We start from the raw sequence: 72,089 nt of genomic DNA on the forward strand, positions 1-72,089 counted from the left end.
GCCCAAATCACCCTATGATTCTCTCATAATTTCTCTAAGGGTAATTTGGTCATAAAACCAACTTTATAATTTTATATAACTCTCAAAGGATATTATCCCTACTTTTCCTTGATTTTCCAAGGCTCGGAAATATTTTTCCTTATTTACATTTGACCAATTTTCCTTAATTAGTCAATTTCCTATAATTAGCTTGGAAAATTACTGTAATTATTTTCCACCAAAATCCTTTGACTTTTTCTTATCATTTTTAATCCTTAATAATTTGAGAATATTTTTTATCTCTGATTACCATAATGTTGGATGTGACATTTAGCCACAAAAATTTGTGAATTCATTTTGGTTATGTACATATTATACTAACAGTGCTGTAATCACACTGACACTGTCTGGTTCACATGACTTTTTGATTATACTTCCGAATGCGTTTAGTCACAAAATTTGGCATGATGAAAGATAACATCCTGAGCTTCAATTTGATAGCTAATACGTTAAAAATGGCCTAGTATACGATTTATAATGATTTTTCAAAATTAAAGGTCAGAATCTGGGAAACAGGGTTTTTAGCAAATGGACAGTGTTGCATTTCTCAAAAACCTGACGCTTTTTCATAAGGAATTGGATAATGAGATTATTTTTCCCTGAAAGAGAATCTAAAGAGATTTAATTATAATTTTGAACCACCCCAATTGGATTTTTGTGGAATAAGTTATGAATTTTTAAAGTTGGGCCAGAAAAACTGGATTTTTACCCAATGAACAGTAAAAATCCGAAATTTAGCATTTTTGTAGTAAAAAGTGAGCCCAAGACCATCCAATATGGTCTAAAATGGTTTTGAAAGGAACCTAAGTTAATATAATAGTAAGGTGTGACACTCCAACCACCTTCTTCTCTATTTTTCCAACTTCATTTTTAGCTTTAACCATGGCTATTCATTCCTGGAGCGATTACGATTAGTTTGAAGGCATGAGAGGCTAAACTCCTTAGCCTCTTGGTGATGGAGAATGAAGCTTGAGCTCAATGACTTAATCGGGGAGTTTTTTCTATAGTCTAAACCTTTTTTTAATACTGTGTTGAACATTTCTAGATTTAGGAACTTTCTGCACTTGTATCAAACTTGGTTTATGATTGTAAATCTAGTGTTTAGACTATTTTATTGTACTTGAATTAGATGATGTTAATGTTGATTAATCTATATAATATTTCAGTTTGAATCCTTGTGTTCAGTGATTATTGTTGATTAATCTGTGTGCTTGGTATTTTGTGTTTGTCGATTGACATTCAGAGGGCATTTGCATCATCCGTTCATCTAAACTCTAAGTGGTTTTCAACAGTGTCTTAAGAGATGTTAACTAACTTTGATTAAAGTGATTTTTCATTAGTTAAGACATTGGACCCAAGTGATTACTTGGGGTTTTCTTCAGACTTAGAGATTTTCTAAAACTCCCAATCATTTTAAAGAGCAATGATAGCTGAGTTTTCATCATCAAGAGACTGTTTAACCATAATTCCCTTTTAATCGAAAAAATTTCTTCATTAATTTAAAATACCAAAAACAGTTAACTTTCTGCACTTTACATTTGTTGCACCACCTATAAAACAACTAAAACCCTCTTTTGCTCACTCAAATTTACAATCCTTTTGAAAACCAACTTAGACTAGGATTTTCAATAACAAGCTCCTCGAGAAGAATGACTGGTTGCATCCTATACTGCATTTGTTTGGGGTAACTCACTTTCTTGACGATCCGAAAGGTAACAATCTGGCCTTGATCAATGGTGCTGTTGCCGGGGAGACATTGAATTGGTTCCCTAGTAATTGGTTTTCCTAGCATTAATTGGGTCGATTGTCGTAGAGTTTTAGTTTTTGAACTTAAATCTTGCATTTCATAGCATTAAAATTTTTGAGAAATAGAACCAAATATCTTGTTTTTCTATACATTTGCATTTGCATTTTGCATTTTGTTCTAGCTTGATCTTGAGTGTTTAGCCAATTGCTTAAAATTTTGAACTCTGTGCATAGTTGTTCAGCATTTGGTTGAAGTACTTAGTGAATTTTTCAAAGGTTTTGCGAAAATAGCTCTTTGTGACTTCTAGTCATGACCTCATATATTTGGAGTCACGACTTCAGTGCTTGAGTCATGACCTGACTTGTGGCTTGTTGCGACCTCAGCCTTTTGTTTTCCAGTGTTGCTCTCGATCTGTTTAAGTTGCAACCTGGACTTTTTCAAGTTGCGACTTCATTCCCCTCTTCTTTTAGGGTTGCTTTTTGTTCATTGAAGTCATGACCTGGATTACCCAAGTCGCGACTTGATCTGGTTTTCCACTGAAAATTTTCCTGAGTGTCCAGACTTACTCTTTTTCCTTAACTTTGCTTTCTGCATATACTTTGAGAGTGTATAGCATTTCATATACCTCAAACTCACTGAACATTATTTGAAATCATTGAGTTTGCCTCAATTTTGAACTACATACTTGGTAAATACATAGTTTTGAACCTACCTCTTTCTTGAACTCTATCTGTGCTTGAATTTTTGAGTAATTGTGCATGCCTAGAGTGCGTAAAGGCAAGAGAGGTAGACATACAGGATCTCGTAGGCCGCTTATTTTATGAGACCTATCCCATTCATCTAGTGAGAGTGAGGAAGTAGAAGAAAAAATTATGGCTGAAGTACCTCCTCAGGGTCCAAACGCTAGGAATGGGAATGGTAACCATAATAGACCTAATAATGGTGGTAATGAGGCGCAAGGAGAAAATAATGGCCAGAATAGGATTAATAAACAACCTAGGGGTAGAACCATTAAGTAACTAACTCAATCTGATGGGAACTTTGGACCTATGCTTGGTGCTTTTCCTACTTTCAATGCAAATTTTGAAATTAAAGGTTAATTGATCCACTCATTGCCTAAGTTCTATGGTCTTGCAGGAGAAAACCCATATTTACACCTCCGGAATCTTTATATGCAGTGTTTGTCCATGAAGCCGGTAGGAGCTAGTATTGATGACGTTATGTGGAAGGTTTTTCACTTATCTTTAGAGGGCAAAGCTAAAGAATGGTACATGAACCTGCCACTCTACTTGGACAATGCTTATGAGTCATGGACCAGTTTGAAGAATGCATTCTTGGATAAATATTTTTCCTCCACAAAGATTTCAGCCGCCCGTAAGGAAATTTCAACAACTAAGCAAGAGCCATTTGAGATATTCTTTGGATTTTGGAGTAGATTTCAAGAAATGCTTACCCGGTGCCCCAACCATTAGATTCTTGAGGAACACTTTGTACAATATTTCTACAATGGGTTGTCAATATATAATGCACAAGTTTTGGATGCCGCTGTAAATAGGTCTGTGGAAAATATGGAACTAAGGGCTGCATAGGAGTTAATAAGGACCTTTGCTCTTAATAGACAACATGTGAGCTCAAGGGATTCAAGGGACCCCAAATCTAAAAGAGACCCCCTCTTGGTAAAGCTAGCCCAAGACATGCCTAAACTTGCTCTAATGCGGTCAATGACATGCAAGCCAAAAGCAGAGGAAGCATTCCCTCCAATACAGTGATCAATCCAAAGGCCCTCAATGCCATAACTCTAAGAAGTGGTAAAAAGGTTCACTTTCAAAGTGAAAAGGTAGACAAAGATGATTCTGAACAAGGGGTAGAAAGTCCTCCACTTTCCCCAATGAGGCTTGGCAAGTCTGAGAGCTCCAAAGAAGAAGAGCTCATGATGAAGGCAAGAGCACAAACTGAACTAGAAGAGAAGTCAACTCAAGTACAAGAAGAAGCACCTCAAGAAGCTGTGCCAGAAGATGCAAGTACTGTGGAGAGCTCAGCTTACAAAGGCAAGCAAAAGGGGGACAAGGTAGAAACTAGCGCACAAAGAGCCTCTAAGCCTTCAGGTAAGGAGGTATGTGCTAAAGACCTCCCTTTTCCTAAAGCCTATTTCTCTGGTAAGAAAAAGTTTGATGCTAAGTTTTCTATTGATGCTCACACATTGTTTAACAAGCTGGAAATTAATGTGCCCATAATTCAGTTCTTAAGAGGGAATCCTAAATACTTTAAATTACTAAAGGAACTGTGTAATGACAAGCAAAGGTTTAGTCCCCTTGAGAGAATTCAGGTGAGTGCTAATGTGTCATCCTTATTCAAGGCCGAACTACCTGTTAAGTGCCAAGATCCTAGATCTTACACAATCCCCTGTACCATAGGAAAGGTTCACATCAAGGGAGCATTGTTAGATTTAGGAGCTGCTATAAATGTCATGCCTTGGTCAGTTTATTTGGCATTAGGGATTAATGGGATTAAAGACACAAGTGTAGTGCTTCAACTAGCAGATTGGTCTATTAGGTATCCTAAGGGCATAATCGTGGACATTCTAATTCAAGTCAAGGACCTAGTATTTCCTGCTGATTTCTATGTTTTAGATATGTTGAATGAACTTGCAAACGGGAGCACTTTGATTTTGGGAAGACCTTTCCTACAAACCTCTAAGACTATCATAAGCATGAAACACAGCTGTATAACAATGGAAGTGGGAGACCATGTTGTAACTTTTAATATGAATGAAGCTATGCGTTATCCTTTTGACAATTATGCATTCATGGGTTTAAATGCCATTGATTTAGCTATTAAACAAGCAAGGGATGAACATAAGCTGCATATACATGATAGTTATGACATGAGTTCACCTAAATTGATTGATTCTTCTGCTACACCATCACATAAATCCTATGAACTTGACTCATCTTTGAGTGCTTATGATGAATACTTCAATTCCCTCTCTTTTGTTTATTCATTTTCTAGTTCTTGTAGGGATGAGGTGTAATGTATTAATTCTCTAGAAATTGATAGCATGCTTTCCATTTCTCAAGACTTTTCTTTCCCATTAAGTTTTGATTTCATTTCTGTGTATACAACGGACATTGGCCTTGGAAGGAGTTTGTTAGTTAATGATGCAGGTTTTCAAGAAGTGGAGAGTGCTGAGAGTGGAGTAAAATATGAGGATATGAGCCTCTGTGATATTTTGTGACTTAAGGATTCTCAAGTCGCGACTTCAGACCAAGCCTATGAAGAAGGTAGCCTCTGTCAAGTTAATTCGCGACCTGAGGGTTATCAAGTCGCGACTTCAACCCAAGCAATCCAAGAGGGTGACCTTTGTGAAGTTAGGTCGTGACCCAGATATATGAAGTCATGACCTGAGTCCCCTGTTTCACTTCCTGAACTTCAGACTTCAATTGCTTCACCACCTCATGTCCTTAACACTTTGGTTGAAGGGCCAACACTCTTTGACTCAACTGCTACTTATACACATTCCAAGATTATAGCCCATACCTTACTATTTCTGAATGATCTAATTTCTAACAATGTGTAGGTATAGAGGCAACCCAACCTAAGGTTGCTGCTACTGTAAACCAACTTGAGCTTAGTGTAACATCTGATAAGATTGAAGCAAGCATAGTAGATCCAAGTGAAGCTAGCAAGTGCATTTCACAAGGGTCTCAAAAGGGGAGTTTCTCTAACTTTACTTTAGAAGAAATAGGGAGGCTTTGGGTTGGTAATTAGCTGACATTAAGGGAATAGACTCTACTGTGTGTACCCATAGGATTTTACTGACTGAAGATTCCAAGCCAATTAAACAAAGCCAGAGGAGATTGAATCCTCTAATTTCTGATGTGGTTAGGAAAGAAGTAGACAAACTTCTGAGAGCTAGAATCATATACGCTATTTCTGATAGTGATTGGGTGTCACCGGTATAAGTCGTGCCAAAGAAGAGTGGGATCACAGTAGTTAAAAATGAAAACAATGAACTCATCTCAACAAGGGTGCAAAACTCATGGAGAGTTTGTGTCGATTATAGGAAGCTGAATGATGCCACAAGGAAAGACCATTTTCCTTTACCTTTTATTGATCAAATGCTTGAACGGTTAGTGGGGAAGAGTCATTACTGTTTCTTAGATGGATACTCTAGATATTTTCAAATTCCTATAGACCCTAGAGACCAAGACAAGACCACCTTCACTTGTCCCTTTAGAACCTATGCTTACAAAAGAATACCTTTTGGTCTTTGCAATGCCCCTGGCACATTCCAACGCTGTATGCTATCCATTTTTGCTGAATTTATTGAAAAATGCATAGATGTGTTCATAGATGATTTTACTGTATATGGGAATTCTTTTGAAGATTGCTTGAAAATTCTTGGCCAAATCTTAGCACGATGCATTTAGAAAAAGCTGGTTTTGAATTATGAAAAATGCCATTTTATTGTTAATAAAGGCATCATACTAGGACATTTAATCTCTGAAAAAGGAATTGAGGTAGATAAAGTCAAGGTAGAGGTGATATCTTCTTTGCCCTACCCCACCAACTTGAAAAGTTGAGGTCCTTTTTAGGACATGTGGGGTTCTATAGAAGGTTTATCAAGGATTTTAGTAAAATCGCTTTACCTCTTTCCAAACTGCTACAAAAAGATGTTGATTTTCAATTTGACCATGCATGTGAGCTTGCTTTTGATGAATTGAGAAATAGGTTAGTTACTCCTCTTATTTTGACCTCTCCCAACTGGGATTTGCCTGTCAAAATTTCTTGTGATGCTTCAAACTTAAGTGTGAGGGCAATGTTGGGTCAAAGGGAGAATTCTGTTTCGAAAGTGATTGCTTATGCCTCTAAAACTCTAGATGCAGCTCAGAAAAACTATACCACTACTGAGAAGGAATTGTTAGTAATTGCTTTTGCATTTGATAACTTTAGACCATGTTTAATAAATTCCAAAGTGGTTGTGTAAGATCACGCAGCAGTGAAATACCTCTTCCACAAACCTCAATCGAAGCCAAGGCTCTTAAGGTAGATGTTATTGCTTTAAGAATTTGATGTGGTAGTGAAAGACAGAGCTGGAAATGTCAACCATGTGGTAGACTACCTGAGCAGGCTACCTTTAGAAACCAAGGGAGTACTCAATTATGATATTATTCGTGATTCATTCCCTGACCAATCTCTATGTGCTTTGTCTGTTTCTCAACCATGGTTTGCTCACTTAGTTAACTATATTGCTACTGGTCCAATCCCTTCTCACTTGACCACCTTTCAGACTCAAAAGCTTAGGAGCGAAGCTTCCTATTATATTTGGGATCCACTGCACCTATGGAGGTTATGCTTTGACCAAGTGATTAAACAATGCATTCCGGAAGTAGAGGCTCGAGCCATTCTGGAGGCTTGCTATGATACCTTATATGCAGGGCACTTTAGTGCCAGAAAAAAAGCTAGGAAGGTTTTAGATGTAGGATTTTACTGGCCCACCTTATTTAAAAACGCATTCGCTTTTTGTAAGGCATGTGATAAATGCCAATGGTTTGGGGGGATTAGTAGAAGGAACGAAATGCCACAGCAACCTATCTTGTTCTGTGAGATCTTTGATGCTTGGGGGATAGACTTTATGGGCCTCTTTCCACCTTCCTACGGTTACACCTATATTCTCCTAGCTGTAGATTACCTCTCTAGGTGGGTAGAAGCCATCCCCACACGTAAAGATGATGCACCCACGGTTTCCAAATTTGTGAAGTCCACTATCTTTAGTAGATTTGGGGTCTCTGTATTGGATCATCTATGGTAAGTCCTGTCACATTCTGGTAGAGTTGGAGCATCGATCATATTAGGTGGTTAAGAGCTGCAACACCGATTTGGAGGAAATTGGCCTGAACCGACTCCTTCAAATTCAAGAGCTTGAAAAAATATGGTTAGACGCCTACAACAGCTCAGACATCTGCAAGAAGAAAACTAAGCTTATCCATGATGCCAACATCTTGAGAAAGAAGTTCAAGGAGGGTGACAAGGTGTTGAGGTATCAAGCTCGATTCAAATTCAAGAAGGGTAAGTTCAAGACAAGCTGGGATGGACCCTATATTGTGATGAAAGTGCATAACTTTGGGATGATAGAGCTCAAAGAGGAGGCCACAGGCAAAATGTTTCAGTGCAACGGTCATCTCCTCAATCTCTACAAAGAGCCCGCACCGCCTTCTTAAGGCCAGGTTGTCCCTTTCCTTTACTTCTACTGTTCATATGAATTTACTTGTGCTTAAATTATCTTGATGTGACTTTTGGAGACTGTGAAAGGGATTTCCTTAGTAGAAGTAGTTTTAAATTTAGTTTGTTTTATGTTTGTTTTCAATAATCTCCCTTGGCTTTGAGTTTGATGTGATTGTATTTGTGCTTCTATTTTGTCACGACCACATACTTCTTTGCATTCTTGAGTTTACCCACCTTTGCGCTTAGCTCTTTTCTTCTCTCTAGAAGGGTGATGTGTTGTGCTTCAGTCTTGAACTGAACTGAACTTCACAACTTCCACCTTTATTGTTTTGTGTTTAGGCTTTATGCTTTGGTGTGACTGTGTGCCGTAATATGGACATTGCTTTGAGTGTGTGGGTGAGGGAGTTTTTAAAAGTGGTTTTGTGTTTTGGTTGTTGGGTTGTTCCTTGTTATGGGTAGTTCTTGCTAAAATTTACCAAATTTTTTTTAAATTTTTTGAACTTTTGAAAGTTTTTTCCCAATCTTCTATCACTTATTTTTGGAGTTTTGTTTTGAATTGTTAGGAATTTGATGATGGATTGCTGAGTTGGGTTGTTATGGTAGGCATTTTGATAAGTGATTTTGATTTAGGGACTTAGGTTTAAAGTTTTTCAGGGTCTAGAGTGTCAAAGCCTTTTTGTGCACTCAGGTCGCGACTCAATGTTTTCAGGTCGCAACTTGAGGGTTACTTTGAGTTGGGGAGCTCTCTATGTGTTCAAGTCGTGACTTAACTATCCATGGTCGTCACTTGGGGAAGACAATGGGTAAAGGCTCTCGTGAGTTTAAGTCGCGACCTCGATAGTTTTAGGTCGTGACCTGGAGCCTTTTCTAAAACCCTAAAAGCCCCTTTCTCTGGTGAAGTCGTTACCTCACTTACATTAGGTCGCGACCTGACGTGAAAAGTCAGAGTTTTTCTTCGATTTCACCTCTTTAACCCCACTTATTTCCACCCTAATTACTATTTTGCCCTTGAACCTACCCTGAATTCAAGTTCCATTCATTCCAAACTTAAAACCCTAGGCCTTCTTTTGTAAAACCACTTAACCCCTCTTTTCAGTTTTCATTTCCATCGCACGTTCTCCCATGTTTAACTCTCTCTTCCCCCACAGCTGTTCCTTTCCTGAAGTCACGACTCCTCATCTTGGATTCTTCAACAGTCACATCTTTTCAAATTCCCTCAAAAATCACAATTGCTCAGCCCTTTTTAATGGTTTGCTCCTTCCCCAACCGTTTAGTTGTTTCTATTCTTCAGTTTCTGTGATTTCTGAGTGTCTCCACTCTAAAATCCACCTCCTGCAATTCGTGAACAATCCTATCTCCACCTTGCATTCAGTCCTTCCATCCTTCCACTCTCTCAAGGTCAGTTTAATCTTCCCTTTTCATTTTTAGTTTTCTTGTTCTTCCTGGTTTAGTGTTTTGCGTTTTTGGGGGTAGGTAGTGTTGCTTTTGTTAGGGCTTTGATTTTGGCTAAGTGGAGTATTGTTGGACATTGAAAATTTTGTTTAACTGGTTTTTGGATTGCCTTGGGATTGCATTTTTTGAAAAAGATTTGGTTTTTGAGCAAATTGGTTCGTGTTGCGTTTTCTGAACTTTTTGGGTTCAGGTCCTGACCTCACTGTTTTTAGGTCGCGACCTCGAACCTTGCTGATTTCAAAAAAATTCCCTCTGTTTGTTCAAGTTGTGACCTCACTATTTTCAAGTTGCAACCTGATCTCACAGAGGAGGTTTTAAACCTCTGATTCACCTCTGTTGTTTCGAAACTGCAATTTCTCAATGGATTTTGACTTTACATATTAAGGAATTGCAAGAAATGGATTTTGGGCAATTGGGAGTTATGGATACTTATCTTTTCTCATGATTTCCCCAATGGTTTTAAAATGCAAAGGTTCCAATTCAAAATCTTCAATCGTTTTGCTTAAGTGAGTCTGGCAAGGGGTAAATGTAGGCCTAGTATGGGAGAATGCTTGGTTTCTAGGCTTTAGTGTAGTTTCTAGTTTCTTTTCTAGGTTTGTTTGATTTGTGTGTTTACTTTGGTTGTTTGTTGGTTGTTTACTTTGTGCTCAGATGCCTCATACCAAAAATCCCGAGTCTTTAGGCTCGAAGAAGAAGCTTCGTCCTCATGAGGAGACCAGACTTTCAAGGAAGAAAGTTGTGGAATTATTTGCAAATAAGAGATAGTTCAAGAATGATATTTTCTAGAAACGCAACAGTACCACTTTTATGAGCTTGCCAAACAGAGGGGCCTTGAGGAACTTATGAAGAAGAGGAACAAGGCCAATCTGACGTTGGTGAGAGAATTCTACACTTTCTCTGCCATGGATAGACATAGAGGGGTCACTTTCAGAGGTAGTGAATGTTATTTGACTCAGGAGGCTGTTGAGAAGTTCTACAAGTTATCCGATATCCCTGTCTACGAGTATCAGCGATGGAAGATTAGACTTAGTGAAGTTCCCTAGGAAGAGGTTTTCCAAACCATCGGGATAGGGGGAGCTCGGTGGACCATAAAGGAAAGTGGGCAGAAAGTCTTCGAGCACAAGCACATGAATGATGAAGCTAGAATTTGGCTAAACTTCATGGTTTATAACGTGATGCCATCGGCCCACATTTCTGATGTTTTTGAAGAGGGTGTACTCCTTCTACATCTCCTGATGACCATACAGCCGGTTGACATTCCCATTATTGCCTTGGACCAGATTGATTGCTGTGTCAACAATGTCAGAACTCTTATGGTATTTCTGCACTTGATTACCGATCTGTTTGTAGCACATGGGATACCAGCGCGCCAATATGATTCTTTCTTGGACCCTCTCATAACCAGGTGCTATGTCGCCTCTAAAACCAATAGAGAAAGAAAGAGAGGAAAAAGGGTGATTGGGGAAGAACCAGAAGAGAAGGCAGCTGAGGGTGGTTCTAGTTTCAACCTCACCTCCTTGAATGATCAGATTACCGAACTCAGTCAATAAGTGACAAACCTAAGCGAGAAGTTCGATGCATATAAAGCTATCTTCTTGTCTCATGAGTTCAGAAGGCAGAGGTTTATGGATCCTCTGATATTGGAGATGGCCAGGGCTCTTAAGGTTAACTTCCCCCAAGAGTATGAATGGGCTTTCTGGGAGAACACCATTCCTGCCACCAGCTTTTTTAGTGAGGGTCCGGGGCAATCTTCTGGTGTTGCTGCTACTACTCCTACTGATGCTGAAATGGGAGAAGCCAATGTCTAAGCAGGGGAAGATGTCGAGGTAGAAGAAGAAAGAAGAGCGGAGGACAATTGAAATCTTTGTTGTTGGAAGCTTTTTGCTTTTTGTTTTGTTTCTGTGTTTTTCTTTTCATTTTTGTTGCTTTGTCCTATGAACTCAGTACTTAAAAGCTACATTTCTTTTGTATTTTAACTTTTCTACAATGAATGATTGGTTTACTATGTTCTTTTGTGGCTGCTACTGTTCTTTTCCCTTTTCCATTCCCACTGTCAAGTCTAAGCATGGGGGAGGAATCCATTTTACTTTGTTGCATCATTTCGGTGGTTGTTTCAGATTTTTGGCAATTTTTTTTGAAAATCCAATCTTTCATCATCTGAATTGATTGTGGATGGTGCCGTGAATTGGATTATTTGATGCTTGCTGAAAGGGATTTTACTTGTTAAATGTTGGCCAAAGCTTTGAAAATTTTTACGTTGGTAGTTTCTGTGACTTTAGGTCGTGACCTCATTGCTTCAGGTCATGACATGAAGAGTGACTTTGGCTAGGGAGGGCTCTCTGTGATTTCAGGTCATGACCTATATGATCTCATGTCCCGACCTCAGCCCCTTTTCCTGACTTGGTGTCTTTGTATACCCAGGTCGTGACCTCACTGTATCTAGGTCGCGACCTGGACTCTTTTGCTATGCACCGTTACCCTTCTCTTTGCTTTTTGTATTGCTGTGTAGGAGGAACCTTTTTAAGCTACCTTTGCATCTTTTTCAAGTAAACCTTTTCCTTTTTCATATACCCTTATTGCATTAAACAGTTTTTATTGAAAACCATGCCATCCCTGCACTTTTAAGCATACTGGATTTTGAAAATGATTTTTTTGAAGACTTTAGAGTCACTTTTGGGATTCAAGTATGTTCTTAAGTGATTATCTTGATCTTTTTAATCCTCATCTTATGGGTTGCTTTTGTGATAAGTGTCTTAATGTCTTGTGACTAGTGCATATTGATTGAAACTTCCTGAATGAGCAATTGAGATGTGAAACCCTTATTGGAAGGATATTTTTGAGCCTTAATTCCTATATTGAGTGATTATTTATGTGGTTTATATTCTCTAGAACTTGTTTTAGCTCTTGCTCAAAATTACGTGTCCATTTATGATTTTAAATATGATGGAGGCATTCTTTTTTACACCTTTCTACCCAAACACAACCCACAACCATTTATCTGTTGCTTAGCCATTTTTGAGCCTGCACTTCCTTCATTTTGTCTACCATTTTGAGTGTTTTGAACAACAATGTTAATTGAGTTGAATCCGTCTCGACAATTATGATTTCCTGATTTTCATCGGTCTTAATTGGGAATTTTACTTTTATTTTAGTTTGAATCAAAGAAAAAAAAAGAAAAAAAAGAAAAAAAAGAGAGAACAGAAAGTAAAAAAATACTTCTTATATATACATAAGCTATAGCAGCAAATTAAAGTGGAATAAAGTATTCCCTTGGTGATAGAAGGTTGGGATCTGAACTTCCTTGCCTAAAAATAGATATTATTTAACTCACATTTCTTTAATTCTTGACACTCGATTTCATCTTTTTCTATTCCATTTAGCCTTTCCATTACTATAACCCTAAAAGTCCTCTTGATTCTTTACATGAATGCTGAATAGTAGTAGAGATTTTAGAGTCATTACAAGCTTATGGTAGAATATTTGTTGCTTGGATAATTGAGAGAAAAGAACCTAATGAGGAGAGATGAGTGATTCAAACACTTATACCTTGTGAGCAAATCTCTGCTGTTCATGCATTTTGAGTCAATTGCACCTTGTATCTGATTACTTGGCATTGTTCATGTTATCATTTTTGTATTCCTAAAAGAGGTTGATCGATTAGCTCTTGAGATCACTTTTGAACATGCTAGTCTCTTTAATTGTAGCTATACTTTCTTTAGAATGATTTAAGTCTTTGTCCAGGAGTACAAAGGTTCAAGTGTGGGGGAATGATAGAGCCCAATCTTTATATGGTTTTCTCAAGTGTTTTCTAAGGTTTTGCAACAATTTTACCCTCATTATGCATGCATTTATATCTATTTGATTACATTAAGTCATGCATTGCATTTTGTTGTTTAAGGGGTAAAAAGGGTCATTTTTCTCTTCTCAATTTTAATTGCCTTGATTTGTAATCAATTGGTCTTTACAAAGCTCTTTTTTGTGATTTTCAGGCAATTGGAAAAGGTGATAAGTCTCATTATTTGCATACATTTCTAGCCCTAAACTCATGCTTTTGCCATCTATATTTGCATACTTTGGGCATAATTAGCTTCCATTGTGCATAAGAGTTGGTGAGAGGAATTGTGAGGTTTTATAGGTGTTTTTGCATGTTTTTATATGATTTTATATGTGTGTACTTTTGATCCCTGCTTTGGTATGAATTTCAGGAAGTTTCAGTAGCATTTTCGCCATTCTGTCTGAGGCGCCACGGCTAATTTGGGAAGGCGCCGCGGCAGATTTCCAATGGTACTCTCGGTGAAAGGCGCCGTGGCAGATGGACTAAGGCGCCACAGCAGACGGAAGTTTTCATAAAGCTCAGGATCATTAATCAAAATGACGCCGTACAGGACAGGCGCCGCGGCGGATTGACTAAGGCGCCACGGCGGATGACAAAAAATTTCAGATTTAAAACCAGAATCGCGCGCTTTAGCGAGGGGACCAGATTTCAGTTTCTCATTCATCTCCAGACGCGATTTTTCTTGCTCTCTCCGCCCTCTCTCATTTCTCTCTTCCATTTTCGTCCAATTTCATCAATTTCCACCGATCAACCATGGATCTTTCATCAATTCTTGCTGTTTCTACCCTAATCCAGAGTATGAGTAGCTGCATTTCCAAGTTCTTCTAGCAATGAAGCTGACCTGAGTTCATGGAGCTGAACAGGGAGTCATTCAGATCTAGTTTTTACTTTCTATTCTAAGGTTCATTTGTTTCAGTTGAACAATTGTGGTTAGAATGAAGGTTGGATGATTAGATTTATGTTTCTTGGGATTTAGATCTGATTGAACATTCAGATGTGAGTTGTGTCCTTTAATTCAGTTGAATAGAGGATTCTCTGTTGATTTGTAAATCTAATTCGTTTTACTTGGACTGTTGTTCTATAAATCTGAATTTTGGTTGAATATATTGATGATTCACAGTTGTGGTCATCCTTAGAGAATTGCAACTTGCTTCTCAAGTGTTCTTGTCAATTGATTTTCCTTCTCACAGATCAAAATAATGAATCTAGTAAGATAAGTTGTTTCTGATCTGTGTTAAGAGAGATTTGAGCAGTAGCTGAATCTATCCATTTAATTGACATTAAGAGACTCCAAATTATAAGATTGAACAAGGAAGGTTGGATAAATTGCTAGGGGAACTACTATCTCTTATCTGAATATCATTTGCAATCTACCTTTCATTAGATTTGTTTCTTGTTTTGATTTCTCTTTTCTAAAACTCAAGCTTTCATCTTGGTAATTTGATAATTAAAAGTGAATTGTTAAGAATTGAAATACAACTTAAGGCTCCTTGAGAAGAATGACCTAGGTAATGCCTCACTTGCTGCATTTCCCTAGTAAAACTTTGATCACCTAGCGACAAGGTCTATCAGAAGGGTCCAAGAACCATGATGGAGCATGGATGGAGCCAAAATGTTACAAGGACCAAAACACGAGTTGGGAGTGTTTTGCCTCCCCAGGTTGCGACATGGACTCTTGAGGTCGCGACCTGGATGCCTCTTAGTGAAACTACGCGTTTTAGACCTAAGTCAAGATAAAAGCTCTCTGTCTTCCCAGGTCGTGACATGGAACTTATGAGGTCGCGACTTGACCCTCTTGAGTGGCAACCTGACATTCCTAAGGTCGCAACCTTAGTGCGTTAAGTGAAGCTATGCGTTTTGAAATAGGTTTCTGAGCTTCTATACCTAAGGGGCGTAGCTACCACGAAAAGACACTCTCCATTTAGCAGATTTGTAGAAGGTTGAGCCACCATCATTTTCTCTCAGGTCTCTATTGATCCTACATCCAAAACTTCCATTTTTCTTCATCTCTTCATCATTTTCTGCATTTCTGGACCGATCAAACCATCCAACCACCTTCTTCTCTATTTTTCCAACTTCATTTTTAGCGTTAACCATAGTTGTTTATTCCTGGAGTGATTGTGATTGGTTTGAAGGCATAAGAGGCTAAACTCCTTAGCCTCTTGGTGATGGAAAAGGAAGTTTGAGCTCAATGACTTAATCGGGGAGTTTTTTCTATAGTCTAAACCTTTTATTTAATGCTGTGTTGAATATTTCTAAATTTAGGAACTTTTTGCACTTGTCTTAAACTTGGTTTATGATTGTAAATCTGGTGTTTAGACTATTTTATTGTATTTGGATTGGATGATGTTCATGTTGATTAATCTATATAATAGTTCAGTTTGAATCCTTATGTTCAATTTGATTTTCAGTGATTATTGTTCATTAATCTGTGTGCTTGGTATTCTGTGATTGTCGATTGACATTCAGAGGGCATTTGCATCATCCATTCATCTACACTTTAAGTGGTTTTCAACAGTGTCTTAAGAGATGTTAATTAACTTTGATTAAAGTGAGTTTTTATTAGTTAAGACATTGGACCCAAGTGATTACTTGGGATTTTCTTCAAACTTAGAGATTTTCTAAAACTCCTAATCATTTTAAAGAGCAATGATAGCTGAGTTTTCATCATCAAGAGACTATTTAACCATTATTCCCTTTTAATCCAAAACATTTCTCCATTCATTTAAAATACCAAAAACAGTTAACTTTGTGCACTTTACATTTGTTACACCACCTTTAAAACAACTAAAACCCTCTTTTACTCACTCAAATTTACAATGCTTTTGAAAACCAACTTAGACTAGGATTTCCAATAACAAGCTCCTCGAGAAGAACGACTGGTTGCATCCTATACTGTATTTTTCTAGTGCAACTCACTTTCTTGATGATCCGGAAGGTGACAGTCTGGCCTTGATTAGATATACATATATATAGGAACATAACTCATCAAAATTTTAACTCTCGCATCATATTCCTTAGATCAATTATTTTCAAAATCACTTTATTTAGTTCCCTTCAAAACTATATCCCACAAGATAGTTTGTACAAATAAAAACTTCATATGAAAGAACTAAGTTATAAAAACCACTCTCTAACACATATCAGAGTATGCAATAGATAGAAATTTAGTTATCTGGTCTCCAAGCTAGCAGTCAAATACAAATAAGGCCCAAACTAAAAAATGCCACAATAGAGTTTATATCTACAAAAGAAATTAAAATGTTTTCTCTATAGTATTGGTGTAAAATTGTAACACTATAATTTATCATCTATTTTCACATCAAATAAAAGCAATTGGAACCACTCAGCAAGTCTTTAAGTTGGAATATTTTGAATTTTAAAGTAAACTTTTTCGGGTTGTTGTTCATTATAACCCTAAAAATTGGCCTAATTTTGAAAAATTATAACTAATTCTAAAAAAATTGAGATAAGGTGGTTCTAAGTTTTATTTAAAGTTTGAAGAGAGATCTTTAAGGAAAAAATATTTTTAGGTTGTGAATCCAACAAATGTGTGCCCGGTTTACACGTCAATATGCACTATTCATATTGTTAATTTTTCCAGTATTCCAAAGTTTATGCCTAACTTTGGATAGGCATAACATTTTGTACAAAACTCCAATTTTAATAAATTACCACTTAGTTTAGAGATAAAAATAAAATCTATTGATCTATCAAGTTTCATGATCAAATCCTCCCATTTGCTTGGAACTACTTTAAAGTCAAATATTAGTCTATTTTAGGTCAAAATCATCCTTTTAAAACGTCAACTTGAAATAATTCTATTATAGCAATTTAAGGCTTGCTTCTACCATAATTCACACTATTTAAAAGCATTCTCCATTTATGTTACATACCTCTAAATAGTCATCAAATCATCAAAAGTTATAATCATTACAACATTGTAACATATTATTCACAAATTTCACATAAGCACATGAAATCATTCCTCAAGCTAGGGCCACTTCCTTACCTTTTTCTTGAGCACTTGTAGCCCCTAATAGCGTTAATTTGAGCATAAAGAAGAGTAAGATTTCATGAAAATCTCAATAACAAAGAAGCTTAATTATAATGTCAATCAAGCAAGGCATGTCATATGTGATTTCACAAGATATCATTTAACATTCATGCCATAGAAAGGGAGCAATATACCATTCTAGTAGTCAACTCAACAATGCATATAGCCAAGGCATAAAATGCAAGCAGTTAAGCATATTATCATCTATCTAGCTCAACCACATCATGGTATATAAACAAGAAATTGCACATAGTAACAAACCATGTAAGTTAACATTAAATTGTAAGTTCTATGCTATCTCTTGATACTCTTGATCACATGGCATCTTGCTCTTGTCCTTGAGTTCTCTCTTGCTAAAAAATAATGCCTATCAAACAATAAGAATAATGGCAATCCAAATCAATTACATCATTCTATCAAATTAACACTTAACTCTAAAACCTAATCCTTTAACCTTTGTTTTAGGGTTTTTGTATCATCTTCCTTAACATAATTCCTATATGCTTTTCCTACATAATTTTTCATGTACAATCCATATGTGAACTTAGATTTATTAAAATCCAACTTCTTCCCTCATTTTTCATCTTGGCCAAGAGGTAGGTTTCAGGGTTCCAAAATTTCATTTTCAATGTCAATACTTCCAAATACATATTCTCCACATACCCCTACACAAATTCACCTTCTAAACTCATTCAAAGCATCAAAATAACAAAAATCAAACCCTAGCATGGTGAACCAGCTCTAGCTAAACAGCATTACATAATTACACAAGTTGAAATCTTTCAAATAATAAGGTTTAACTACCATCAATCCACCATTTTCTATCCTCTACTCCATATATAAACTTAAAATCAATCATATTCTATCAAAGAAAAATTTGAATAGAAGCTTTCCTTAAGGTTTACAACCATCAAACTCCATCAAACTATGTCGACAACCATCAATATATAAAGTATGATGGATTAGGAAGGACAACCAAGCTTTTACCTTGATTAGGACTTGTAACTACTTTGGTTTGCCTTGTTCTTCTTCTCATCCTTCTTCCTCCTTGCTTGGCCAGATGGTATGCTCCTCCAAGCTCCAAAAATAACTAGAAAAAATTAATAAAGAGGAGAAGAAGTTGTATATATAAAGTTGGCCTTAAACCCTTACCATGTAGCAACCTAAGTCGTCATTCACTTTCACCTCAACACACATAGCTTCATCTTACCTCTTCTCTCTGAAGACCATGCCACATACCCTCCTTAGGTGTCTCCAAAATTGAATAAAGATGCCACCTTAAGGGACACATAAGCATATGTGCGTAAAAATGTCTTTTTTTAATTTATAATTTCAGTCTTCTAATTTCATCCTTCAACAAATTGTATCATTTCACTTAGGCCCTCTCCCTCCTCAAATGGCACCATCTTGACCAGAAAATGGTTATGGTTATTGCACTGTATAATTTAATGATATCGGTTAAATTTTTCTTTGATCTTATTAAATCCAGTGTCCCTAAAAATTTATTTCCTTGTGCTAATAGCTTTTTTTTTTTTTTATGATAAGAGATTCCTCTAATTTTTTTAGATTTTATTTCACCCTATAACTCCTTTAATTAATTTTTTTCCCAAAATCAGCCTTTTACCGATATAATTTAGCTTTAAATAATTTAAAGCTACTCTTTGCATCTCTAGAGGTCAAGAATAATTATAAAATTTATAATAACCTCTCAAATAATTTTTCTAATTTTTTCATAAATTATTGAGGCCTTTATATATTTTAAATAATTTAATTGTCCAATTTTCTCTTAATTAGCCAAAATTCTATGAAAACATAGAGAATTCCAAAATAAATTATTTTAATGCTATTTTCATCTTTCAGGACTCAAATCTATTTTAGGACCCTTATTATATTTTTCATGATTTTTTACAGTTTTCTTGGAATTTCAGGTACACTTCCCCACTCTGTTCTATCTTGACTGAATATTTTTGAAAATGACAGTCCAGTCCCCGATCTGATTTCAATTCAAAAGTTGTGTCATATATTTGTCTACTACACTACTTGACCCATGGTCTATTTTATATTCTCTATTTTCAGGGTTAAAATTAACAGGATGTGACAAATATACTCACAAAATTCTAGCCTCTAACTCTAACTCTAAGACCTTCAACTATTACTCGGAATTCTAGCTCGAGAAGATTTTTCTATGGTTTGGAGCAAAAACATACATATGATGATTTAGATTTAATTTCTAGGTTCCCTTAACTTATATTATCCTTTCATTATTAAATTATATGATTAAAATCATCATATTCATAACCTAGATAGAAAACCCCCCAATTCATAGTTTATGTTTTATCCCTGAAAAACTCAGATAAATAGATTTAATATGAGTTAAATTATTTTTATTAAAGGAGTCCAATTATTGATCCCACCATTTAATTTAATGCCTTAGATGTCACTAATCAATTCTCCAAATTGTGACTTGATCCAACAGTGAGAAGATTTTAAAACAATAGCATACTATTTAGAGTTCTATCTACAAAGTTTAGAAAAACGTGTTTAAATCATACTTAAAAACTCGTACCTCAAAGATCAAATTGATAATTCAACCATTGAAATTGATGAGTTTGAAGTTACAAATAGGATGACCAAATTTCAACCTGATCTAACAGTTCACAAACTCATAAATAGCACGTTATTGAGACTGTCTCAATTTTGTGTGAAAATTATGTATCCTATTCTTAGCTCTCCCTTACTACCTCCTATATATAAGCTTCTAGAGCTTTATCTCCCCATCATTTAGTTGATGTGGGATTTCTTCACATTGTTATTTTATTCATTTATCCATATGTATATATTTATACATATACACACATACATATGATCATAATTATTTTAATTTCTTATATATATATATTTAACCTTGGTTAGTTTAATCTTAATAAATATTTACTCTTAAGGATAAGAAAATTAGGATGTTACCTAAAATTTTTTTTTTGTCCTCAAAATTTGGCTCCCAAATAAGCTTATTGTAGCATTCCTTATCTCTTTTTTTTTTTTTTTTAGCTCTATCATATACAATACTGTTATTCAACTTTCACATTTGATGTCACCATACACATACATGTTACATATATTTATATAGATATATATTTCCCACAATTTTTGAATCACAAAATCTGCTGCGCTACTCTCGTTAAAGACATTATTCTCATCTATTCATAACTATCTAGTTTAACTAGTGTCTCTTTCTCTCTGTTTTTTTTCCTTAAATTTTTCTTAAAAGCCACCCATTCTATATTACTAACTCTACTATTTTACCAAAAATCTCCACCAATTTACTTTATCTTTTTCAACTTATTTATGTTAATTTTATGCAAACAATAATTTCACATCCACACATAGACACTTTTCATAACCCTTTAGGTGTAAGTGTCTCTTTCTAAATAGTAAGTACAATAATTTTTTGTCCCTTGCACTAAACATACTAGTTTATAACAATCCATGTTATTACTATTACACGTTATAATCGATAAATTGAACTTCACTCTTTTTTTTTTTTAAACTAAAAGAACACAAATTACAGTGATGTTTACATAAGCTCCAATAACTATAATATAAGAGAAAGAGTTGGAATGTCACACTCATGTTGTAACAGTGTTGCCAAGGTTCAATAATCAATTCTTTGTTCCATTCATATCCATACTAAAGTTTTCATAGAAAATTCAATTTCTGATAAAGATCCCAAACATTATTGCTATTTACCAATAACTTTTTATAGTTCATAAATTGATCTATAAACTCATATCAACATGTTATACAACTTTTTACACATACACACTACTACAGCAAGTGTTTTAAGGTCTCTTGTTTATATACATCAAACTCATCAACATCTTCCTCATACTTCAAGTCGTTAATCAAAGGTGTCAAATACAAATCGATATCATTTCCTAGCTGTTTTGGCCCCAATATCATAAAAAAAAAAATGCTATACTTTCTTTTCATACATAACTAAGAAAGCAAGCTATAAATTATAAGGAGAACCAAGTATTATGTGTGCTACTGAGATTACCATATAAATTGATTTTGTTCGTACAAAGCCCAAGTCCAAGGTTTCTAAATTCACATATTTTCTATCACATTTTTTTTTATTAGAATGCCATCTCAAGTTCTTTGCTTCTGTGGCATTAGCAAACAAATACTTAAACCGTGGTATTGTTAAAAGATACCATAACACCTAAAGAACATGTTTCTCTTTCTAGTGCTAGATTGGACGATGAATTTGATTTTGATTTGAATGAACTTTTATCATGTTCTTGCAATGTTAACACTCTATGCATGTATTGCATTGACAAAAAGTATGATATACTCAAGTGGGAAAAGCAAACCTTGGTAAAGTGTGTGTATTGACATCTTGTCATATCCTAATTTTTAGGCTAGAAGTCCTAGGAGTAGTCCAAAATGGATAGGCTACCAAACCCCTTTTAGCAGAAGTCCCAAAAATGAGAAAGAAAATAAAAACAGTTTCAAAGACTAAATTATAAAGTAAGAAAGTAACTAAGAGACAAACATGTAATTAATGTTGAGATTTCAGGAGAGTCTCAAGCACCCAGAAAGAGAAAGGAGGCTAGATATGGGCCAAAGATTAAGTTAGAAGCCTCAAAAGATGTTTTATGAGGTTAAGTCTAACTAAGGACTAAATTATAAATTCAAAAAGCTACGGCCAATAGGGGTAAAAAAGAAAAGTATACAGAAAAGTCTAGGAAAATCCCAAAAAATGAGAAATAATATTCTAAGGCTCTTTTATGAAGAGAAATGATGCAAATATCCCTGAGACAACTTAAATGGAATTTATAAGATTATGAATGGTAAAAAGTACACTGTTTGAGGTAATTATTTAAAATAGCAAGAGACCTTAAAAATGTACACAAAAATAAGGTTAGATAGTTAAAAATTTGTACTAATTTATATAATTAGTCCTACTTTCAGAAGGCCAGTGGAATGGCTTTAATAAAATATAAGGCCGATTATGCCAATAAAAAAGACATTTTAAAGAATGATTTTTAAGTGGGGCCCACAAGATGATTTATGGCTTGGAAAAATTCATATATTTTCTATAAAAGTAAAAGGAATTATGAAGTAGATAGAAGAATTTTTTGACTTCCAGAAGGCCATTAAGAAAGCCAAATGTGAGCCAAATAAACTGGAAGGAAACTTGGAGATTAAGATTTGATCAAATGGTCAAGATTCATTCTTTCTTTCTCTCCTTTAGAATTGTGATACCTAGCTCGTCTAGATAGATGATGTAAGGGATGATGCAGGAAGATGATGTAATGTTAATGGATGATGCAAGAAGATGATGTAATGTTAATGGATGATGCAAGAAGATGATGTAATGTTAATGTAAAACTGCATTTAAAGTTTCAAGTTTACCCTTAATGGTCCATTCAAGGCCTAAGTTTTGGCTATAAATATCCCCTTGAGAGAGCATTTGCAAGCTTTTGCAGAGGAAAAACTCTGTTAAAAATTAGAGAGAAAATGTAGGGGTGAAGGCCAAGAAGAAGGAACAAGATTCAAGCTTTAAGATCAAGGTATGTGATGATTCTAGCACCTGTCTTGATGCCTATTTTGATTAAGTTAATGTTCATATCTGATTCTAAAATTTGGTATGATTAAAGTAAACTCTCTAAGCTTTAAATCCATAGATAGAACACTTTATTTGGATATGTGTATGATTTATGTTGATTTTTCAAAATTAGGACTTAAAATCTGGAAACAGTTTTGACCGCTGGATCAGTAGGAAATTTTCGTACAATTATGGTAATGTTTTAGACCAAATTGGTTCTTGAAACTATTTTTCCTTTAAAAATAACTTAAGGAGATTTCAATTGGACTTAGAAGCACTCAATTTCAATTTTTTCTGGAATTAATTATGAATTTTCAAAATTGAGCAAAAATTCTAAAATTTATGTGTGAATAGTACCTGTGAAGCAAAATTTTCAGATTTGATCTTCTTGAATCTAAGACCATCTAAAGTGGTCTCAATTGACAAGAAATGGACCTTAAGGATGAGAAATGATGAGATTTATGTTAGAAAAACTAGAAAGAAAACCCTAAAATCAAGAGAAAGGGTTGAGGTTTAAGAGAGCAAGTCTTGATCTTTGTGTGATTTCTTGGTCCTAATGAGTTATGTGAACCTTATGATTATGTTTAGGACCTTGGAACATCCAAGAGGGTACTTAATGATGTTGACTAAAAGCTATCATGGTTGGGAAGGCAAGGGAGTTAAAGGAAAAGCAAGAGGAAAGCTTATGGTACAAGGTAGTGAACTTACCTATTATTATTGCTTGATATTATATGCTTGTGTTTTGATATGTACATGATGTTTGAATGTTGTTGTGACATGTTTTGACTGCTGTAATTACTATTCATGATGAGTAGATTATGTCTCTATTTCCATGTATTATGAACGTAGCATTAAGCATGCTAATATGTCACTAATTAACAATAGAATAAGCAAGTTACATTTAATGCATTAGCATCTATCTAGCATGATTAATGTGGTATTGTTTGCTACTGAGATTTTTTCAAATCTCATCCCTCCCTAACCAATCATTTAGGTCAACAAATGATGGGCAATGATGGCATGAGAAGGAAGGAAGAGAAAGTGAAGAATTATTGATGTTAATGAATGGTTAAGGATTAATGCATGGTTCTCCTATTATATAAATTATGTTTATAAATGCCACCGTTGTAATGTAATTATTTAGAATGTTTGTGGCATGAATGAAAATGTATGAGAATGTATGAAAAGAGTAAGCCCAAGTTATGCATACCAAAATAATAAAAACAATTAAAGCAAGAAAAGGAGAAGAGAAAAACATAGGTATGTTAGAGCAGTTAGTTTCGAGCTCCAGTTTGACCTATTGAATGAATGAGTTAATCCACAAAAATTGGCAGGCTTATTGTGCACATCTTAAGCTTTAATTACATAGAGTTTACCTTTTTTGGATGTGCACAAAAGGAGATACGAATTTTCAAGGTTGAGGCAAGAAATTTGGAAGTTGCAGAATTTACCAAATGAACAGTAAAGTTTAGTGAATAAACTATACAAATTTGCAAGAGATAAGTCTAGTTTGATATTTTTTCCTTAAAGAGCATTGAAATAGCTTCAAATGGAAATTTGGAGCACCTCTATACGATTTTTTTTAGAATTAGTTATCATTTTTCAAAGTTGAACCTGTAATCTGGAAAAATGCATTGTGAACAGCGTTTTCGTAAATCAATGTCCTAGTTATGTTTTTATGAGCTTAAGACCATCCAAAGTGGTTTGAAATGGTTCTAATTGAACTCTACAGTATTTAAAATAGCAGTTTTCATGGAGAAAAATGTGAATTTAGAGGCCTAGAATAACTATAGGAAGTTACAAGTAAATAGTAACTGATAAACTTCAATATTGCTTGGAATTGATATTTTATGATTAGGCTACTTTCCTTGCTCTTTCCAAATCAGATTGGGCGTTGATTTGGACCAAGAAAAGCCCAAAAAATTCATGCAAAGTGTGGCCCAATATATAGATGGATTTAAGTCCAATTAACCCTATAATATCCATGGAATATTCTTGAATTTGTACACATGGTATGATCAGAAAATTTAGGACACTTGATGGCAGCCACTTGGCCTCTTAGGTGGCCAAATATCATGCCACCTATGAGGGGGGCGAGGCCATAAAATTTCTCTATAAATACCCCCTAATTACACTAAAATAGCCAAAAATTGACAAAAGAGGGGAGGTGCTACCAAACTGAATTCTTAAGCCTTGAAGTGAGTCTTAAATAGTGCAGTTGAAGGAGGAAATTCTAAGTTGTAGTCAAGAATTTATCAAGGTAAGTTTGAGCTTTATTTTGGTTAAGTTTAAAGCTTGTTTTAGTTGGAAATTTGAGTTGTATTCCAAGGTTATGGTGCTGTCGAATTTTAGTTGGAATGAGTATGGATTAGGGAAAGATAAAAGCCTTGAAAATGAATTGGAATTATTATGTTTAAGTGGTATTTAGATTGATTTTTGGAAAACCAAGTTAGGGACTTTATACCTACAATTCAGCCATAATGTGTTCTTGATGTAGGAGTTTATTTTGCTGTGTTTTGATGATTCCAATGGGTTCAAAAGGTGTTTTTATGTTAGGAAACACCAAGACAAAGTGTTTGGAAGCATTGGAATCAAAATTAAAAATTTTGAACCTAAAAGGGGGCTATATTCGGCCAAGTCAAAATGGAAGGGAAGGAGTGTGATTTTATTAAATCTAAATTGATATTTGGATTCTACATGAATAATTATGTAGGAATGAACTAGAAGATTGAAGGAATTGAAGGAGGAATAATTATGTTAAAAATCAAAGAAAAATGTAACTTAAGTACGTTTAAGGTTAAGTGTTTGTATTCAAGCTTGGATGGTTGATACTGTGGCTTGTAATTATGCTTGGATTGATAGATTTTGTGGAGAAGAACCAAGGAGAACACTAAACCTTCAAGAAACTGAATTGGTTCAAGGTTAAAAGGTAGCATTGAATCTATAATTTGATTGTTTTTCTTGCTTGGTTAATGTTTATATGTTGCTTGCTTTATGTTGGTTAATTATATTATGGCAATGGTTGATATTATGATGCTTGATATGCTTCAGCCAAATGCATAATGATATGTTAATGTGAATATATGATTGATTTCTTATATGGCACAATGCATGGCATAATGATACATGAATTGAGAATGTTATGAAATAATGTAACATGTCGCATTATGTAAAGCTTGATTAACATGACAATTATGGTTCATTACTACTGAGATTTCTATGAAATCTCATTCTTTTTATGTAAAATATGCATTGTCTAAGGGGTGGATCAAGCAAGGACAAGGGTAAGGAATTGGTCTTGGGATAGTGAAGTTTTGTAGCTTTTTGGTTATGTAATATTGTGTTGTATATTGATGAACTTTGATGTGATTTTGTAATGGATTATGGATGTTGCAAACTTAAAATCATGCACTTATAATGCAGTATTTATGCTCATGAATATTGATTTGATCTGGCTGGTATGGTATGGTATGAAAGAAAGGAAAGAAAATTCAAGGAAGTTGGATTAAGGGGATGAAAATGTCCTAAAACTGAACAATTTTGTGACACATAAAGTAATAAGCAAATCAATGAGTTTGGACCTGAGATTTTTTAGACTTATAGATCTTAGTTTTAACTTTAAACCAAGTGTTAGATCATTAAATTTGGAGTTTCGTGCTAAGAGTTATACTATTCCAAAGTTGGGCTAAAATACTAAAAAATTGAAAAATGACCAAATGAACATTACAACTTTACGAATTTCTTGACTCTGTTTCACAAGGACATGATACAAATGAGTATTTTTTCCTTAAAGATTGTATTACAAGCTTCAAATAGAGTTTAGAACCATCCTATTTTGATTTTTCTATAATTAGTTATGAATTTTTTAAGTGTGCAAACATTTGAGGAAATAGTGAACAGTAACTTGGACCAAATTATAAAATATTGAATTTTCTTACCTTTTCTAAATGGTCCTAAATATGGTATCATATGTTAATAAAGATAGGTGTGATAGGGTTGGACTGGTTGAGCTATCCCAGCTACTCTTGGCCCGGGTTGTTGTGGCTGTACTACAGCTGCTATCACTGCTACTATTGTAGCATCCATTTCTTGTTCGTGACGAGTTTGGGTTGCTCATATCTCTTGTATCATTTTCTATTATTCATTCAATTTATTCATTATTACTTGAATAGGATCGACAGGGAGTCTATCTTGCTCTTCCCCTCTTTATGCATTACGTCTTGTTCTCACCATTGTTGTTATATCTTTTTAACTATAAAAGAAACAACATCATTATATATACATATAGCCTTTAACCTTTATATATAAAACTTATATTTATATACAAAAGTAGTAGCACAGCCTAATAGTTATAACCAATCATCCCAAAAGTCACACATATACGATACAGTTATCTAAAACTGATCGGGAAATAGAGAAGTAGAAAAAACAAAGTTTTCTAAGACATCTATTAACTGCTCAAAGCTCATCCGTCCACACTCTCACAGATAACTAGTATGGTGTCTTACCAAATCCAAGAATCTGGGAGGGTAGATAATAATATTGCATCGCATATATCAGCATCTAGGGTCTAGCCTTCCCTAGTCATAGTTGCATGTAGCAGTCTGATCTGGTGAAAGAAATCAAGATAGACTATGGAATATTGATTCTCATTTCTCTTGATGCCTGCCCCAGAACTTGAATTACTTAATTAGGTCCTCTATTGTATTGAATTCCTTCGATACTGGTAATAATTTTTTCTTTGGAGGTAAGATCCTTATCTTGCTTAGGCCTACTTTATTGTCGTTGTTCCTTGGTTTAGGTACTGGAAGAGTGCTAGATTCTGCCTCATTATGTCTGGGAACTAGGGCATTCTATGCATTGTCATGCAAATCTACCTCCCTAACTTGGTTGGACGCCACATTAACGCGTTGATGCTCCAGCCAACCCAACATCTGCTCATAGCTTATGTAATATCTTGGAGGAAAAGCATCTACTCTGTCCTTTATCCCGTAGTACTAATCTGGGTAGGGTTTTTCAGGCATCCTCTAATTAATAATGTCCTCAAACTACTCTCACAGCATGCCCTAATGTCTATTCCCTGCACTTCCCTCATATCGCAGCAAACCAAACAAACAAATATAACAATTCTAGCACAACAAGTAATCATCAAACAACAGTCCAGAACCTTTGCTGTGATACAAAAAATGTAATACCTTTCTTTTAGACTACATAACCTTTCAAATAGAACCATTTGAAACCACTTTTCAAGGCCTTAAGTTAGAAAAATTCAAGCTTAAAAATGTTTTAAATTCGGGTTACTATTCATGTAACCCCAGACTTAGGCCAGATTTTGAAAAATCATAAATAATTTTAGAAAAATCGAAATGAAATAGTTCCAAATTTTATTTAAATCTACTAACATGATCTTCAAAAGAAAAATGCTCTTTGGTATTAAGCCTTTATCACTCATTCCTAGAATTCACGTAAAGAAGCACTGTTCATTTGGTAAATTTCTAATTTTCTAGAATTTATGCCTAACTTTGGATAGGCATAACTTTTTATACAAAACTCCAATTTTGATGAATTACCACTTTTTCCAACCTAAAAATATGATCTATAAATCTACCAGCTTTCAGCTCAAAACTCATTCATTTTACCATAATCATGTTGACATGAAAATTAGGCATTATTAAAGCTATATAATACCATTTTCATGCCTTTTCTTGATTATTCTTTTTCCTTAGCATCATATATCACTTCCACACATATAGAACATATTCAACCACAAAATTATCCATACTTTACAGCCATTAAAGTTAAAAATACAAGTATCCAAACTTTATTCATAATTATTACAAAGTTGCATTAGCATAAGTTCACATAAAATCATGAACATTTCAAGTATTGACACCTACATCCCGACATGATCTCTTTGCCCTTCTCCTTAAAGGATCCAACTCCTAAATTGTTGATTATTTAGATATAAAAAGCAGTGAGACTTCAAAGAAATCCTAGTAGTAAGAACCACAATAATCATGCTAATCATGCAATGCAAGAATGCCATATATCACTAACTAAACAACATGCGTACTAACATGCTCTTATGCCATAGGAAGGGAGCAAGTAAACATACCATCCAAGCACTCAACATTGCATAAAGCTAAGGCATATTATGTATGGAGTTAACATGTTATTATCTAACTAGCTCTACCACATCATGGCATTGAAAAATCAAGCAACACATAACAAAGCAAGTTAGCATTCAAATTACAAGTTCATTGTTACCTCTTTGTTTATTCCAAGTGTTCAGCCTCCTTTACTTCTTCTTGCATCTCTTTGTATCTTTGGTTAATGCCTACCAATTCATGCATAAATATATGCCACATTACCAATAATGTCACTTAAAATGCCATTAGTTATCAAAACAACTCCATAATCTCCCCTTCTCTTTAACTTTTGACTTCAACCTCTTACTTTTATTTTGACAAATCTCTAGGGCCATTTCTACACAATTTTTTTAATGTAGAATTCAAATATCAACTTGGTTTTATCAAAATCAAACTCTTCCTTATTGTTCCATCCTTGGTCGAGAGGTATCACCATTAGGGTTCAAATTTTCATTTTTTATTCCAATACTTTCAAACACTTTTTCTTGATGTTTTCCCACATAAAATCACATTCTAAACTCATTGAAATCATCAAAGTAATCTAAAATAAATCTCTAACCCTTTGACCTAGCTTGGCCGAATAGCTTCCCTAACTTAGAGAATTTGGATTTTCTTCTAAAATCAATCAAAACATCAACCAAACAAGCTAATCCAAGCTCTTAATAATGGTCTCTATCCTTTTCTAATCATTCCTCATAATTTCAAAAATCTGACAGCATGAGGTCTCAAAATTTTGCCACCAAACTCTACTTGAAATCCTCATAATTTCAAAAATCTGACAAAGCTACATACCTCGATTAATCCTTGAGATTTGCTTGATAAATTCTTGGTAATTTTAGCGTGTTCCTCCCTCTTTAAGATCAGTTTTTTTGCAGCAAAACCTTCCCCCTTTAAGTTGTCAAAATGACCAAAATTTAAGGCTTAGGAGGGGGTACATATAGGCATAATTTCGGCCTCCATCAAGTTCTAAGTGTCCCAAAAAAATCTAAGTTAAAAAGCTATGTGTCCACCTTCATATGCTATAGAAAATTGAAGCAAGCCAAGTGTCCTTAAGTAATGATGTGTTTTGGCTAATCATGTGCTCAATTTCCATTATTTTATTCCTTAATCACATGGGCCACTTGGGCCATAAAATTTTTGGGCTCTTCTAGCCTAAATTCACACCCAAAGAGATGGAGAAAAAAGGAAGAAATGTAACCTCACAATACCCAACATTTCTCAATCCGAGTTTGCCATATCGACTAAAGTTCTGTCTAATTTGCAATGATAATTCTAGACCTCCAAATATTCATTACTACTCATCAAAAATATTCTTTCAATATAGGAAGGTCCCCTGAATTTTTTTAGAATTTATCTCACCCTTTAACTACTTGTATTGAATTTTCTCCGAAATCGGGTTTTTACTGATAAGATTTCAGTAATAATTATTCTAAAATTAATCCTTTCACTTCTAAATGCTGAAAATAATTTTAGAATCCCACATAAACCTTTAAATAATTTGCTCATGGTTTTTTCAAATTATGGAAGCTTCTACATATTTTAAATAATTGTTTTCGGTCAATTTTTTGTTATTTAACTGGAAAAACCTCTGTTTACAGAAAATTTTGTAATAAATCATTTTCATGCTAATTTCATTTCCAGGGGTTCAAATATAGTTCTAAACTCTCTATTTTATTTTTTTCTATGATTTTTTGGAATTTTTATCCAACTTTCCCATTTTGCCCTTCTTGGACTGATAATTTCAAAAATACTAGTTTGGTCAAGAGTCTGATCTTACTTCAAAAGTTGTTCTGGCTCTGAATTTACTTTACTACTTGGCCCCCTATCTAATTTATTACTCACACTCTAAATGTTAAAATTAGTGGGATGTGACAAAAACAAATAACTACTTTTACTACTGGATATACTTATCTCACAAAACAACCAAATAATTCAAAAGATATAAGTTAAGGAAGGAAAGGAACAACCTTAAGAACAAAATTTCTTGAAACTCTTGTAGGAGAAGTTCTCATTTGAATGAAAAACATGTAATTCTTTAGTGTGCTCACTTCTTAGTTGATATTTCTTGGTGCTGAGGGTTCCTGCAAGGGAAGCATTGAGCTAACAGCAGTATCTAGTCCAAAAGGAAGGACTTGAAGAGATCTAAAGTAGCATAAAGACATGCAAAGAGCAAAATCTTCCAAGTAAATATCACACCTAAGAAAGTCAACAGGATTCCTTTCCATAAGAATCAAATGATTAGTGACATTTTCAAAAATGTCTTCTGTATGCAAAGTAGAAGATGAAGAATCTAACTGGTAGTTGTTAGAGCACGTCAAATCACTTTTGCTAACACAAGAAATAGGTGGCAAAAGAGTGGAAGAAGAAGAAGATTCATGTAAAATATGATTATGTAATGTCATACTACTATTTACATAGCTATGTAAATCAGGTCACAAGTCACAAAGAAGAATTAAATGAAAAGATTCATTCTTATTTACAATTTTGTCTTTCAAAGCTTTTGAATCCTTTCATGCTAACTCATCAAAAGCATGCAATTCAATGGGATTGTCAGAAACATAATTTTTAAGGCTATGGTTAAGTTCACATTTCTCCATAGAATCATCATCTAACCAATTCACATCAATGTACTGCTTTATATTTTTAGCACTTTCAGTACTAGAAGTGTCACACCATACTTCTCTTATATCTTAGAGTCTAATTAGAACCATTTCAGACAATTTTGGATGGCCTTAAGCTCATAAAAACATAATTAGGACGTTGATTTATGAAAACACTATTCACTATGCATTTTGCTAGATTACAGGTCCAACTTTGAAAAATCATAACTAATTCTATAAAAATTGTATGAGGTGCTCCAAATTTCTATTTGAAGCCTCCTTAAATGCTCTTTAAGGAAAAAAAATCAAATTGGACATATCTCTTGTCAATTCGTACAGTTTGTTCATTAAACTTTACTATTCATTTGGTAAATTCTAGAACTTCCAGATTTCTTTCTTCAACTTTAGAAATTCGTATCTCCTTGTGTACACATCCAAAAAAGGTAAAATATTCATGTAATTAAAGCTTGCGATGTGCATAATAAACTTGCTAAATTTTGTGGATTAACTCATTCATTCAATAGGTCAAACTGGAGCTCGAAACTGACTGCTCTAGGACCTACGTTTTTCTCTTCACCTTTTCTTGTTTTAATTGTTCTTATTATTTTGGAATGTATAACTTGGGCTTACTATTTCCATACAATTTTATACATTTCCATTCATACCATAGACATTCTCAATAATTACATTGCAACAGTGGCATCTATAAACATAATTTACATGATAGGAGAATTATATATTAATTCTTAACCATTTATTAACATTAATAATTCTCCACTTTCTTTTCCTTCCTTCTCATGCCATTATTGCCCATCATTGATTGACCTAAATGGTTGGTTAGGGAGGGATGAGATTTGGAAGAATCTCAGTAGCAAACGATACCACATTAATATGCTAGATAGATACTAATGCATTAAATGTGACTTGCTTATTCTCTTGTTAATTAGTGACATATTAGCATGCTTAATGCTACCTTCATAATGCATGGCCATTGAGACATAATCTACTCATCATGAATAGCAATTATAGCAGCAAAACATGCCACAACAACATTCAAACATCATGTACATATCAATACACAAGCATACAACATCAAGCAATGATAATAGGTAAGTTCACTACCTTACACTATAAGCTTTCCTATTGCTTTTCCTTTAACTCCCCTACCTTCCCAACCATGATAGCTTTCGATCAACATCATCAAGCATCATCTTAGATGTTCCAAGGTCCTAAACATAATCATAAGGTTCACATAACTCATTAGGACCAAGAAGTTACACTGAGGTCAAGACTTGCTCTCTTGAACCTCAACCCTTTCTCTTGATTTTAGGGTTTTTTTTCTCATTTTTATAACATAAATCTTATCATTTCCCATCGTTGAGGTCCATTTCTTGTCAATCGGGACCACTTTAGATGGCCTTAGATTCAAGAAGATCAAATCTAAAAATTTTGCTTCATGGGTACTACTCACACAGAAATTTCAGAATTTTTGCTCAAATTTGAAAATTCGTAATTAATTCCAGAAAAATCAAAACTGAGTGCTTCCAAGTCTTGCAGAAATATCCTTAAGTTCTCTTTAAAGAAAAAATATTTTCAAAAACCAATTTGGTCTAAAACAGTACCATAATTGTATAGAAATTTCCTATTTCTCCAATTATCAAAACTGTTTCCAAATTTTAAGCCCTAAATTTGAAAAATCATCATAAATCGTACACATATCCAAATGAAGTGTTCTACCTATGGATTTAAAGCTCAATGAGTTTAATTTAATCATACCATATTTTAGAATCAGATATAAATAGTAACTTAATCAAAATAGGCATCAAGATAGGTGCTAGAATCATCGCATACCTTGATCTTTAAGCTTGAATCTGGTTCCTTCTTCTTGGCCTTCACCCCCATGTTTTCTCTCTAATTTTTGGTAGAGTTTCCTCTTTATAAAATCTTGCCAAAATGCTCTCCCAAGGGGGTATTTCTGGCCAAAACTTATGCCTTGAATGGACCATTATGCCCTTAAAAGCTAATAGAAATTGTAAGGGCAAACTTGAAATTTTAAGGGCACTTGTACATCAACATTACATCATCTTCTTGCATCATCCCTTACCTCATCCTTTTAGAAGAGCTAAGTGTCACAATTCTAAAGGAGAGAAAGGAAGAATGAATCTTGACCATTGGATCAAAACTTAATCTCCAAGTTTCCTTCCAATTTACTTGACTCATATTTATTTGGCTTTCTTAATGGCCTTCTAGAACTTAGAAAATTCTTCTGTCTACTCCAAAAATTCCTTTACTTTTATAGAAAATATATGAATTTTTTTAAGCCATAACTCATCCTGTAGGCCCCACTTAAAAATCATTCTTTAAAATGCCCTTTTTATTAGTATAACCGACCTTATATTTTATTAAAGCCATTCAATTGGCCTTCTAGAAGTGAGACTAATTATATAAATTAGTACAACATTTTAACTATTTAACCTCATTTTTGCGTATATTTTTGAGGTCTTTTGCTATTTCAAATAATTACCTCAAACGGTGTACTCTTTATCAGCCACAATCTTATAAATTCCATTTAAGTTGCCTCAAGGGTATTTTCATCATTTCCCTTCACAAAAGAGTTTTAGGATATTATTTCCATTTTTTAATATTTTCCTAGAATTTTTGTATACTTTTCATTTTTACCTCTTTTTGGTTGTAACTTTCTAACTTTATGATTTGTTCCTTACTTGGACTTAACCTCATAAAATATCTCTTTGAAACTTCTAACTTAATCTTTGGCCTGTATCTAGCTTTCTTTCTCTTTCTGGGCTTTTGAGACTCTCCTGGAATCTCAGCATTACTTACATGTTTGCCCCCTAGTAACTTTCTTACGTTGCAGTTTAGTCTCTAAAACTACTTTGATTTTCTTTCTCATTTTTGGAACTTCTGCTAAAAAAGGTTTGGTAGCCTATCTACTTTAGCCTACTCCCAAGACTCCTAGGTCTAAAAATTAGGATGTGACAATTCTCCCACTCTTTAAAGAAATTTTGTCCTCAAAATTTTCGAGCTAAACCTCAAATTTGACTGTAACTGAGAGGTTACCTAAGGAGAATGTTCCTTACTTTTCCTTAACTTTCTGCTAAACTTTGTGCATTTGTGCCAAACATAACTTACTTTTAGCAGTTGCACCCTTTTTATCTTACCTCCTAGGTCATTCATCCTTGGATTTCTTTGGCTCAAGCATGCTTAATTAAAAAGTGCTATCTGAGATGAGCCAGGTCACGATCTTGAAAGCACTGGGTAATGGTACACTGGTACTTGGCATGCTGAAATCTTGGTATTCTACTATCTCAACCCTTCTTACCTTGTCTCTGAAGGGTCTTTTTGGTTTAAAACCTTGATTTTAATCTCATCTTGAGATTTTTATTGGTTATTCTAGCTTTGTCTTTCCATATTTAGCATACCTGATTATATCACAATTAAGACTTATAGCTCCACCACCTTAAACCTTAGCTTTACCTCATTGATCAGAAGATAATTAAGCTCAGCCTAATTGAAAATAAGGTTATCTGGGAAGAAACCGTGGCTACTCTCTCCAACTAGAGATGTTTTTGTATCTTAAACTTATCCTTAGTTATCATCTTCTCAGAGATACTACATCTCTATTTTTATAGCTCAGTAACTTTCCTTTAGGTCTACTGTGACCATGAGATCTAACTGTGATCTCGAGATCTACTATGATCTCACTGGGTTCTACTTTGGATCTAACTGTGATCCCTTACTAAACCATATTAAACTTCAACTGCTGGGTCTCTGGAAGAGTTTAGACTGAAGGACTAAGTTGTATAATACTTGTCTGTACTCAGTTGGCAACCTGACTGATAATTCCCTAAGACTATTCACAGATATCAATATTGTCTTCATAGACCTTACTCATTCCTTCTGTCAACTCCAGACTAACTCTACTCACCTTAACTTTATCTGTCATCCTGCTGAACTTAGTGTATTCTTGCCAAAAATAGCTGACATTTCTGGCCTTTGCAAACTCTTACATTACTTTTCAAGGGTCACCCATCATTGGGCTACTCTTGCCCAAGCACGCTTAACTGAACAGTGTTGACGGGAATCTGAGGCACTGATGTTGATAGGCTCGAACCCTGGTACTTTACTGTCTTAGACCATTCTTGTTCAATCTTTTGTCTGGTCTTTCTAGCTTACATTCTTGACTCTAGACTTATCTTAGGGATCTACCTATCAATACTCAGTCTATCTTCGTATCACAGGGGGTTCTTCCTTTATCTGTAGCTAGCCTGAATGTCTCTTATTCAGGACTTATGGCTCTAATTCTTCTAACTTTGGCTTTCCTCTATTAATCAGAAGAAAATTAAGCTCAGTCTAATCAATGATAAGGTTATCTGGAAGAAAATCATAGGTGCTATCTCTGTACTGGTTGACCACTAAAGGAGGTTTTCATATTTCAAACTCATCCCTGGTACTCATCTTCCCAAAGAGGTACTGTACTCTTACTCTTATGGCTCAGCTACTTTCCCTTAGGCTCAGTCTACTATGACCTCGGGAGCTACTATGCTCTACTGTAAGCCTCTTCAAGATCCACAGTGACCTTGGAATACTATATCAGTCAGAGTCATGTTAAGACCTTTGAGAGACTCTAGACCATAGAATTGAGTAATAAAATAAGTCACCTCCACTTAATTGGTCACCTTACTGATAATTCCCCAAGTTAGTTCCAAGAGCCAATATCATTCTCTTATACCTCATTCAATTCTCTAGGCCACCTATCTATCTCCTTTGGTGCCTAAGCCAATCTACCTTAGGAGTTCTCTTACTCCTCTAGCTGCTTTTATTATCTCTAGTTAATTTAGAGCGGTACAAGGAGAGGACTTATGCACTTCTGTTTTCTTTGCTTCACTTCTTAGTAAGAGCATTACTCTAACATACATAATTCCCACATTTCAATGCAAGGAGTGAAAGCTCTTACTGGTTGCTATGTCTGTAGTGTGCCATTCAGACATCTTATCCCTACAAAAGGAAGCCTTTCATTCTGTTTACAGCTAATTCTGTAAGTTATAGGGAGAGGACTTATGAGGTTCTCTTCTTTCTATTTGCTCTAGTGCTCTGCTAAGCTCAGGGACATTTAACCCTAGCTTTATTCGTGGCTAGTCGTGCTTCCACTGGGGTGAAGTAAACTCTGCTTGTCTTGCCTCGATTGCTTTTCTCAGTTCTCAATGATGGACAGGTCACTTTCACTGCAATAACATCAACTCCATCATGACTGCTTCCCTTTCCTACTTATATAGGGTATCTAGCTTCGTCTAGAGCGGTGCTAATTCTGCCTCGGAGGACCAGTTTTCCAATTTCTCTATGAAGACTCATGGCCAAGACCATATCCCCTATGAAGGGTGTTTTTCAACCTAACCCCAAGTGATTGAGTATCTCTTAACATTACCGGGAACATGCTTACCTCTTTATGCTAGTTTCCTATATAGCTATCTGTTTCATTCTCACCTCTTTCTCTTTTTCTTGATCCCTAAGAAATTTTACTCGGGTTATCTATCTTGAGTTTACTATCTCCAAGCTCCTATTTATCTATTCAAGGACTTGAGATAGCTACTGTATCATAGTGCCCTAGCTTTAACGAAACTATAAGATTTCATTAAGCTTAGGTTGCCACTCTACCCTTTCTGTTAGGGTTCAGACTCAAACCCTTAACTGTCTTGTCTAACTCTTAGTTATTACTCTCCCTCTAGAGGGGGAGTCTGATAACTTTAAATAGTAGCTACCTCTCTCTTTCTGATCTCTACTAGTCTTACTCTTTGCGACCTCTTAGGATCATAGTCTGATGAGTCTTGCTGAGATACCAACTCAACATCTAAGAGTCGCTGTGTCTATTCATCATGACTAGACTCCTTGTTCGCTGTAATGAGGGTCACAACCTCCTTGGGCAATCACTTTTGTGTTTGTTCATCAGCATCAATTCTTTTGGTTCGCTGTGACGAAACACGCTTCCTCTTAACCTTTGCTTACTTAGCTTCGTTTCATCATAGCATTGACTACTGCCTGAAGGACTTATGTGTCCCTAACCTCATTATGATCCCCAACTAACTCAGCTACTTCCTTTCAGCCAACTGAGAAAGGGTCTGGCTCACTTCTCTAGACTATTAGCACTTTTGGTTTCCCTTATCCTCATGGATAACTAGTAGGTGAGAAGCTATTTCTAAATTTTCTTAAACCTCAACTAACTGAGAATCCAAACTTTATCTCTTAATAATCCTTAGTAGTCACTTTCCCTAGAGCACTCACCTCCAATCCATAACTTTAGTTGGACCTTGAACAAGTAACCTATTACTAGTTTTGACCTGAACTAGACCTTTGCGTACTCCGTTTTATGAGCAAGTAGTTTCTTTTTCTATGCCAGAACCTCTGCTCCGATACAAAAAATATCATACCTTACTTCTACATAAGATTGCATATGAAAAATTTTATAATTTTTCTCTACCTCTAACTATTTATTTTGAATTTCCTCTGAATAGGGCTTTATTAGTAAGACTTTGAAAATAAATTTTTTAAAATTAATTCTTGTACTTCCAAGGCTTGAAATCAATTTTATAAATTCAATTAAATATTTAGATAATTATTCCATATTTTTTTAGAAGTATTGAGGCCTCTAAATATTTAAAATAATTTTTTTACTCAATTTTCACTATTTTTCTCGAAAAAACTCTGTTTTTAGGAAATTCTGTAATTAGTTATTTTCAAACCATTTTCACCTTTAGGGCCTCTATTGAGGTTTCAAAACCTCTAATTTACCTTTTTACCATGTTTTGGAAATTTTGTAGAATTTTTCTCAAATTTTTTCACTTTGCCTTTTCTAGATAGATAATTTCAAAAATATCAGTCCGAATACTATCGAGGTTTCATATTAAAAGTTGATTCGTCATTCAGTCTACTTTCTATATTGGCCTACATTAGGAATTACAGCACCAACTATTGATATTTATACATAACCAAATGTCCATGAATTGTCATGGTGTGACACCATAATTTAGCCTCCAATCTGTAGCTTGCTCTTGAGATTTTCGAGCCCTAAAATGTTAGATTATATTTGAGGGATGAGATTTTAAGAAATCCCAGTAGTAAGATCAATCAACCAAAACATTAACATGCATCAATTACAAGCATTCCAACCTTTTGCTATTAATAGGGAACTACTTCACCTCGTATATATAGCACTCTAACATGCAATAGCCAAGGCACATAAAGCAAGGAGTATAGCTACACAATCATCATCATCATCATCATTTAGTTCAACCACATAATAGCATATGAAATTGCATAGCAATTAATGTAACATTCAACATTAAAGTTAATTAAATCTTACTACCTTAATCCAATGCTCTTTGATTTTCTTGTTGTTCTTTCTTGCTTCCACAAATGTCAAATCCTAATATGGCAATCCACAAAAAGGGCAGCAAGAATCATCAACCATTCCATATAAGAATCAATAACATAACTCAAGTAACTCCTAAACCCCTTAAAGCTTCCATCTTTGTTCTTGAATTTTTAGAGTTTATTTCCTTTAACCCTAAAAATTCCCTCTTGACTCATTCCTACATGATTTTTCATGTAGATTCCAAATATCTACTTGGATTTAACAAAATAAATTTCCTCCTTTCAGTTTCAGCTTGACCGAACCATTTGGGTTAAAAATCCAAAAATTACAACTTTGATTCTATAGCTTCCAACACTTGTTCTTTAGGTTTACCCTACACCATTTTTTATTTTGAACACAATGGAAGCCTCAAAACTTTGAAAAACAAATCCTAAGGTTCAGTTTTGGTCTTGGCCGAACCATACCTCTTGGAGTTCAACCATGAAAAACTTTTCAAAACAACACTAAACCACTTGAAACCACCTTGATTCATAGTATCCTAACTATGTTTTGCAAGAAAACCTCCTTCCCTACACTATATCCATTTCATCCAGCAACAAGAAGGGACAAGAAGTGATTTTTCCAATCATACAAATCAATAAAACAAAGTAAGGAACATCTTAGAACAACTTACCAAGCTTAGATCTTAGTTGGAAGATCAAATATGCTTGCTTTTCTCTTGATTTTCCTTCAAGTTCTCTCTTTTTCCCTCTCTTCTTGCCTTGGACGAAATGAGGTCTGGTTATGGGGGAGGAAAAGCTCATTAATGTTCACAAAATATCCCACCAACCATCATTAATGATTTGCCAAGTGTCAAATGCTTACTTAGTCTTAATCCTCTCTCTTAATTAACTTAAATCATAATGTAATTAAATTCCAAAGTCAAGATCCTCTCTATTGGTAGCTTGACACTTGGAAAGCTTTAATTACCATCTATTAAAGGCTTGACAAGTGGCAACTTGTGGGCCAAGTAAAGTGCAGGACTCTGCTTCTTGCTTTATCGGTGCACTTTTACTCCGAGTTTAACTTCTTTTCTATAATTACAGTGCTTTAACCTCTGTAATTATTTTCTGTCAGATCCATAGATTATTTTCCTCTTTTTTATCTTCCCAAATTTCCCTCTTTGTCTCAAATTTAATTTCCCAATAATTAAATAAAATGGAAAACTAATTTCCTTTTCTTTAGTGATTTTTTCCACTTTTCAGAGAAATTGGGAAAAATCTTGGATACTTGAGGGTCTTCTTTTAATTTCATAGTCTCTTATAATTCCTTGGGATATCATAGGAATTTTCTTGGGATTTTATTCTCCTTAAAAATATTTATTTGGAATTTTCCAAATAAAGGACTTTAAACTAGCTTAAATCGCCCTTAAATTCTTTTGTAATTTTTCTAAGGGCAATTTGGTCATAAAACCAATTTTATAATCCCATATAATTCTCAAGGAATATTTTCCTTGTTTTTCCTTAATTTTCTAAGGCTTGGAAATATTTTTCCATAATTACTCTTGACCAATTTTCCTTAATTAGTCAAACTTTTCATAATTGGCTTGGAAAACTAAAATAATTATTTTTCACCAAAATTCTTCTATTTCTCCTTGTGATTTTTTACCCTTAATTATTTAGGAATATCCCTATTCCTAAATGTCGTACTACTAGATGTGACAAATACCTTACCAGGAACATCAAGCTGTATTGCTATTCTACCTGCCTGCAATGCATAAATGACAAACGCTGGTATATTAAGAAGATGGTTAAGGGCTTGTGGCCTGAGTAGAGAGAGAAAGTGGCCCCAAGGTATATCGAGGTTTTCAATAAGGCAGTGGAAGCCTTCTATATCACGGAGAGGAGCCAGAATCATTAGGGCAACCCCCAAGGCTGAGAAACCTTTAGCAAGGACTAGTTAGGAAGGAACCTCATACGGTAACAACAAGAAACGAAGAAGACCTAATCCCAGTAGGAGGCTAAGGAGGGGAGCTAGAAGAGGGGGCTTGATATCTCGTGAAAAGGGAAGGAATGCTAGATTTGTGGCAAGAATCACAGAGATCCACCATGCATGATAGGTCAGAATATGTGGTATTGATTTGGCAAGTCATGACACTTTCCCATGGAGTGCCCGTAAGGTGTTGATAATTCAAGGCCAATGTCTCAAGGCAGAGCATTTGTCACATTCCACTAATTTTAACCCTGAGAATATGAATAATAAATTAGATAGAGGGTCAAGTAGTAAAGTAGACTTAGAGCCAGAACAACTTTTGAGTTGAGATCTGACTCTTGTCCGAACTGATATTTTTGAAATTATCGATCCAACATGGGCAAAATAGAAAAATTGGAGAAAATTCCAGACAATACTTAAAAAATAATAAAAAGGTAAATTAAAGGGTTTGGAACCATATTTGAGGCCTTGGAGGTGGAAATAGCATGAAAATAATTTATTACAAAATTTTATGTAAACAGAGGTTTTTCTGAAAAACAATAAAAAATTATCCAGAAACAATTATCTTACATATATAGAGGCCTCAATAATTCTGGAAAAAATATGAAACTTTTTTTTGGTATTTACTTGGGTTTATAAAATTATTTTTCAAGCCCTGGAAGTGAAAGGATTAATTTTAGAATATTTATTGCTGAAATCTTATCAGTAAAGCTTGCTTTCAGAGAAAATTCAACGCAGATAATTAGAGGTCGAGATAAATTCTAAAAAAAATTCAGGAGACCTTCGTATATTAAAATATGGTTTTAGATAGGTAGAAAGAAATTTTTGGAGGTCCAAAAATATTATTGAAAATTAGACAAATATTTTAGCTGATATGATAGAATCAGGTAGAAAAATGTTTGGAGATGAAAGGTAATACTCCTTCCTTCTTTCTCTAACCTATTGCACATTATTTTGGGCCAGACATGAACAATAAATTTATTGCCCAAGCAATCCACATGGTTATCGAATAAAATAATGCAATTAACACATGATTTTATCCAAATCATAATTGCACATGGGACACATGGCTTCATCAAGTTTTTAGCAGCTTAGGAAGGGGGACACATAGCTTTAACAACCCAGATTTTTAAGGGACACTTGGAGCCAAGGGGAGGCCAAAATTCACTCTATAAATGCCCCCTCTTACACCTTCAAATTTCGGTTGTTTTGGCCCTTAAAGGGGGAGGTTTTGCGGCAGAAAAATTGAGTTTGGAGAGCCAAGATTATGTAAGGTATAGCCAAAAATTATCAAGCAAGAATCAAGGATCAATCAAGGTAAGTTGAACTTTTAACTTAACTATGTTTCTAGCTTGTTTCAAGTGGAATTTGGTGACAAAATTCCAAGGTATCATGCTGTCCAATTTTTGAAATATTGAGGAGTGATTAGGGAAGGATAGAAGCTATGATTTAGAGCTTGGATTAGCTTGCTTGGTTGATGTTTGGATTGGTTTTTGGAAGAAAATCTAAGTTTCCTAACTTGGGAACCTATTTGACCAAGCATAGTCTAAGGGGTTAGAGATTGTTTCAGTTTAATTTGATAATTCCAATGAGTTTAGAATGTGTTTTTGTGTGGGAATATGTCAAGAGAAAGCGTTTGAAAGCATTGGAATCAAAAATAAAAATTCTAACCCTAAATCACATACTATTTAGCCAAGCTCATTATCATGGAGGAGTTTGATTTTGATAAAACCAAGTTGATATTTGAATTCTACATGCGAAATTGTGTAGGAATAACCCTTGAGACTTGTAAGAACAAAGATGGAAATTAAAGTCAAAAAGTCAAAGAAAAGAGGGTTATAGAGTTATCTTGACACCTAATAATATTTTATATGTTATGGTTGATAATATGGCATGTATTTATGTATGAATTGATAGGCATTAGTTAAGAGAATAAGGAGTAATCCAAAGAGACCAATAGGCTGAAAGTTTTAGATTAAAAAGGGGTAGCATGAAATTTACAATTTTAATGTTAACTTGTTTGGTTGTTACATAACATGATTCCTTGAATATATGCCATGTTATGTTTAAATTTATGTGGTGATGATGACATGTTGGTTGGTTGCATTGTGTGCCTTGGCAATATACAATAACATGTTAATTTTGAATAGATTGGAATGATATTTGCATGACATAAAAGTGAGTAAATATTTATTAACTTGTTTGTAATATGCCTTGCTTGTTTGACATTATTATTGTAATTCCTTTGTTACTAAGATTTCTATGAAATCTTATTCCTCTCTATGTTTAAACAATATCAATAGGACCTTCAAGTGGTATAGCCAAGGGCAAGGAGGTGATGTCTCCATGAAGGAGAAATATTATTGAATTATACTGGACTTATGTGGAATTTTGTAATAATTGTGAATTATTATTTTGATGAACTTTAAGGATTGTAAACTATGAAGAATTAGCTATTATATGCTGTGAGATGTGGCTAAATTATATTTGAATGGTTTGGGCTTATTTTGGACAAATTAAGCATGAAAGGGATGAAAGTTGACCTAATTAAGACCCAATTAAGGAAAAAGTTTGAACATGTGAAATTTTGAGCAAATGATGGAATTTGGATCTGAAACTTAAGGGTCTAATAGATCATATTTTTAGCTTTAAAATGAGTGGTATTTCATAAAATTTAGAGTTTTGTATAAAGAGTTATGCCCTTCCAAAGTTGGGCATAAATTCTAAAAAATTTGAAAAAATTATCAAATAAATAGTACATTTTGATGTTGAAACTAGGCACACATGAGCTAGATTCATACTCTGAATGTATTTTTTTTCCCTTAAAGAGCTCACTATAAGCTTCAAGTAGGACATGAAACTGTATCATTTTAATTTTTAAAATTAGTTATGATTTTTTAAAGTTTGGTGAAATTAAGGTTATAATGAATAGTAACCTAAGAAAATAAGTTTAAAAATTCAAAATTTTCCAACCTAATAACTTGAGAAATGGTTCCAAATGCTCCCACTTGATGTAGAATTAGTAAATAAAGTAAGTTGTGACATTTTTGGTATCAAAACAAAGGTTCTAGCTTACTGTAACATGCTCTGATTATGTGGTGAGTTTGTTATGAGCAAAAGTTCTGGACTACTATTTGATGATTGATTATTGTGCTAGCATAATATTGCACAGTACTATACTGTGTTGCTGAAGGGAACTGAAAAACGCGCAACAGAAAATAAACTTTAAAAATTTCAATCCCTTGCCCGGATCTACCGATCGCGTTTAAGTCAGGTAGTAAGAAGCATTAACTTCTTTGTTTGATTTCTTGGTGGCTCGGTGATTCTGCCGTTCAGGATGCCTCTGCTCACCTCCTTTGTCGTTCAAAGTCGACAACTCCGGTCGGCTTCCTCTACCGGTATCCACACGAATAGCTCTCCAGTCACGAATGACGTGTAGCGCCTCTTTGTCCGTCTAGGGTTTTTCAAAGAATTCGTCCTCCTCTCTCTCTATTTTTGGCTGTCTCTTATCTACAAGCTTTTGCCCTCTCACACCCAAGACCCTTCTCCTAATATCAAATATATAGGATGCTATAGGTATTATGAATGATATTTAATTTCGAAATTAATCCTAAATTAATTCCGAAATTAATGCAATATCAAATATTGCCTAATCAGATAAGAAAACAATTAAATAAATATGGTTTATATTAAATCCGTCTCACAGATTTAATTCACCTATTTATTTAATTCAAAATAAAGATATGACGGAATTAATTTACATAAATCTAATTTATCCTTATAAATTAAATCTAACAATTAATATCTCTTATATTTATGTAATATGAATATATATATACGAATTTATATATATATATATACACGTCCACCCTATATTATTCATTGAATCTGGACATATCTTAGATTCAATGAATCTGGACATCATAACTCGTGTTGGGCTATTTTGTGTGCGACCCTGTAGGCCCATATGAAGTTGGCAGTGGGCCATTAACTATAATGACTCACAAGTCGTAAGCGGTCTCTAGCAAGACATCACGATTACCCAAATCATATGAGGATCGTTGAACGATGTAACCTTTCATACAACCATATCACGTCCCTTTTGTCACACGACATTTTGGTCATGGATGAGGCATGGAGAACGTCATCCTCCTATTCATGACCGTTACTTTCTCGATCCCTGAGTAGTCTGAGTATAGAAACGGAACTACCTTTCCATTATAGTATGGCCATACATTTCTCAGACTCACTCATCGAGGGGCCCAGTAATGTCTCTCTACGAATGTGAGGGACAAATTCCATCTTGACCATTCACATTCCTCCGCATGAAAAACCACTAAGCCTGAACATAGTCTTTATGATCAGTCGGTCAAAAGTGACTTTTGACTAGGTCAAAGCTGAGCGTTTCTCATGTAGGAATCCATGATGATCTCAGGTCAAAGGGCACAGTGACATGGTTTGTATATGAGAGAAGCTTATGACTTAACCCATGCAGCTCTCTCATAGCGGGTCGGTCCAACACCTTGTACTCTTACATGTGCCTATGACTTTAATTTATATCTCTATATATCTTTAAAGTCATACTGGTCTTATTTCATCTCTGCTCCCACATAGATGACCGACCAGGGACATTTAGGATAAATCATGAGTTATCCAAGGATAGTCATCACAGTAAACATGCAAATAATATGATAACGTAATTAATAAATTCATAAATCAACAATGTTCATAACATAATGATTGGCCCCTAGGGCACAATTTCCAACAGTTGCCTAGTATTATATTTGTTTGTTTGGTTTATGGCATTATGAGGAAAGTGTAGAAATTAGAAGTATGGCATGTTATGAGAGCGATCACTCAGTAGAAACCATCAACCAAAAGATGCCTGGGGAGCCACAGCTAGACTGGTATCACCCACTGGTGGAAAATCCCGACGATCCTACTCCTCCACTGAGGTATTACTAGCTGCTTAGTGAAATCAAGGATGTATATTTGGATGTGAACTCTAATTAGATTATAGAGTTATAGGAGGATGAGGCAAGATCCAGTATGTGGCCAGTACCAAGCACATAGCCGACACTACATTCGTGGCCAATACTTGGATCAGGGAACAATGACGATAAGCAAGCCCCAGTAGCATAGTACCTCCAAAGAAGACGTTACTGCCAGTACCTAGGGAATTTAAAACAATTGAGGCTTTGAATAAGGAGTTTATGTTTCTAGGCAAGAATATCAAAAGAAATGAGAATCAATATATTATAGTCTATCTTGATTTACTCTATCAAGTCCGGCTGTTAGACATAGTAGTTAATAAGAGGGATAGACCCTGGGAGTAGATGTCTGGGGCGGAGTACTATTAGCTTCCCTTCTGAACACCTGGATTTGGCAGGATGCCATACCGACCATTTGTAAGAGTATAGATGGTTGTACCTTCAATCAGCTAATAGATGTTTTAGAAAACTTCGTTACTTCTACTTTCCCTTCTCCTAGCCAATTTTAGATAGTTGTACTATCTATATGACTCTTAGCATGACTGGTTGTGACTGGTTGAACTATGCTGCTATTTTATATAAAGGTTATATATAAAAGTTAAAGGTTACATAACAATGTTGTTCCTTTTTGTAGTTAAGAAGAAACAACAACTAAGGTGAGAACAAGATGTAATGCACAAGCAGGGGAAGAATAAAACATATCCCCTATTGATCCAATTCAAATAATAATGAACTGGTTAGAAGAAAAACAGATAATGATGCAAGAGTTATAGACAATCCAAGCTCATCAAGAATAAGAAAGGGATGCTTCAATAGCAACAGCTGTAACAACAATTATAGCACAGTTATAACAGTATAGGTAAGTAGCAACCGGGATAGCCCAGCCAGTCCAACCCCAACCCTAGGAACCCGTAATAGAGCAAGTGTAACATCCAAATTTTTGGGCCTAGAAGTACCAGAAATAGCCTGAATTGGACAGGCTACCAGACCCCTTTTGAGCAGAAGTCCCAAAGATGAGAAAGGAAGTCAAAGCAGTTTTAGGGACTAAACTGCAAAGTGAAAGTTTCAAAGGGCTAAAGTGTAATCAAAGTTAGAGGCTCTAATAAAGTCTCAAAGGCCTAGAGAGAGCAAAGAGGCTAGATAGAGGCCAAAGGTTAAGTTAGAAACCTTGAAGAGAGAATTACATAAAGTTAAGTCCAAGCAGGGACTAAACAGTAAATTCAGAAAGTTATGACCAACAGGGGTAAAAATGGAAGAGTATACAAAGAATTCCAAGAAAATCCTAGAAAATGGGAAATAATATTCTAAGGCTCTTCTATGAAGAGAAATGACAAAAATACCCCTGAGACAGCTTAAATGGAATTTATGAGGTTATGGTCAATAAAAAGTACACTATTTGAGGTAATTATTTAAAATAGCAAGAGACCTCAAAAATGTATACAAAAATGAGGTTAAATGGTTGAAAGGTCGTACTAATTTATAAAATTAGTCCTGCAACCAAAAGGCTAGTGGAGTGGCTTTAATAAATTAAAGAGCCGATTATGCCGATAAAAGGGTATTTTAGTAAATGAATATTTATGCAAGGCTTAAAGGAAGTGTTATGGCCTAAGAAAATTTATAGATACCCTCTAGAATTAAAGAGAACTTATGGAGTAGACAGAAAAAATTTTTGAGCTCCGGAAGGCCATAAAGAAAGCCGGAGAAATGTGGGCCAAGTAAATTCGAGGAAGCTTATGAAACAAGTTTGATCCAATAGCTAGGATCTAATCTCCCTTCTCCTCCACCACTTTTATGACACTTGGCACCTTCTAGAAGAATGAGGTAAGCATGATGCAAGAAAGTGATGCAATGATGATGCAAAAATCCACTTGAACTTCCAAGATTGCCCTTACTCCTTCTTCTAACTACCAAGGGCATTTTGGTCCATTCAAGCCAAATTTTTGGCTATAAATAGACCCTCCCTCCTTCACATTTTCAGCCAAGCTGAAGAACACTAGGGAAACTCTTGTAATTTTGATTCTTGAAGCTTAAATCAAGAGGAAGACACCTACTTTGATCAACCAAGTTTAGATCTAAGGTTAGTAAGTTGTTTCCTCTTGTTTCTTGCTTTGAATCTTTGGTTTTTATGGTTGAAAAGTTTGGTTTCCCTTAGGGTAAGGTGCTGGCCAAAATTAATAAGAGTTAAAGGAGGATGATTTTGGTGTTAAACTTGGTTAGAACACATTGATTAAAGGTTGTTTCAAGTGGATCTATGTAGAAATTGGAAGAATTATGTGATGATTTTATGCCTATTTCGAATTAGTTACTGTACATATCAGATTCTGAAATTTGGCATGCTTAAAGTACTCTCTTTGAGATTTAAATCTATGGGTAGAACACTTCATTTGGATATGTGTACGATTTATGGTGATTTTTCAAAGTTAGGGTTTGAAATCTGGAAACAGTGTTGAACTTCTGGAAGAGTGTCGAGTTCCGTACGATTCCGGTACTGTTCAGTGTAGAATTGGTTCCTGAAACTATTTTTTATTTAAATTTAACTTAAGGATATTTCAGTGGGACTTGGAACCACTCAATTTTGATTTTTCTAGAATTAATTATGAATTTTCAAAGTCAGACCTGTAATCTGAAATTTGCACAGTGAACAGTAATTTTTGGAAAAGTAACGTCCTAAAGGAGATTTTTGAGCTCAAGACCATCCAATGTGGTCAAAAAGGATTCTAAATAGATTCTAAGATATTATATAAGTAAGGCGTGACAGCAAGCAAGGCCTGTAGGGGAACCGGATAATCTGTAATAGTCAATTACACGCTTTTGCAAGCATAATCCACCAATGTTTGAAGGCACACTAGATGGGCAGGTAGCCAAGATCTGAATTGCTTAGCTAGAGAAAATTGTTAGAGTTATGGATTGCTTATGTGAAACCAAAGCATAAATGGCAATCTATAAGCTAGAGGGAGAGGTGGATAGATGGTGGAAGAATACTGAGATAGTCCTTCAAGCTAGTAAGACCCTGATTTCTGCAAGTGACCAGTTCTTTTAGAACTATTTTTTAAGATCAATGTGGGATGAGAAAGAAGCTAAATTCCTCGTCACAAAGCAAGTGAAGAATGAATCCTTTGATGAATGCTTGGCAAGATACATTAAGTTATCTCAATACTCTACCTACCTGCAACACATGAATAACGAACGGTGGTTCACAGAGAAATGATTAGGGGCTTGAGACTAGAGCTGAGAGAAAAGGTAGCCCCAAGGCAAATTGAGAACTTTAATAAAGGGGTGGAAGCTTGTCGAATCATCGAGAAGAGTCAAAATCACTATAGCTGTACCAGGTCAACCCCAGGGCTGACAAACTTTAGGCAAGGGCAATGACTGAGGGAGCTTCCTATAGTAATAGAAAGAAGAGAAAATTCAATTTTAGCAAAAATACTAAGAAAGGTATATGTCAAGGAGGACTGGACACTTTTAGGCAGGCCAAGATTTGCAAAACTTTCAGCAGAAATCACAGAGACCAGCCATACACAGCAGGTCAGAATTTGTGTTATCATCATGGAAAACCAAACATTTTGGGAGGGAGTGTATTGACAGTTCCTAGCAGTAGACGCAAGGCCGAGTGTTGGCCTTGACGCAAAAGGAGACTTACAAGTCACCCGAGAAGATCCAAGGTATGATCAGTATAAATAATTGCATAATGGATGCAATATTTGATTCGGCGCAAGCCATTTGTTTATATTGTATGATTGTATTGGGCAGTTGGGCCTTACTATTGATACATTGCCATATGATTTATGTGTTTTTACTCCCGTTGACACTAAAGGAGTAACCTCTAATGTGTGCTTGAATTGTATTATCTAGTATACATATTGCTATACCGTTCTTGACCTGATATGTATGTCATCCGTGATATTGATTTGATAATTGGCCTGAAATGATTGTCATCTAATGGTATTTTTGTTGACTATAAAAATGAAACTTTAATCCTTTCTCTTAAGAAACTTGTCCCTTGCCCAGAAGTGAGATTGAATTTTATTAGTGGGGCTCGGGAAGAGAAATATTTAAGGCAGGGTTGCCAAGGGTACTTGTTATTTTTCTCTGTACCGTCAGAGACAAAAGAGGGAATAGAGGAAATACCAGTGATAAGGGAATTTTAGGAGGTATTCCCAAAAGAGATCAGTGGACTTCCACCGAAAAGGGAAGTAGTATTTACGATTGATTTAATGCCCGAGACAGAACCAATTTCGAAGGCTCCTTACCAGATGGCTCCTAATGAGATGTTAGAATTGAAAAGGAAGATAGAGGAATTATTGAAGAAACGCTTTATCAGGCCTAGCGTATCTCCATGGGGTGCTACTGTGTTATTTTTTAAAAAGAAAGATGGGAGTTTGATATTGTGTATTGGTTATCGGGAGTTGAATAAGGTAACTGTCAAGAACAAATATCCACTTCCCTGGATCAATGATTTGTCAAATCAACTGGTTGTTGCGACTATATTTTCTAAGATTGACTTAAGATCTGGATACTACCAACAAAAATTAAAATGGAAGACATCCCAAAGACTGCATTCAGGACCAGCTACAAACAATACAAATTTTTGGTAATGCTGTTTGGATTAACTAATATGCCTATGATATTCATGGATTACATGAATTGCATCTTCCAATCTTAATTGGATCGTTTTGTAATAGTGTTCATTGATGATATTTTGGTTTATTCCAAATTCTCGGAGGAACATAAGCAACATTAAGGTTAGTATTGAACACAGTTAAACATAAACGGCTATATGCCAAACTCAGTAAGTATGAGTTGTGGCTTGAAGAGGTAAAATTTTTAGGACATGTGACTACCCAAAATAGAGTAGATGTAGCTCCCAGTAAGGTAGAAGCAGTGTTAAACTAGGAATAGCCTAAGACAGAGACGAAAGTTAGAAGTTTCCTAGGTCTAGTAGGGTACTTCATGGGATTCATTTAAGACTTTTTCCAAATTGCCCAACCGCTAACCAAGCTTACTAGGAAGAATCAATCTTTTGTGTGGGATGAAAAATGTGAGGCAAGTTTCTAAGAGTTAAAGCAGAAACTGACTTCTACTCCTATGCTGATTATTCCTTATCCAATGTTACTGTATGTAGTGTATATTGATACTAGTAAGCAAGGATTAGGAAGTATGTTGATGCAGCAAGGGAGAGTAGTTGCTTATGCCTCAAGACAACTAAAATCACATGAAGAAAATTACCCCACACACAACCTGGAGCTAACAGTGATTGTGTATGCCTTAAAGATATGGAGGCACTACTTGTATGGGACAACTATTAAGCAATACTATGATCATAAAAGCCTCAAGTACCTACAAAACCAAAAGGAATTAAACATGAGACAGAGAATATAGACAAAGTTGGTCAAGGACTATGATTATCATATAAAATATTATCCAGAAAAAGCAAACATGGTAACTGATGCATTAAGTCAGAAGGTGGTACAGGCTACAACAATGCTGATAAAGGAGCATGAAATGTTAGTAAAATTGAGAGAATGGGCTTCTATTTGTCAAATGCAAGTTACGGTATACGGAAGCCTTGCTAATGAGGCGAAGGCATGAAAATGGTATTATATAGCCGTAATAATGCCTAATTTTCATGTCAACATGATTCTAGTCAATTGAATGGATTTTGAGCTAAAACTTGGCAGATCTATAGATAATATTTTTAGCTTTAAAACAAGTGGTAATTCATCAAAATTGGAGTTTTGTACAAAATATTATGCCCATCCAAAGTTAGGCATAAATTTTGAAAAATTAGGAATTTACCAAATGAATGGTGTTTCTGTGCATGAATTCTAGGAATAACTGATAAAGTCTTGATACTAGAGATCATTTTTCCTCTAAATATCATGTTAGGAGATTTTAGTAGAACTTTGAACCATGGCATTTTGATTTTTTAGAATTAGTTATGATTTTTCAAAGTTTGGCCTAAGTTTAAGGTTACATGAATAGTAACCTGAATTTAAAGAATTTTTAAGTTTGAATTTTTATAACTTAAGGCCTTGAAAAGTAGTTCCAAATGGTTCTATTTGAAAGTTTATGTGGTCTCAAAGGAAGGTGTTATAGTTTTTCTCTCCCTTTTTAGTTTTGGTTTCTCTTATTTAGTGTTGCACTTGAGTTTTGCATTAGGAACAATGGAAGATTTAATTGTGGGAGAAGAATTGACATTCTGTGATTGTGTTTGTGTTTTTCTATGTTTAATGAAAAATCTGGTTTTCTACATAAAAATTTTGAAATTTTTAGTCAAAATTTTTGAAAATTTGTGCTTCAATTAACTTACACTGGAAATTTGGGTATTTGTGGAATTTGGTCAATGTTCTTGAACTTGTATTGATACTCATGAGAATCGTTATTTATTCAAGGTTGATTGTGCTAGTTTCATTGGTCATAATTCTTTAAGCTTGCCTTTATATTGACTGAGCTAATGTATTGTAATTAATCTAGCATATAATGACTCTTTGTGCATGAGCATTAGAGATTTAGCCTTGTCAAAAGATTTCTTTGAACCTAATTTTTATTAGTGTGTTGCATCCACTTATATTTTTTGCTTTTTAGAACTTGTTCTAGTTTTCAATCAAATCTTAGTTGCACTAATTAGTAAGTATGATGGATGCATTCAACTCTAATCCTTATCATTCCAAACACAAACCCACACCATTCATAGCTATTGCTAGCCCATTCCAACCCTTCATCCTTCCACAAGTACCAATGCATACATTATACATTTAAGTTTCTAACTACACCTCACTATTATATTTGGGGATGTTTTAACCTTAATCTTCATGGATTAGAGTTGCCAAAAAATGTGTTTGAAAAGAAATAAAAAAAATGAAAAGAAAGATTAAAAAAATATTTGAGAAAAGCCTAAAAAAAAAGAGAATGATAGAAAAAGAATGAAGTTTTGAAATAAGGCAGTTCATTGGTGGTTTGAAGAATAATGTTGTGCTTCAAGAGAAATAGAGTAAATGTTAGTTAGAAACCTTTTATAAAATGCTTGGTGCTTTGTCATTTTATTTCTTTTTATTTCATTCATTTCATTTAACCTTTTCAATCATCATAACTTTAGAAGTCCTCTTGATCATTGCATTCATGCATTAAAAGTGAAGAGGTAGAACTTTAGCATGCTTATTGTAAAATAGTTGATTAAGTGGATTTGAGAGAGAATTATCCCAACTTGATGAGTAAGTGAAACAGTTTATATCTTGAGCATTTTCTCTTTTGGTCATTTTCATTGCATTAATTGCACTATACTTTAATCCCTTATCATTTTGTATCACTATGATCGCTTCTTTGAAGAGTTAGGTCTATTATGCTATTATTTTCATACTTCATAGGGATTCGCATTTGTATCAAAGTCTTCTTTGTACTTTAGTTTTGTATAGACTTTGTCTAGGAGTGCAAAGGCTTAAGTGTGGGGGAATTAATTGAACACAATTCTTCTATGTCATTTCATATCATTTTCAGGGTTTTAACTATGAGTTATTGGCCCTTTTGCATAGAATTGTGCCTAATTTGAATTAAGAGTGCTTGCATGAAATTAAGATTAATTTTGGGCTAAAATTGTCACAATTCAATATTAATTGTATTTAATTGATTTCTAGGACAATTAATGTTTTAAATTGTTATTTTTTATTGTAGGACACTTGTGTATTGAATCCAATATAAAGGCTAAAGGATTACACAACTCAAGGACTAAGAATATTGGTTCTGGAATCTTCATTGAAGCCAAGAAATTTTAGGCCGCAGCCCAAGTGTTATTCTAGAATCTTCGCCACAGCCAAGAAAATGTATGCTGCGGTAAAATCCTCGCATCAGCAAACTAAATTTGGATCTAAAGCACAAAAGTAGAGGACCCACTCACATGATCCAACCCAAATCAAGCCCTTAAAACTTTAGAAACCCTATTTTTAAAATATCACTCCATCCTATTATCTCATACACCTCTCTTTACTCATCTTCTTGCCTCTCTATCTCCACCTTGTTCTCTATTCATTTCCTTCACTTTTCCTTTGTTCCATCTCATTTTCCTCCACTTCTAGCTTCTATGGCCTATAATTTTATTCCAATTGGAATTGTTCTTGAAGCTATAGAGGGCTAGGGTTCTAGTCTCTTGAAGATAGAAGATTGTGCTTGAGTTCCAATGCTCATTAGGGGATTTTTTTTTTTTTCATTTCTATCCTTAGTTTACTATAGATTTATCATTTCTTAGGTCTTAGAAGTTCTAGTTTGTAGTTAAACTCTTTGATTATGATTGTAACCACTTTTGGATGATTACTTTCTGTTTTAGATTAATTAATGAGGATTTTGTGCTTATCAATATATGTGATTGTACATATATTCTGTTTTGACTACTTACTTTTCTTTTAGCATATTCATGTTAGTTTGTTTGGAAGAAAAGGATTTTAATTGAATCTAATGCATTGATTAATTACAAGCACACACTAAGATGACTTAACAATGTCTTAAGGATTGGATTCAAAACTTAAGACATTAGTGTAACACCTTATATTTATACCAAATAACTTGCCTTGCGGAAGTATTTGGAATCACTTTTGAAGACTACAAGTTATGAAAAATCACGTTTGAAACTTTATATGACCTTTAAGTATGAGAAAAGGCTTAAAAATTTGAAAATTTTTCACTTTCCCAGTTCAGGTCTGACTTAGAGCTTCCAGGTCGTGACTTGAGATCACAGAGGCCATTTTTGCCTCTAGGTCACGACCTCAACTTCTCAGGTTGCGACCTCAAGTCATAGAATACTTCTGCGCACTCTTTACATTTCACTGAAATCTTTGCCAACTTTAAAAATTCATAACTAATTGTAGAAAAATTGAAATTGAGTGATTCCAAGTTCTATGGAAAGCTCTTTGGATCAACTTTTGAGAAAAACAGTTTCTGGACTGGTTGCCTTGAAATTCTAGCCCAGTTTTCTTTGAAAACCTTACTGTTCATTTGGTCATTTTTGGATTTTTATTTTATTTTTACCTAATTTTAGAAAGGCATAACTTTCTGCTCGGTTATCAAAATCGGGCAAACTACCCCTCGTTTTGAAGAGAAAAATAAGATCTCTTTGCTCACCAAATTTCATAACCTAACTCACTCATCTGCTCAAATGGTCATTGGTCAAACTTTAATCCCTTTTAGTTGACTTTTTACCCTCTTTGGAAGGGTAACTGAACATAATTGACCACTTAACATCATAACATACTCTCATTAGCTATACTAGCTATCTCTAACATGCTTAGACTATTCTATCATGCTTGTATACTTCTAACCTTAATCATGCTATTAGAAACTTAAAACATGCTTAATATTACATTCTTCCAAAATAGAAAGGTTCAAAGCCATATAAAGTCACTATGGTACTATCTCTTCAAGTAAGAGCCAACTCCTTTCCTTTGCCCTTGGTTGTTGAAGGGCCTAGGGTTTGTTTAAATATTAGGGTAAGATTCTTAGGGAATCTTAATAGCAATTACATACATTATCAAGGTCACACAATACATTGTAAATCAAGCTACATGCATGCATACTCTAACTTTATGTTCATGCTACGGCAAGGACATATCATCATAACATTCATAGCACTCAACATAGCATAAGCCAAGGCATAAATTTCATGGAGGAAACATCACATAACATAACATTTTCATCCACCTCATAGCATAACAAGATAGCATAACACATAGCCATAATCATACAAAGTAAGGTGACACTCTAATATAATGAATTGCAAAAGCTACCTTGAATGCTTTCCTTCCTTTTGAACTTTTTCCTCTTAACTGGATCTTTGTCTCTTTGTTGTGTATAGCCTATTAGGCAACCAATGGCACAATATTAAATATTATTATAACTTCATAACTTAACATAACCCCTTAAACCCCTTTTTGTTGATTTTTAGGGTTTATTTTTCTAGCTTTGATTCTTAAACATTCTTGGGCCTTTCCTACATAATTTTTCATATAGAATCCATTTATCATATTAGTTTTATGAAAATCCAATCCCTTCCCATTGAAATTGACTTGGCTGAACCATATATATAATTATAGGGAAAAGGATTTTCAACCAAACTAACATGTAATTACTTAATCCTTAACCTTTAATCATGCTTAATCTTAACCATACATAACCTAAACCCTTCCTATCCATTTTGAGGAAATTTGGACAGCACTTCCCCTTAGAAATATGACTTTCCATCATCATTAAAATAGCCTAAAACCAACATATCATCATTATAACTTGAAATAGAAGAGTTATAGAAGCTTACCTTGATTCCAAATGACTTCCTCTCACTAGAACTCTTCTCTTTCTCTCTCTACATGAAATTTTGCAAGAGGTTCCCCACTCATTTGGTCTTGCACGAAATGAACATGGGGGAGGGGGTATTTATAGGCTTCAAATTTCACTAATTCCACATATGCCCTTCTTGCATAAGACCTAATCTTAGCCCTCCAATTTTTACCTCTTTCAAATGTACAAATCTTAGGCTATATGGCTTAGTATGTTGACACTTGGATGATGAGTCATTAGGGCTTATGTCATCTCTTCTTATCCATTAAAATTAATTAGGCTTTAATCAAGGTTAACTCTCTTAATTCCTTGATTAACTTAGCTAATTACCCTTCTAGAAGCTTTTGACTTTTCAAAGATAGATGGTTAAATCCTAGCCATCCAATGAACTATGTTTGCCATGTGTCAAGATCTTACGGAAGATGGCTTAACCTTAATCATCTTACTTATTTCTAATTAGATTTTAATCTAACTTGATTTATTATTTTCTTTTCCTTTTTCTTTTTATTTTCTTTTTCCCTTTCTTGGCCAATATGGGCGTGCCATGTGTCCTTGGCAATCTGTAGGAAATTTTATCACCCCTGTTGTCCTGACAGCCTATTGAGTCTTAAAATAGTACTAGTTTATTTTATCTGATAGTTGAAAAATTCTAGTATATCAAAATTCTTATATTAGCTCCCCATTAATTATATCTTAGTAAAGGGAACTTTCCTGATTAATTTCATAATTTTTCCCTCTATAACTCCTTAAATTGCCGTTTCTGTAAAAACAGACAATCTACCGATATTAATTTAGCTCTAAATTCAATTAAAGCTAACCTCCTCATCGTTTAGGGTTGGAAATAATTTTATAAATTTCCATAATTCCCAAAATGAATTTTCTTTAAATTTTTATAATTTTCTGAGATCTCTAGATATTTTTAATAATTAATATTGGCTAATTTTTCTTAATTTAGCCAGAATATTAATAATTAAAATAATTTTTTAATAAATTATTTTCAACCTGTATTTACTTTCTAGACCTCAAATACTGTTCCACGGCATTAATTTTATTTTCCATGATTTACTGGGAATTTTTAGGATTTCTGGACACTAATTACGATAATGCCCTTTATAGACCAATCATTTTAAAAATGACAATTTGGTCCTTTTTCAGTTCTCACTTCAATTGTTGTGTTGTTTATCTATCTTTTATCTCACTTAGCCTTGGTCAACCCTAAATCTTTTATTAATCATGCTAAAGATATCAGGGTATGACATATTTTCTTATTTCTAGGTTAGAAATTTTGGGATGTTACATTTTTACCCCCCTTAAAATAAACTTCGTCTTCCTTAAGTGAAGAGCTGTAAAACCCTTTCCCCCAAAACATTATAAACTCGTCATAAAATCACTACTATGGTAGAAAAGGAAAGCTGTTAAAATGAACTACCATAGTAGAAAGAAATTCGCATATTTTTAGAAATTGACTTTCAAACTCGGGTCAAACCCAAACTCCATTGCATGCAACTAAAAATCATTCATTAACATCTACTGGGCCTCCGAGCCTCCGGCTTGGGTAACAACATGCATCACATCAGCCCATCCAAATGGTTTCTAACACAATAAATCAAAGTTTCATAAGACACTAGAAATGGCCTCCAACCAACCAAATAAGAAGATATCATTCTCTCCAGTTTACAACAAGGCCGAGTAATCAAAATATTTCAAAAGGGATCCTAAACGTGGCAATATACAACTAGCTATACATATGCAAAGGCTAGAGGCCTAGAGCTAACCCAGCTCAAGCCTCTGCGTCTCTTCCCGATGGCACACGCCCGGAGCCTTCACCTGAAAACATTATAAACCACGGGGTGAGACAACGTCCCAGTAACCAATCTTTCCAATTCAAGGTACTACTAAATAGGTGCTCGTGAGGTGTCAAGTGGGACAGTTCACAAGTAATATTATAAATGATAGCCACAACAAGTAATGCAAGTGCAATGATGCAATCCCATCAACCATATCCCTCACTATGGGGGTTCTTCAAGAGTTGAAGCCGGCCTATCCCTCACTATGGGGGACGTAAGGAGCCATAAAAGGCCTATCCCTCACTCTGGGGGACGTAGGGAGCCAAAAGGCCTATCCCTCACTATGGGGGACGTAAAGAGCCAATCATCATGCATTAATGGAGGTCTTACCACGTGGTAGTAACAATCAAAACTCTCACCAATTCCCAATTCATGCATCATGCTCAAACCATAATCAAAGAGTAAATAATCATTTCACAAATTACTTCTTTCAGTGGCCTATCTTTCACAAGTTACAAATTCAATCAATATCAATTTAAACCCCACAAGACGGTTTTCCTTTTCAATATACAACATACACTTTGAACACAGTTGTTATCCGGAGCACAAAACATAAATCCACTCACAATACCACAAAAGCATGTACAAAGGATTGGAAAGTGGTTACCTCTCGCCTGAGCAAGGAATAACAAACTGATAACACGGCCCCGTGCACCAACAAGGCTCACAACCGGTCTACACAAGCACACAACCAACATGTATTAGCTTTCAACTAATAATATGGTCAAAACAACACTTGGGGACACAAAATTCCTAACTCCAACCAAACTCTACCCAACTCAAAAGGGTATAACCATCAAGGCAACACTCCAAGGTCATAAAAATCCATTAAAACCTTAGTTCCTTTCTAAATATCAATTAAAACTCATAACCTCAAGGACCCAATATAGGAATTCAACACCCAAACATCCCATTAGAACAATTGAAGTCCTAACAATATTATAAACCGATTAAACATCCAATTTAACCCTCCTTAATATAACCCAATTCACAAAACTCAAAATCAACCTCCACATTATCATCCTCAATCACAAACCTCCCATTTCCATAAACCCTAAGTTCAAAAACTCAAAGTTCTTCAAATCCAAGAGAACTACACCGATTAAATACTTAGACTAACCCAAAGCAATCAATTAAACTCAAAACAATCGGTCAAAAACCTGAATTCCATAACAACCTAGAAAACTCTAGGGTTTCACCATAAATCCTCAGAAATTCCAAGAAAGAAAGTAGATTAGAGGTTAAAATCACTTACTTGAGGTAATGGATCCTTAGAAACACCTTTCTCAAGCCACAACACCGAAACCCTAGCAGAGCTTATCTCTCCTCCTTCAGATTTTCTAATTTTCGCAGAACCAGACCCTCCTGCGATTATATAGATTCAGCACCTTTTGCCGCGGCGAACCCATAACTTCGCTGCGGCGAACTAATCTCGAGAGGGATTAGTCACCTGGAAACCTGACTTCGCCGCGGTGAACTCCAATCTTCGCCACGGCAAAAGCTTCATGAGAGGAAACTCTCGCTCGCCCAGAAAACCTTCACCGCGGCATACCCCTACCTTCGCCGCAGCGAAACCTTCCCGAGAGGGAAACCTCGCTTACTTGAACAACTTCGCCACGGCGTCCCTCTGATTTCGCTGCGGCCAAACCTTCTCGAAAGACAATCCCCCCGGAACTGCCGGTTCGCCGCGGTGAAGTTTTACCCTGAGAGGAGTCTGTTCACCTATTCCTCCAACATACCTCAATTCCAACCCAAACACCAAGATCAACATTAAATCACTAATCTATCCTCAAAATCAACCAAAAGAGGCTTTTAAAACCCGATAAAACTTAGGATGTTACAAGAGCTCTGGATACTTGCTCCTCATCTCGTCTTCCTTTTCCCACATGGCCTCTTCTTGATTTAGATCTTTCCAAATCACTTTGACCAAAGGAATTCCCTTGTTCCTTAGCAGCTTGACTCTCCGGTCCACTATTCATTTTGGTCTTACTTCAAATGTCAGATTGTTCTTTAGTTCAATCTGATCATATTCTAGCACATACTCTGGGTCCAGATTGTACTTTTTTAATTGAGAAACATGGAAGACGTTGTGCAACTGACTCAAATTCGGGGGTAAGGCTAGTCGATAGGCTACTGGTCCTACTTTTGAGAGAATTTGGAATGGTGCCGCATATTTAGGCGTCAACTTTCTTGCCTTAATGGATCGTCCTACTCTAGTGGTTGGAGATACCTTCAGGAATACATGGTCCCCAACCTCAAACTCTAACAGCTTTCTCCTACTATCGGCATAACTCTTCTATCTGCTTTGAGCCGTGAGTAACCTCTGTTTGATCTGTATAATATGTTCAAAGGTACGATCCACTATGTCTAGACCCCAAACTTTTGTCACTCCGAATTCTGTCCAGCAAAGCGGGGATCTACACTTTCTCCCATATAATGCCTCATATGGCGCCATTTGGATACTGGAATGGTAACTGTTATTGTACGCGAATTCTGTTAAAGGTAGATATTCATCCCAGCTCCCTTTGAAATCCAAAACACACGCTCTCAGCATATCTTCTAGTGTCTGTATCGTTCATTCTATTTGTCCATCCATTTACGGATCGTAAGCTGTACTGAAACTCAGTATCGTGCCCATGGCTTCTTGCATCACTTTCTAGAATCTCAACATGAATCTTAGATCCCTGTCTGACACAATGTACTCTGAAACCCCATGTAATCTTACAATCTCTTTAATGTACAACCTCGCTAACTTCTCTGGCGAATATTTAACTTTAATAGCCAGAAAATAGGCCAATTTTGTCAGTCTATCAACTATGACCCATATTGCATCGTACCCTGATGACATATGAGGTAGTCCTACTATGAAGTCCATAGAGATACTATCCTATTTCCATTCAGGAATATTAAGGGGTTGTAGAGATCCTGATGGCTTCTAGTGTTCCGTTTTTACTTTCTGGCATGTAAGGCACTTTGTCACATACTTAGTGACATCTCGTTTCATACCAAGCTACCAAAACAATAACTTGATGTCTTAATACATCTTGGTCATTCCTGGATGAATTGTATATTTGCTTTTATGTGCCTCATCTAGAATCTACTTTCTGAGATCATCTACGGGAGGGATATACAGTCTTCCTTTGAATTCTATCACTCCCTCTGTTGCGATCTCAAAATCTCTTTTCTCATTGCTCAAGACTTTAGCTTGAAAGGTCTTTGCTAACGGATCCCTTCTTTGAGCTTCTTCAATTCGTTTCATCATATGAGCATTTGTGCTCAGCGCAAATGGCTCATCATTTGTCGTCAATTGCATATGATAAATAGGACCCCAGTCTCGTATATCTTCTAACAGATCACCCTCTTTAATCATGAGAGTTGCTACTTGCACCACCTTTCTGCTCAAAGTGTCAGCCACTACATTGGCCTTTCCCGGATGATACTTGATCTGGTAGTCATAATCTTTTAGCAACTCCATTCATCTTCTTTGTCTCATGTTAAGTTCTTTCTGATCTTACAGGTACTTGAGACTCTTGTGATCAAAAAAAATTTTCTCTTGACTAGATCTTTGTCCCTTTCTTGTGTATAGCCTATTAGGCAACCAATGGCACAATATCAAGTATTATTATAACTTCATAACTTAACATAACCCCTTAAACCCCTTTTTCTTGATTTTTAGGGTTTATTTTTCTAGCTTTGATTCTTAAACATTCTTGGGCCTTTCCTGCATAATTTTTCATGTAGAATCCATTTATCATATTAGTTTTATGAAAATCCAATCCCTTCCTATTGAAATTGACTTGGCCGAACCATATATATAATTATAGGGAAAAGGATTTTCAACCAAACTAACATGTAATTACTTAATCCTTAACCTTTAATCATGCTTAATCTTAACCATACATAACCTAAACCCTTCCTATCCATTTTGAGGAAATTTGGATAGCACTTCCCCTTAGAAATATGACTTTCCATCATCATTAAAATAGCCTAAAACCAACATATCATCATTATAACTTGAAATAGAAGAGTTGTAGAAGCTTACCTTGATTCTAAATGACTTCCTCTCACTAGAACTCTTTTCTTTCTCTCTCTACATGAAATTTTGCAAGAGGTTCCCCACTCATTTGGTCTTGCACGAAATGAACATGGGGGAGGGGTATTTATAGGCTTCAAATTTCACTAATTCCACATATGTCCTTCTTGCATAAGACTTAATCTTAGCCCTCCAATTTTTACCTCTTTCCAAATGTACAAATCTTAGGCTATATGGCTTAGTATGTTGACACTTGGATGATGAGTCATTAGGGCTTATGTCATCTCTTCTTATCCATTAAAATTAAAACTAATTTTCCTTAATTTAGCCAGAATATTAATAATTAAAATAATTTTTTCATAAATTATTTTCAACCCGTATTTACTTTCTAGACCTCAAATACTGTTCCACGGCATTAATTCTATTTTCCATGATTTACTGGGAAATTTTAGGATTTCTAGACACTAATTACGATAATGCCTTTTATAGACTAATCATTTTAAAAATCACAATTTGGTCCTTTTTCGGTTCTCACTTCAATTGTTGTGGTGTTTATCTATCTTTTATCTCACCTGGCCTTAGTCAACCCTAAATCTTTCATTAATCATACTAAAGATATCAGGGTATGACATATTTTCCTATTTCTAGGTTAGAAATTTTGGGATGTTACAATTAGACTCAAAGATATTTGAAGTTTGCTATTTAAGAAGCTTAGTGAAAATAAACTCCCATTATTTTTTATGAATAATGACTGCACTAATTCATTTTCAAGAGGCCCACTATCATCCATTTTCATTCCATCTTTATTTTATCAAAAATTCCAAAAATATAGTAGCTTAGGTTTTTTTTTTATTACATATGCTTTAGTTATAGTTCCATTTGATTTTTAAAACCCAAACCCTTTTCATTGCATTGCATGGCATTTAGTCTAGCTTAGGTCATCAATAAAAGGCTCCAGGTAAACACGACTTAGATTGCATTGCTATACTACATCCCTTAGATCCAGTTATAAATTTCTTGGTTTTAACCCCAAGGCATAATGAATCCGTCAAATCAGGTGGCATACAAGGTGGCACCATCTAGAAGAAAGAAATAAATGAGCGAGACACCTAAGGGAGTTACATGGCAAGATCATAAGGGACATGATTTAATTAGATGACAAGTGTTATGGTAAAGGTAAATCAGATTAACCAAGGTAAATGGTAACTCTAGCATTATAAATACCCCTTTTGTCACATCTCAATTTTTAGGCCTAGAAGCCCTGGAAATAGCCTAAAGAAGGTAGGCTACTAAGCCCCTTTTGAACAGAAGTGCCAAAGATGAGAAAGAAAGTCAATACAGTTTTAAAGACTAAACTGCAAAGTGAAAGTTTTCAAGGGCTGAGGTGTAGTCAAAATTAGAGGTTTCAGTAAAGTCTTAAAGGCCTAGAAAGAGAAAAGAAACTAGAAACAGGCCAAGGGGTAAGTTAGAAACCTCAAACCGATGATTGTATGAAGTTAACTCCAAGTAGGGACTAAACTGTAATTCAGAAAGTTACGGCCAACAGGGGTAAAAATGGAAGAGTATACAGAGAATTTCAAGAAAATCTCAAAAAATGGAAAATAATATTCTAAGGCTCTTTTGTGAAGAGAAATGATAAAAATACCCCTGAAGCGGCTTAAATGGAATTTATGAGGTTATGACCAGTAAAAAGTATACCGTTTGAGATAATTATTTAAAATAGCAAGGGACCTCAAAAAGTATACAAAAGTGAGATTAAATGGTTGAAAGGTTGTACTAATTTATAAAATTAGTTCCATAACTAAAAGGCCAGTGGAATGGCTTTAATAAAATATAAAGCCGGTTATGCCATTAAAAGGGCATTTTAGTAAATAATTTTCATGCAAGGCTTAAAGGAAGTGTTATAGCCCAAGAAAATTTATAGATATTCTTTAGAATAAAAGGGAATTTATGGAGCAGACAGAAGAATTTTTTGAGCTCCAGAAAGCCGTTAAGAAAGCCGGAGAAACATGGGCCAAGTAAATTAGGAGGAAACTTAAGGATTAAGTTGTGATCCAATGGCTAGGATTTAATCTCCCTTTTCCTCCACCAAATTTGTGACACTTGGCACCTTCTAGAAGAATGATGTGAGGATGATGCAAGAAGATGATGTAATGATGACGCAAAAGTGCACTTGAAGTTCTAAAATTACCACTACTCTTTCTATTAGCCACCAAGGGTAGTTTAATCCATTCAAGCCGAAGTTTTGGCTATAAATAGAGCCTCTCCTCCCCCTTCATTTCGGCCAACATGAAAATACTAGGGGAAACTCTTGCAATTTTATTTCTTGAAGCATAATCAAGAGGAGAACACTACCTTTGATCAACCAAGCTTGGATCTAAGGTTAGTAGGTTGTTCTATGTTGTTTCTTGCTTCGTATTCTTGAGTTTAATGGTTGAAAAATATGGAATCTAAGGGGAGGTGCTGGCCAAAATTAATAAGAGTTAGGGGAGGATGATTTTGATGTTGAACTTAGTTAGAACACATTGATTAGAGGTTGTTTCAAGTGGATCTATGTTGAAATTGGAAGAATTGTATGATATGGTTGTTGGGTATAGTATTTAGCCAATATGAGATCTATACCCTAGGATATGCTTTTGATGATTCTAAGGCTTCTAATGGGTTTAAAATGGAAAATGGTGCAGGGTAAACCTAAAGAACAAGCATTGGCAACATTGGAATTAAAGTTGGGATTTTTGGATTTCACAGCCCCCTATTCGGCTAACACTGTTTCTTGGGGAAAGAGTTTTCTTTTCATAAATCCAAGCTCATATTTGGATTTCTTCGACAAAATTGCGTAGGATTGGCCTAAGAGAACAATTTTTACAAAGCTAGAACATCAATCCAAAATTTAGAGAAAAGGTTAAGTTCAAGAGAGTTAGTCTTGAACTTTATGTAATCTCTTAGTGCTGATAGATTGTATGATCAATGTGATTATGTTCAGGACCTTGAACTTCTAAGAGGATGTTTGATAATATTGACCGAATGCCCACATTGTGAACTAAAGGAAAAGCAAGAGGAAAGGTTGAGGTGCAAGGTAGTGAACTTACCTATTGTGATTGATTGATGTTGTATGCTTGGGTGTTGTTGTATACATGTTATTTAAATGTTATTGTGACATGTTTTAGCTGCTGTAATTGCTATTCATGATAATAAGATTATGTCTCCATGGCCATGCATCAAGAAGTTAGCTTTGAGTATGCTAATATGCCACTAATTAACAAGAGAATAAACAAGTTGCGTGTAGTACATTAGCATCCATCTAACATGATTAATATGGTATTGTTTGCTACTGAGATTCCCTTAAATCTCACCCCCTCCCTAACCAACCATTTAGGTCAATCAATGATGGGCAATAATGGCATGAGAAGCAAGAGAAGAAAGTGGAGAATTATTGATGTTAATAATTGAGATTATGTTCAATGTATAATTCTCTTACATTGTAAATTATGTTTATGAATGCCATCAATGCAATGTATGTGCTTAGAATTTTTATGGCATCAATGAAAGTGTATAAGCATGAATGGAAAGATCAAACCCAAGTTATGCATGCCAAAGAAATAAAAAGAATTAAAGCAAAAGTTAGTTAAGAGATAAAACATAAGTTCTGGAGCAGTTAGATTTGAGCTCTAGTTTGACCAATGAAATGAATGATTTAAGTCACAAAATTTGGCAGACTTGCAGTACACATCTCAAGCTTTAAAATGAGAGGTAGATCACCTCAATTGGATGTGTACATATGGAGATACGAATTTCCAAAGTGAGGCACAGAATTTGAAAGTTCAGATTTTACCAAATGAATAGTAATCTTTATTGATTAAACTGTACGAATTGGGCAAAGATAAGTCTAATTGGATTTTTTTTCCCCCTTAAAGAGCATTGAAAGAGCTTTCTATGAAAGTTTAGAACACCTCCATACGATTTTTCTAGAATTAGTTATGATTTTTCAAAGTTGGACCTGTAATATGAAAAAATGTGTAGTGAACAGTAATTTCTGTAAATTAGCGTCCAGTTACGTTTTTATGAGCTTAAAACCATCCAAAGTGGTTTGAAATGGCTCTAAATGGATTCTAGGTATGATATAAGTAAGATGTGACACCTTTCCTCCTCCTATTTGTGTGTTTGGATGACCAAGAGGTAGAGCAAAAGGGAGCACTAAATTTTGAGGTCAAAAAGGAGAAGAGGAAGAGCTTCTAGTTCCATGAAGGATCCAAGCTTCAACACAAGGTAAGATTATGGTTTTTAACGTAGTTTATGATGCTCTATATCTTACAAAGCTTAGCTATAGTTTTTATTGATTTTTAGAAGTATTAAACCCTAAGATGAGATGCCATCCAAATGTGATTAAGGCATGGAAAAGATTTATTGAAGTTAAATTAATGATTGGGAGAAAGAAAAGAGTAGAAACCAAGTAGTTTTGTGATGAAAATTGAATGAATCTAACTTCCCCTAATTCTATGTAATTTTTTTCCAAACCTAGGGATTGAGTTAGGGTTAGATTGTGATGACTCCAATATCTTTAGAATGAATAATTTAGTGAGTTAAAGGTGAGAAAACAAGTTTGGAAGCATTAGAATTAAAAATAGAATTTTGAACCCTAAACCCTATATGTCTCGACTGAGTTAAAGGGGAAGGAGTTGGATTTTATTTAATTTGAGCTTGAAAATAGATTCTACATGCAAAATTATAGGAAACAGCATGTGGAATTAATTTTAAGAGGATTGAAAATCAAGCTCAAAAGTTAGAAGTCAATATGGCTTAAAGAGAGCAAAGTATTGATATTGATTGTGATCATGGCTCTAATGAGTGAATGGCACTGTGTGCTAATATATTTAAGGCCATAAGACATCAAGAAAGATAAATGTTTAAGGTTGAGTAAGCAACCTAAATGGTTAGAGGCAAAAGGAGTAAGAAAAAGTAAAGAGAAAGCTTAATGACACAAAGTGGTGAATTTGCCCTTATTGTGTACTTGATTTGTATGCTTGAGTGTTGATTATGCTTGATGATGATTTTGAATATGAAAGACAGAATGTTGCTCTATTTCTTGTATGTTTCATGGCCAACTGTGAATGAAATATTGAGTATTAAAGCATGTCATTTTATAAGTATGAAAGCATGAGACCAAGCATACCATACACTTAGCATTTGTCTTGCATACATATGGATAATGCATGCTACTGAGATTCTCTTGAATCTCAACCTCCCTTAACTTGTTGTAATATGTATGATATACAAGGGAAGAGGAACACATAAGGAAGATCGAGAAAGAAGAGAGAATTTAAGGAAAATATTATATTATGTTATGTTATGTTATATACCCCCTTATGTGATGTATGATAAGAAAAATGCCATTGATGTTATGTAAAGTCAAATGATAATGATGGCATGGATGATGGAGCATGTTAATGCATGATAATGAATTATACAATGTTGGCATAATTATGAACATGCAAGAAATAAATATGAATTGTTAGTAAAGGGGATAAATGACACCTTAATGTATAGTAAAGTTAAGGCAAAGCAAAAGTGAAGTAAATGAATGAGTTTACCCTTGAAACTTTGTGAGAAATTAGTAAACATCCCAAGCCTTAAAACAAGCCATAGATCACATGAAATGGATATGTGTTCTAAGAGATATGGGTGCTCAAAATTAGGACAGAAAGGTTAGAGGGTACTATTTGACCAAATGAACAGTACACTTTCACATAATTAACTGTACCAATTAAGAAGGTTTAAGTCCTCATTAATATTTTTCCTTTGTAGAAAATTGAAAGAGCTTTAAATGGAGACTTAGATCACCTCAATACAACTTTTCTATAGCTAGTTATGAATTTTTAAATTTGGATAAAAAACTGCAATTTATTGATGAATAGTAACCTAAGAATTAAATTTCAAATTCTCAATCTATGGGCTTATTTTGTGATCCGCTTCAACTGTTATGCTTTCAAGTGCATACTAAAAGTAGTAAATGAAAGGATATTTTAGAGAAAATGGTGGAGTTGATGTTGCTCCAGTAAGAGCAACACGTCCTCCTATAGGAAAGGGAAATAGTAGCCGAGGTAAGGCACGCAGAGTCAACCTTACCCCAATGAGAGTAAAACTAGCTAAGAGTAATGTAAGGATGAAATATCCTAGAAGATAAGAGAGATAATTTTATAAGTCCTCTTCTTGTATAATTTAGAACTAATAAAAGACAACAAGAATTATAAGATGAGTAAGAGGATTCTTAAAGCACGACAGATTAGCATAGATATGATAGCAAGCCAAAAGATCATGGAGATGAGCTAATACTTAGAGATTAAAGAGGCACAATAAAAGGGAAGTGGCCTAAGGAAGCTGAAAGCTAAGAGTTAAGGAAGTACGTAAAGGTAATGATTCTGGATTTGATGGAAAGGATTGAGTAAGGTCTAAGAAAGCAATGCTAGCATCTATGATCAATCTTGGGGAATGATCACCTAAATTACCAACTGAGTGGATGTAACTTATTTTATTACTTAGTCTTGTAGTCTAGAGTCTCTCAGAGATCTTAACATGGCTTAGATAGATTACAGTGTTTCAGGGTTGTGTTGGATCTTAGAAAGGCTTCTAAATATTTTTCCATATTTTTCCAGAATTATTGAGGCCTCTAAATATTTTTCATAATTAACTTTTGGTTACTCTTACTCGGTGTAACCCAAAATTTCTGTAAATATAGAAAATTCTACATTTATTTATTTTCCTTCCCATAATTCCTTTGGGCCTCAAATACAGTTTCCTAACCCTTATTTCTATCTATCATGATTTTTTGAGAATTTTTAGAATTTCTATTTTGAATTCTCAATTAAATCTTTCTTTAACTGATATTTAAAATATCAATCCAGCCTTTATCTGGATTTCAAAATTCAAATTGGTGATAGTTATTAATTCCCTCTACCTTAACTGGCCCTTGATCTATTTAATTCCCTTTATTTCTTGGGTTATGATTTCCAGGATGTTACATTTTCTCTCCCTTTAAATAAATTTTGTCCTCAAAATTTAATACATACCTTATGTGAAGAGCTCTTGATACTTGCTCCTCATCTCTTCTTCCTTCTCCCATGTGGCCTCTTCTATGTTTGCATCCTTCCATATCACTTTGACTAGTGAAATCATCTTATTTCTCAACTGTTTGACTTTCCCATCCACTATCCGCTCAGGTCGTACCTCAAATGATAGATTAATCAACTCAATCTAATCGGGTTCCATCACATGTTTGGGATCTGGATGGTACTTCTTTAATTAGAAAACATAGAAGATTTTATGCAACTGACATAAATTCGGGGTAGGGACAGTCTATAGGCTACTAATCCAACTTTAGAAAGGATCTGAAATGGTCTCATGTACTTTGGTATCAACTTTTTTACCTTCATGGATCGACCCATGTCAATAGTTGGAGAGACTCTTAAAAATACATAGTCTCCAACTTGGAACTCTAATGTTTCCCACCTATTGTCAGCGTAACTTTTCTATCTGCTCTGAGCCGTAAGCAACTTTTGCTTGATCAATTTTATTTGCTTAGAGGTTCGATCCACTATATCTAGACCCTAAACTTTCCTCTCTCCAAGTTCTATCCAACAAATCGGGGATCTACACTTTCTCCCGTACTAAGCTTCAAACGGGGCCATTTGAATACTAGAATGATAGCTATTATTGTAAGCAAACTCTGCCAGCGGCAGGTACTCATGCCAGTTCCCTTTAAAATCCAAAACATATGTCCTCAACATATCTTCCAGTGTTTGGATCGTTCGCTCTTCCTACCCGTCCGTTTACGGGTGATAAGCTATATGAGACTTAACTTAGTTCCTATGGCTTCTTACATCTTTTTCTAGAATCTGGACATAAACCTTGGGTCTCTATCTGATACAATGTTTTTTGGTACCCCATGAAGTCTGACAATCTCCTTAATGTATGACCTCGATAACTTCTCTGGCAAATAGTTAACTTTGATTGCTAGGAAATGAGCCGACTTCATCAATCGATCAACTATGAACTATATCGTGTCATAACCTGATGACGTATGAGGTAATCCTATAATAAAATCCATAGAAATACTGTTCCATTTCCACTCAGGGAGATCTATGGTTGCAAAAACCCTGACGGTTTCTGGTGCTCTATCTTTACTTTCTAACACGTGAGGAATCTTGCCACATATTAATGGCATCTTGTTTCATATCGGGCCACCAAAACAATTGCTTAAGGTCTTGGTACATCTTGGTCATTCCTAGATAAATCGTATACTTGCTCTTATGTGCCTCATCCAGAATTTGTTTCTCGAGATCATTTACTAGAAGGACATATTTTCTTCCTTTATACTTTAATATTCCCTCAGTTGAGATCTTAAAATCTCTTGTCTTATTGTTTAGTACCTTAGCTCGAAGGGTCCTTGCTAACTTATCCCTACTTTAAGCTTCCTCTATATGTTTTGTCAACAAGACCTCCGTTCCTTGTTCTCTTGCTTTATCAAATGTCAACTGCATCTGATAGATAGGACCCCAATCCTTGATGCTGTCACATCATCATTTTTAAGCCTAGGAGCCCTGGGAGTAGCCCAAAATAGGTAGGCTACTACGCCCCTCAGAGCACAAGTCCCAAAAATGATGAAAGAAATCAAAGCAGTTTCAGGGACTAAACTGCAAAATGAGAAAGTTACTGGTGGCAAATGTGCAAGTAATGTTGAGACTCTAGGAGAGTTTTAAGGGCCAAGAAAGAGAAAAGTGGCTAGATACAAGTTAAAAGTTAAGTTAGAAGCCTCAAATAGATGTTTTATGAGGTTAAGTCCAAGTAAAGACTAAATCATAATTTCATAAAGTTACGACTAATAGAGGTAAGAATAAAAAGTATACAGAAAATTTCAGAAAAATCCCAAAAAATAGAAAATAATATTCTAAGACTCTTTTGTGAAGAGAAATAACAAAAATACCCCTAAGGCTACTTAAATGGAATTTATAAGATTATGGTAGGTAAAAAGTACACCGTTTGAGGTAAGTACTTAAGATAGCAAGAGATCTCAAAAATATACTCAAATAATAAGGTTAAATAGTCAAAAGGTTTTACTAATTTATAAAATTAGCCCTGCTCCTAGAAGACCAGTGGAATAGTTTTAATAAAATATAAAACTGATTATGTCAATAAAAGGGCATTTCAAAGAATGATTTTTAAGTGAGACCTACAAGATGAGTCATGGCTTGAGAAAATTCATAGATTTTCTCTAAAAGTAAAAGGAATTTTTGGAGTAGACAAAATAATTTTTAGAGATCCAGAAAGCTAGGAAGAAATCCTGACAAATAAGAGCGAAGTAAATAAAAGAAAATATCTAAGAAAAAGACAAAAGTAATTATGGCTTATTAATGCACCATGTGGGATAATCATGACACCATGTGAAGGCATTAAAGAGGAGAGAAGAGGTAGTAGAACAAGACAAAAGTGATGTGACAAAATTTTAGTCCTCCAGGAGACTGGAATTGAGAAAAGGGATTGGTAAAGTGCACTCTTGTCTTTTCCTTGGCTAGAAATGTGCCACTTGTCAAGCTATGAATGGAAGGGATTTTGGTGCCACTTGTCAAGCCAAGAATGGAGAGGGTTTTGACTTTGAATTTCAATTTCAATTGGACTTATTTTAAGGATGGAAATTAGTTCAAGAAGGCATAAGCTGTTGACACCTAAGCATTGTAAATTGAGTGAACTTGGAGGGCAATTAGCTATGGTATGGCTTATAAATAGAACTCTCCCTCCCTCACAATCACTCATTCAGCCAACAAGAGGGGAAACTCT

The sequence above is a fragment of the Neltuma alba genome, unplaced genomic scaffold (genome assembly GCF_004799145.2).
Source record: "Neltuma alba isolate B1F8T4 unplaced genomic scaffold, ASM479914v2 tig00010095_pilon, whole genome shotgun sequence".
NCBI classification, from domain to species: Eukaryota; Viridiplantae; Streptophyta; class Magnoliopsida; order Fabales; family Fabaceae; genus Neltuma; species Neltuma alba.